Below are 62,956 nucleotides of genomic sequence, written 5' to 3' on the forward strand. Positions count from 1 at the left end.
TCAAGGATATGATACTGAAACTGCAACTGAAGGTAATATGAAATACATTAATATCACTTCTAGATTACATTATACATATATACATAAAATTGAATGCAATTTAGTAGTAAAAGAAGATCCCAAAATTGTGACTTTAAGGCATGGCCGTTTAGGTCATCTTGGTTCAACAATGATGCGTAAAATAGTTGAAAGTACAAATGGTCATCCATTGAAAAGTTTAAAATTTACACAAGAAGATAGATCATGTAAACTAATAACAAAGCATTCATCAGGCAAGATTCGAACAAAATCACCTGCATTTCTTGAAAGAATTCAAGGAGATATATGTGGACCTATCCATCCACCGTCAGGATCATTCAGGTATTTTATGGTATTGATTGATGCATCTAGTAGATGGTCATATGTATGCTTACTGTTAAGTCGTGATATGGCATTTGCAAAATTTCTTGTACAAATAATTAAACTTAGAGCTCAATTTCCTTATTAAAGTATAAAGAAAATTATATTTGACAATGCCGATGAATTTACATATGAATCATTTAATAATTATTGCATGTCAATTGGAATTATTATTGAACGTCCCGTTCCTAATGTACATACACAAAATGGTTTAGTTGAGTCATTAATCAAACGTCTTCAATATATTTCTAGACCATTAATAATGAGAACTAAACTACCAGTTATTGTTTGGGGTCATGCAATTTTACATGCTGCAGGACTCATCCGTCTAAGGCCAAATGTTGATCATAAACATACCCCTTATCAAGTTGTAATTGGAAAGGAACCAAATATTTCTCATTCAAAGATATTTGGTTGTGCAGTACATGTCTCAATATTACCACCACAAAGAACAAAGATGAGACCTCAAAGGAGGTTAGGCATATATGTGGGGTAGTATGAATCACATTTTATTATTAGATATCTTGAACCTTTAACAGGTGATATTTTTCAAAAATGACATAATATGGTATGTACCTCATTTATTACATTTTGACCCATATAATAGATTGTGGGAAGAAAATGTAAAGAAAATAGTCCACTTACAAGATTTAGAAAATCAATTGCCAAATTCATTTACTAATTTGAAAATAGTAACAAAGTCACATATACCAGCTATAAATGTTTCAGCTAGGATTAAGATTTCAAATCAAAATAATGTAGCAAGTACATCTACTGCACACTTGAAGCGTGGCCGACCTATGGGATCCTAAGACAAAAATCCCAGAAAAATAAAGGGAATAGAAAAGGTGAATTTGATTGAAAATAATCTTGAAAAGACACTAGATAATGAAAAATCCACGATTGAAAAGCGTGCTCTCGAAGAAGCTCAAGATGATGAAAATGAGATCATTGATAATGAAACTGAAAATAAGAATGATCTCGAGATTTTAATTAATTATACTGATACAGGAATTTTGTGGAACCGAAAGGGTGTGAATATAGATGAAATATTTCCATTCTCCATTACATGTGAAATTATTAATGAAAATGATGATCTAGAGCCAAAAACTATGAGTGAATGTCAAAATAGACATGACTGGAATAATTGAAAGGATGTAATAGATACTAAGTTAAATTCTCTTAAAAATTGAAAATTATTTGGCCCTATTTTGGCTAACCGAAAGATGTGAAACTGGTTGGGTATAAATGAGTTTTTGTAAGAAAAAGAAATGAGAAAAATGAGATTGTCAAATACAAAGTTCGTGTCTTTGCACAAGGTTTTTACTAAAGACCGGGAATTGAATATGAGGTAACATATTCTCCTGTTATGGATGCCATTACTTTTCGTTATTTAATTGTTTTATCAGTATTTAACAATCTTGTTATGTATCTTATGGATGTTGCTACTACTTATTTATATGAATTGCTTGGTACTAATATATACATGAAAATCCCAAAAGGATTTAAAATGCCTGAGACATCAAAACCTATAGAAATTAGGGGTGGCAAAACGGGCCGGGGCCCGCCGGGCCTCCCGCACACCCGCAAAAAATTGGCGGGTTGGATTGGGATTTTAGGTTCGCCGCCCCGCCAAAACCCGCCGCCCGCCATTCCCGCCCCGCCAAAGCCCGCCGCTCGCCAAAACCCGCTCCTCCTCCAAAACTCACTCTTTTTTTAGTTAATTCTAGTAATTGCAATTCTTGATGGTTTATTTTATACATTTATTTATAAATATATGTAATCTTTTTTAGAGTAAATTTGTTAAAAAATTACTTTTATAAAAAATTGTTTTAAAAAATAAGTGAAAAGTTTAATTAAAAGGTAAAAAAAGCATATTAATCTATTAAAAAAATATAAATAAAAATAGGCGGGTAAGCCCGCCGCCCGCCAATCCGCCATCTTGGCGGGGCGGACATGATTTTGATGCCCATTTTACTTGGCGGGCATGCCCGCCTCGCTCGTTTTTTGGCGGGCGGGGCGGGCGGGCGTGCGGGCGGCCCATTTTGCCACCCCTAATAGAAATGTATGCAATTAAGTTACAGAGATCATTGTATGGGTTAAAATAATTCGGGCGCATGTGGTACAATAGGCTAAGTGAATATTTACTTAAAGAAGGCTATGAGAATAATCCTATTTACTTTGTGTTTTAATAGGAAAAATAATATTCAGATTTGTAATAATTGTTGTTTATGTTGATGATTTAAATATCATTAGGACTAATAAAGAAATCAGAGAAGCGAGAAATTATTTAAAGAAATAATTTGAAATGAAAGATATGGGAAAAACCAGATTTTGCCTTGGTTTACAGATTGAATATACTAAAAATGGTATATTAGTACATCAATCAAATTATACATAAAGGGTATTGAAAAGGTTCAACATGGACAAGACAAACCTTTCGAGTAGTTCAATGATGGGCAAAACACTTAATATTGAAAAGGATCCTTTTAGGCCTAAGGAAAGTAATGAAGAGGATTTTGGCTCAGAACTCCCATACCTTGTGCCGTTGGGGCACTCATGTACCTTGCTAACTATACAAGACCCAATATAGCTTTTGCAGTGAACTTATTAGCAAGATTGAGTTCATGCCCTACAAAAAGACATTGAAAAGGAATAAATTAGATATTTCAATATCTTCGAGGTATATCAAATCTTGGTTTATTTTATTCTAACAATACAAAACCAGTTTTGCTTGGTTATGCATATGCATGATATTTGTCAGATCCACATAATGCTAAATCACAAACTGGATATATATTTACATATGGTAACACTGTAATATCATTGAGATTGCAAAAGCAAACACTTGTAGTAACCTCTTCAAATCATACGGAAGTAATTTCCCTTCATGAAGCAAACATAGAGTATAGATAGTTACAATCAGTAACTCGACATATCCAAGGAGAGCTTGTTTACCAATTGATAATAATCCAACAATTTTGTATGACGACAATGTTGCATGTGTTACCCAGATGAAAGAAGGTTGCGTAAAAAGTGACAAAACCAAGCATATCCCTCCAAAGTTGTTCTCATTCACACAAGAACTTGAAAGAAACAAAGAGGTTGATATTCAGTATATTCGTTCAAGCGATAATGTGGCGGATATCTTTACAGAGGCACTTCCTACATCAGTTTTCAGGAAGCATGTACAAAATATTGGAATGCATCACCTTCCTACATCAAATTGTCAAATTTAAAATAGTAATGGCAAATTATTTGTGACATATAATTTGTCCAAGATAGAATAGTAATACCAATTATTTAGTATAGTAATATTTCTACTAGTATAAATACCTCCTTTGGTTCATGCAAATACACACCATTTTTCACTTTGAAAGACATAAGTTATCATTCTACTTTCTTCTCCATTTTCTCTTAGTCTGATATTATAACTTGATTAGTAACTAATATCATCATATTAGTTCACAAATATTAATTAAGTTAGATTCAAATAAATGGTTTTTCTCAACAGTATCCTAGATATTTTAAAAATGTAGTTTTGATGAAGCGCAAGTCACATTTTTGCCATGATGAGGTGTGCACACGGATTTAATCAAATTTGCATCATTAATTATCCCTTAGCATCCAAATCACTTCTCTTATAAATAAGGACCTTCCCTCGTTCATTTTCGCAAGCTTCTGATAGCCAATTAAGCCCTGCTAAGATCTCATTTGAATTCTTAAGCTTGGATTCGTTTTTTCATTTCCACACCTTAATCACTCAAATTCTCCATTCACTAAGCTTCAACAATATTCGGTGAAGCTAATCAACTCAAGAGAAAGAAATTGTGCCATAGTTGAAGCTCACCAAGTCAGTTTTGAGAGATTTTTTAGCATACTTCATTGAGGTAGTTAAAGACGTCAAATCTCTCAACTCAAATTACTGCGATGTTCCTTGATGTGCACTAATGCTTACTGCATCATTGGTTTTCATCGTTTGATCCTTTATCCATGTCTTTTTTTGAATTTTGTGTTTGAAACTCTTTTTGTTATTTTTTAAATCGACTATGCTATAATTTGAATGAATATTTCATGAGGACAAGGTTTAGATCGTCTCTTTGAGATGCTTTAAATGATACCAGACCCATGAGCAACGACTTCCTTTTTTTTTGAAATACGAATTGCCCTAGATTTTGGGATTTTTAGATGGCTAGAGGTTGAAGATGATTACATGGACCATCTTAACCAATGAGAGTGAGACATTTGAAATGTTGTGATTGATTGGACCTTTTTTAATCCCATGCATGCATTTTGACCCGTTTCTACCAATGATCCGCGCTTCGTTGCCATTGTATATGCCAACGTGTTTAAATGAGAATGATCTGACGCCTCTTTTTTTTTTTTTTTGTTTTATTCTTTGTTTCACAAAATTAGTTTTAAATTCTTTTTAATCTTCAAAAAAATCATTTCTCTCTTATTCTTTATCCAAAAATTATGAAAAAGTACACAAAAATAGTTTGAATTATTTCTGACTTTATGGCTTTTTTCTAGATTTTTATTTTGATTTTTACTATTTTTAAAATTTTTCTTCATTTCTCTTGAGTTTTAAGTATTTTAAAACTGTTTTTCTTCATCTAATATTTTTTAAATAAATTATGGTATGATCAAATGATAGTCTCTAATCTATGGTGATCTTTGTTTAATTTTTGCTTAATGATTTGATATATTTTTGCCATTTCCCTTTTTTTTTCATTTAAAAATCATTAAAAATAGTTTTACTTGCTTATTTAATATTTGATGACTTTGTGATCCATTTTGGCGAAAGACTTCTTCCTTGATCTTATTTCTCCCTCTTTTTTTTTTCTTTTCTTGATCAATTGGATGATTGATGATTCATCTGGTTCAATTAGGTACTCCTTCTGTCCCAAAATATAAGAGAAAAAAAAAACACACTTATTAAGAAAAGTATAAACATGTTTATATTTTTCTTAGTAAATGTGTTTTTTAATTTATGGGTTTAATAAAATAAAGTGCTTAAAAAGAAGTAAAAACAACTCTGATTGGTTGTTGGTTATAAAAAAGATGAGAGAGAATATAAACCGAATGCAATTTGCATTTAATTTTATCTTGAAAATATGAAAGATAATTTTCTCTTATACTTTGGGACAAGAAAAATGCATTTTTTTTCTCTTATATTTGGGACGGAGGGAGTATGGACTAATACCTAATGAATTTTCACCAATTCAAATTTACTTTCAATTTGATCAAAGAATCGTATGAAATACTTTGTGTTGATGATAATTTTGTCTTAAGGTACTAAGAAGGACATGGATGATTTAATGATCTCATCTCCTTGACTTAGTTTTGATCACCTTGTTTTGACTTGTGCTATTTGTTTTAGGAGAATGATCTCTATCATTTCTCTAACAAATATGGTTCATACATTTTATTGGCCGACCTCATAGATGTTACTTTTGTATAAGTACATCTACGATTGCTAAACATAACACTAAATTTGTCCCAAATCAGAAGATTAACTTTAACACTAACAATTAACCATATTATTGTACTAACTTTTACTTTAATGCAATTTATTATTCCGCACTCTACTTTTTCGCTCTTTATTTTATGCCATTTATCATTCATAGCATTTTATCTTTGTGCCTTTTTTATTTTACTCACTTGAGCACTTGTTTTATTTTTGCTCACTTGAGCTTTTATTCTGTTCTTGTTTGTTAAAATACACTTAATAATGAGAAAACCCTAAAAGACTTAATTGTGGACTTTGAACTATGACTACTATCCTTTGCTCAAGGAGTTATACTTTTGGACTTAGGATTAGAACCCTGACCCGGAGCCTTTATCTGATACCCATGTATCTCTGAGATCTTGGAACTATTATTTGTTGGTTGTTTTGTCTGGTTCTCTTGTCTGTGTGCATGTGTTTTATTGATTTGAAACTTTGAAAGTTCATCTGATACAATTTTATCCGAGGCAAATTCAAGATTCATCTGACACGTGCTTAATTGGATTGTTATTTTAAACTTATGGTTATTTTGTTATTCATTTCCTCAAGTGTTTTTGTTCATCTGTTGTTATGCTTTGAGGTTAATCTAAAGGAAAATAATGCTTATGTTGACTTCATGTCAAGTATTGACTTCTTTTTTTATTAGATCTTTCTATTCCTTAGCTTTTACTTTGTGCTTTAGGATCGTCCCTTCATCTCTTGCCCATCTTCTTAAATTTCAAAATCTTCTCCCTGTTTTCAAAGCCTTCTTTGTTTTCAAACTTAAACTATTTTTCACAAAACTTTGACTTTGTCAAGTGATTGTTAAATATTTTCTTGAATAAATACTAAAACATGTTAAGCATATCAAAACTCTTTCAAAATCATAAAAAATACAAACCTCATTCAATTTTTTTGTCATTTGACTTTTCCTTTTAAAATCTTTTCTCAAAGATTAGACATGAGTAATCATCATAGTTGAGATGTAATCGTCCTATCTCCATGATATTGATTGATATGATGTTAATTATTTTCCACTTGAAGGAGCTAGTGGCATACTTATTAGTCTCTATCCAAGTTGGAGCCCGTCTTTCATTTGTGATGCAAAGATTCATCTATTCTCATGTTTTTGGTTGATAGTTGAGTTTTTTCATATGAGATGACAAAGTGTCTCTTCATTTAAAATCAATCAAAACAAACCATCGTGTTTTCTTTACGAGCAGAACTACAAATACTCTGACTTCTCCATTGCACATAGGACGTATGTGGGCACAAGATACATCGTCTTGCCGAGCATAAATAAAAACAAAACAAAAAATCTTTTCTCATCCCATCAATCTTTTGCACCCAACACTTTTGATTTTTTTACACAAATTTTCAAAAAGGTTCATGTGGAGTACCACAGATGTGAGGGGTGCTTATCCCCTAAGTTTCCTAATTGCATGATTTTGTCCTCTTAAATTTTAATTGCTTGATTTTGACCCCTCGAGTTTGTCCCCTGTTACATTTGATAGACATCCGTGATATGTAGACTAAACTTCGCTTACGTGACATTAAAAAAGTCAAACCACCGCTGATGTGGCATAAAAGGAAATAAAATAGCAGCCATGACATAAGTACATTGATCTTTATTTTCTTCTTTTTTGTTACTTATTTTTTCTTCTAATTTTTTATCTACAATTCGATTTTTCCAGTCTTTTTAATTAGTTGAGATTTAAATATAATATATTAGAAATCTTAAAGATTACATTCAACATATGCCTAATGGTAAATTATATTGACAACAAACAAGATAGACCACTAGCTAATAAAATAACAAACTCGTTGACCAAATTCCACGTATGCCAAAATCAAAAACATAAAAAGTCAGAAAGTCTAAGAATAAAGATATTGACTAACATTTGTTTATTGAAGTTTTAGTGTCCACTACATCTTTGTCTTTCTTCTTCCTTCCCATTTGTGTTGAACTAGCTCATGAATGCTTAAGAAATTTGTATGACTACATAAATAAACAAACAAACAAACAATTATCATAACGACAACTATAACAATTATCATAATATAACAACAACTATAAAAAGGATCATAATAAAATAGAACAAACAAGCAAAACAAATTAACAATCTTGTTTCCCCAATTTGGTATCATACTGTCAAATGTTGTCTTTCATATACAAGTTCTCTTATTGTGTCCAAAAACACCACAAGTCATACATGTTATTTTTGCTCCTATAGTTCTCTTCATTCTTTTAGTGTTTGGCTCATCATTGACATTTCTTCTTGATTTTTCGGTCTTCCGAGAGCTTTTATAATAAATGGAGGCTGAAATAGCAACTCTTCAGATCTTGACCATAACTTAGGTAAATTATTCAACATAATAATATTGTTATAATAGTTCACAAAGGTAGTTTTCCTACTAATTAAAACACACAATTAGCAACAATTCTACTATTTAAACACATTAAAGAACACAATTACAATTCATACATACAGTAGTGTAAGACAAAATCTTATAGGTTGATGTCATTAAACCACGTACAAGAAATAACATGTACATGTATCCAAGATAGTCCAAATAAGTCTCATCTCCTACACGTACATGTGTTGTCTTAGAATATATTATGGTCAAAACTTAACTAGTTAAAAATAAAAGAAAAATAGATTCGTAGAAGAGAAAATTAAAAAAATAAATAAATAAATACCAAAGTACTTTTGCTACATTAGCCACTTTACTTTTTTAATGCCACGTGAATTTCAATCTATATGTCAGTATAAAATATAATAAACTTCATGGAACAAAATTAAACAATTAAAAATTAATGATCAAAATAAAATAATTGAAAAATTTAAGAGGTCAGAAGTGCATTTAAACTATAATTTTATTTATAATTTCATTTAGCACATTGTTAAAATAATATAGTTTTAAATAAATTGAATATCACTTTAAACCACTTGTTAAAATACGTTTTTTAAATTAATAAATAAATAAAACACTTTTTTTTTTTGTTGAGATTAATAAATAAAACACTTATTAACCTTTTCTATTTTCTTATCCAAGAAAAAAAGAATTTATGTAAATCAATTCATGAGAGCGAGACACGACACGCATCATAATAACTCCTCTCGAGAATAACACAAGCATCGTTCACAAACAACCCGTTTCCATTCCCTCGGTTTTTCCGATTCTCAAACCCAGTACGGCCAAACTGTAGAAACAGTCATTAACTCCACCATAAACCGTTCTGATCTCGCCACGTCAACAAAAACTCACAACATTACACCGTGACACCATCACCACCGTCTAAAGTGCCAGTAATTAGTGAATTTGGAGGGAAAATAATTTCTACCACGGTATTTTTATTTTCCATGGAAGAAAGAAAAAAGAAACGTATAATTAAAGATATATAAAATAAATAAAAAGAAAAAAAAAACAAAGAGAAAGTGCACCATGTCCAATGTCCATGGTTTGGTAAATTGGCGTTTTATAAAGCGGCACTGCAAATTCTTAATTCCAATTTCTCATTTCTCTACCACTCGCGTTCTTCTCCGATCAGTTTCGCTTTCGCCGGCGATTCGAGTCACTGATCGGCGTTTCCGAGGGTTTTAATTGTGTTCAATTTTTCTGGTGTGGTAAGTTTCTCGATCGAAACGTTTTGTTAACTGATTTTTTTTTACCGTTTTTGTTGGCTTTCTTCCGGCGAGGAGAGGAGAAGAATTCTTGCGTTCCGGTTGGTTTTTGGTTCAGATCTGGGAGATTATGGTGGGAGATTCGTGTTGACTTTGATTTAGGGTTTGCTTTGTTGAATTAGGTTTGGGATTTCGCAGTTAATTACTGGTGATGTTTTTTTTGGGGAATTAGGTTTTTGTTGTTGTTTTTTTTGGTTGGATGGAACCGGGCACCACCAGAATAGCTAGCCCGTCTGGGGCTGTGGTTAAGAATAGAACCTCTTCGGGGTGTTTGATTGTTAGAAAGAAAGGAGATGGTTTGGGTGGTGGTTCTTCGGGTTCGCGGAAACAGTATGAATCGAAGAAAGTGAGGAAAAAGGTTAAGGCGGAATCAAGTGATTCAGAATCAAGTGAGGAGTTACTTATGCCGCCTGCCAGGAGGCCCGGTCCTGAGACAATCCGAGTATGTAATAGTTTGAGTGCTCTTGAGCGAGGTGGTAATGTTGTTAGCGGGGAACTTAATAGGAAGAGGGAGAGAATGGAGCAAATTAGGCGTAACGGTGATGATATGGTTGAGGGGAATGGGTTGGAGAGGAGGGACAAGAAAGTTAAGTTGGAAGTGTTTGATTTTGATGAATATGATGGAGTGGGTGCGGAAAGGATGAGAAGGAGGCAATTTGATGGTGACGGGGTTAGTTTAGGTGGAGGAAGGTTTATGGGAACAATGCAGTCTGGTAGAGGTAGCATTGATAGGGAATTTGAAAGTGGTTCAAACAGACGCATTGTGGATAAGAGAAAAAGTGCATATCATGACAGAGCAAGTGGCTCGTATCTTGGAGATAGTGTTGACCATAGTAGGATAAAGGTGAAAAGGGAAAGAACTCAGCATCCTCCGCCCTTGTTGAAGGAGAAGTTTAACTCTGATGAGTCCATTAGGGTTCAGGGGAAAAATGGTGTTTTGAAGGTGATGGTTAATAAGAAGAAGACGAGTGGGTCAGTAGAACGCTATGATCATCGGAAACCAGTAGAAAGCAGACATAGTGGAAGGGCTGAGGGCACTTCTAAGAGGAATGTTCCAGTACAACCTTCATCACGCTTAGAAACAAAATCTGCCGAAAAACAGGGCTTACTTGTTAAGCCGGAGAAGAAACAGATAAAAAAATCACTCTCAAGCAAGGAGGACAGTAAGGGCGACGAGCAGGATTCCGAAAACAATGACACATCAATGAATCTGGAAGTAAAAAATATTAAAGCTCACACATCTTCAAAAAAGATTACTTCTGAAAATGAACAGACTCCTGTACATGACAAGCTCCCAACAACAAAATCAAGTGAAGGGAAAATCAGGCGAGGTAGTGGCACAGAAAAGCAGAAACTAAGAGAACAAATACGGGAAATGCTTCTGAATAAAGGCTGGACCATAGACTATCGCCCACGAAGGAATAGAGACTATTTAGATGCAGTTTACATTAATCCCGGGGGAACAGCTTATTGGTCCATCATCAAGGCCTACGATGCACTTCAAAAGCAATTGATTGAGGATGACCAAGAGGCCAAGGCCAAAGGGGCGAGTTCTTCTTTTGCTCCTATCGCTGATGATGTGCTCAATCAATTGACAAGGAAAACTAGGAAGAAGATGGAGAAGGATTTAAAGATGAAGAAGAAGAAGCAAAGAGATGACGACAATGATAGTGGAAAAGAACGGCAGATTAAAAGAACTGCTGGGAAAAAGCATCATATGAATGACAATGATAGTGATAGCCATGAACAGAAGTTAAGCTCCTTTATCAAGCAAGGAGGTAAATCAGTGAAAACTAAATTGCCTGAAAATTCTGTTACGGGCGGTAGCTCTAAAAGCCAGAATGCTACAACTGATAAATCATTTTCTGAAAGTGATCCCAAGCTCCTACACGGAAGGAAAAGTAGAAAACATGGAAGGTGCACTCTATTAGTTCGTAGTTCTAACAAGGCATTGAATTCCGAATCTGATGACTTTGTTCCATATACGGGAAAGCGAACAGTGCTTTCCTGGTTAGTTGACTCGGGGGTAGTACAGGTAAGTCAAAAGGTTCAGTATCGCAGGAGGAAGCGAGTAATGCTGGAGGGATGGATCACAAGAGAAGGCATTCACTGTGGCTGCTGTAGTAAGATCCTCACGGTTTCAAAGTTCGAGCTTCATGCAGGAAGCAAATTGCCACAACCATATCAAAACATATATTTAGATTCTGGAGTTTCTCTTCTACAATGCCAGATAGATGCGTGGGAAAAACAAGAGAATTCTGGGAAAATCAGTTTCCATTCAGTAGATGTTGATGGTAATGATCCAAATGATGATACCTGTGGTATATGTGGAGATGGTGGGGATTTAATCTGTTGTGATGGTTGTCCATCAACATTTCATCAGAGTTGCTTGGATATACAGGTATGTATTCATTGTATTGTTCTTTTAGGCATACTACGGCTCTTCAAATTTTAATCTGTAAGTCATTGATCTCTGTAAGGTTTTGTGTTGTCTCCTATTTTAAAAAAAAAACACCCTTGGGGGTTGGGCTTTAATAGGACATTTCTTGTTAATAATGGTTTTGGTGGAAGAGTTGAGAGCTTTGTTTCTCAGGCAGCTGGAGGAGAGTGACAACCCGGCATTATTCTCTTATTATACTTTTGCCATACTTCTCAGTGGATATGTTGATAATTGGTATTCTGGGACACCTTTTGCATAATGATATTTTGGAATGGAATGTTCTTTGTCAAGAAAGTGTTGTAAATGAAAGAATTACGTCTTAAAATAGTTCTTATGCCTGGAATTGTATCTTGGTTGATAATAGGTGATGTATTGCTGTAAATAATTTAATTTTTTCCCTTTATTTACGGGGTGTTGAATAGGTCTTATTTATGATATAGGTAGCGTCCAATGTAATAGTTTATTTCTGACAATGCTGTTATTGATAACTTAGTTTGGCAACACAATTGGCAAGGATTATTTTCATTCTGAGGAACTCATTTGTTCTGTTGCAGATGCTTCCTCCTGGGGATTGGCATTGTCCAAATTGCACCTGTAAATTTTGTGGATTAGCCAGTGGAACTATTAACAAAGAAGATGATGCAACTGTATATGCCCTACACTCTTGTGATTTGTGCGAGAAAAAATGTATCTTACTTCTCCTTGTTTAGATTTAAAATTCTTGCAATATGCGTTCTGCCTCATCTCTTTCTTTTGTTATGGTTTGATTTTATCTAATACACAGCCTTCTGTTTTTATAGATCATGACTGCTGTACTAAGGATATGAGTGCCCTGCTTGCCAACTCCAATATGTCAGGGCATTCCTTTTGTGGAAAAAGTTGCAAAGAGGTACCCTTTGCATGTTCTTTTGCCCTGGTTTATAGAATTTATGTACTTTAGAGTTGCAGAGATCTTCTCTCTACAAATTATGTATTTAATATTTGGTTAACTGAGTTCACACAAGAAGCAGCAAAACAAAACCAAAGTGAACTCTTGTAGAACTGATGATTGAATTTTTTTCTTTATGCTTTTCAGCTTTTTGAGCACTTGAAGAAATACCTTGGTACCAAGCATGAACTTGATGCAGGCTTTACATGGTGTCTTGTTCGTAGAACAGACGATGATTCCGAGGCAGCTAGTAGGGGAGTCACCCAAAGGGTGGAGTGCAACTCCAAGCTGGCTGTTGCACTGACTGTTATGGACGAATGCTTTTTACCTGTTGTTGATAGGAGGAGTGGGATCAATTTAATCCATAATAGTTTATATAACAGCGGGTAAGAACCAGTAAGCACTTTATGGCTGAACCCTATATTGTTTGGTACATGACATGCCTTCTGTTTATAATTATGATAGCTGAATGCTTGTCTTATTTTGGTATGTTATATCCTTTAGCATGTATAAAACTGTAAATAGTTGGTTTCTCTCCTTTTTGTCGTTTTTCTTTCAAATATTTATGTGTGACACAGTTTTGCTAATTTAAGTAGGTTTAAAGCATGTATAAAACTGTAAATAGTTGGTTTCTCTCCTTTTTGTTGTTTTTCTTTCAAATATTTATGTGTGACACAGTTTTGCTAATTTAAGTAGGTTCAAAGGGAATTAAAAGTTTTGTAAAAATTATACTACCTAGTACAATGGTTGTTGCTAAAAAATTACAGCACTTACAGAATCATTTGCCATGAGCTTCAGCATGTTGATGTTCCATTTCCATCCATTTCAAAATAAAAATCATAAACTCTTGCTCTATGACAAATTGTACCTAGTTGCTTATTGCTTTATATTCTGTCTGCAATATAATGTTGCTTTTTGGTATGAGAAATATATACTTTTCAAGAAAAGGAGGAAAATCACAACTAGCATGAGTATAATGTACTGGCCATAACTGATAAATGAAAAAACCAAGTAATACAGAAAGTTTACAGCCATATTTAATAACCACTGGGAGGCTATAAACAAAATCGTATTCCAGATAAAATCTTGGGTGACTTATACTCTTCGGATGCAGGAAATGGATTGTAGTTTTGGCATAAAAACCGTGAGATTTTGAAAGGGTGTGTTGCACGTCTTGATAGCCACTTATTTATGTCTGAAACCTAAGTAGCGTATTACATACACTATGTTAAACATATGTTCAATCCATCTTCTAAACCAGAATCGATGGAGCAATTTCAAAGATATCACTGTCCTCTTCTCTACGTTTCCACTCCGGAACATCACATTTTCTGTTGTACTTATTCTTTGTACTTCAAGGATTCGCTCATCTCGCTTTTATATTATTTCAAATGACTACTATGTTTCCTTCTTTGTCTTATTCTATTAAATATGTTTCATGGTGTTGATTTCATGATTTTGACTGCATAATACATCCTTGATATTGTTTGCTGTAAGATGCATGCTTTTTGACCTTTACGGGTTTTCTGTTTTTATTTTTTATAGGTCAAATTTCAGTCGGTTGAATTACACTGGCTTTTATACTGCTATTTTGGAGCGGGGCGATGAAATAATATCTGCAGCATCTATCAGGTACTGTGTGTCGGCCGCTGTCGTTTTATTTTATCTTTCTGCAAAACTTTATGGAGATTAGGGAAAAAGTGTATGAGTTATTTGTGCTTCACTTATTACCAGGCAAAATGAGAGTAAACTTACTTCTAGGCTATTTTTTTTGTTTTGTCTTAGATTCCATGGGACTAAGTTAGCAGAAATGCCATTCATTGGAACTCGCCATATATATAGACATCAGGGAATGTGCCGCCGGCTTTTTTCTGCCATTGAACATGTAAACCTTCACTGCTTTCCTTTTCTGTCCTCTTTTATCTGATATCTTTATACAATTTTTCTAGGCACATGCCCTTTTGCGTACATTTTTATGAAACTGACATGCTCTTATCTCAATCTCTACTTCTGTATTGGAAGGCTCTTTGCTCTTTGAAGGTTGAGAAACTGGTCATTCCTGCAATTTCTGAACTTGTTCATACATGGACAACAGTGTTTGGCTTCACACATCTTGAAGAATCACTCAGGCAAGAAATGAGGTCATTGAATATGTTGGTGTTCCCTGGTATTGATATGTTACAGAAGGTTCTAGTGGAGCAAGGAAAACTTGATGGTAATACAATTGATGAAGGTGTTGATTATTTACGTACTTATTTATCAGATTTCAGCATATTAGTTTTTAATTTTATGTTTCACTTTTCTGTTCCATCAGATGCCGAGCAATTTGAGAATGGTGGCGTGGTTTCTGTTAATCCCACTGTGGTCAATAGGTTAGATACGGATTCTTTGGCTTTGCAAGATCCCCATGAAAGTGAGGATGCTAGCTCCAATCCTGCCAATAAGATTAACACTGAATGCAGTGATGCTTCCCAAGATATAAGCAGTCAAGGTTTGACCGGCAGGACTGTATGCTCCAAATCTCATTCTGAAGAAAGATTATCTGATTCTGTTTCAGAAAATTGTGCTTCTCCTTCTAATTCTAGTCACGGCGTACTCGAAAAGAAAAATAAAATATCGACATCTTTCATCGGATCTACAAATGGCAAGTCTACAAATGGTCTTCCATCGGATCACTCTGATTGTCATGAACTTCCAGCTTTGAGTCAAGCAACTGCATGTTCTGACCTAGGTACTGTAAAAAATCTGGTTGAACCTGTTTCTGACGGGAAACCCCATGCTTTAATCGATATGAATTGTGGTTTGCCGGGGCTTGCCCGAAATCCTGTGTTGGATTCTCAAGTGGTGGATAATGCTTTGTCTTTTAAAGAGTTTGATATGAATGCTGCCCAAGTTGAGGTTCTTGAAGCTGGTCTTTTAGTCAATCCATCTCAAGGGAACAATATCAAAGAGAAAAATGAAAATGTAGATTACTCTGGTTCTGTTCTTAATCATGCTTCCACTGATATGGATAGTGATTCACCAGAACTTGATCAAAATTCTGTGTTGGATTCTCGAGTGGCGGAAAATGCTTTGTCTATTAAAGAGTTTGATATGAATGATGCCCCTGTGGAGGTTCTTGAAGCTGGTTCTTTAGTGAATTCATCTGAAGGGAACAATACCAAAGGGAATAATGAAAATGTTGATGACTCTGGTTCTGTTCTTAATCATACTTTCACTGATATGAAAAGTGGTTCACCAGAACTTGACCGAAATCCCGTGTTGGATTCTCGAGTGGCGGACAATTCTATGTCTTTTAAAGAGGTTGATATGAATGATGCCCTTGTTGAGGTTCTTGAAGCTGGTTCGTTAGTGAATTCATCTCAGGGGAACAATACCAAAGAGAATAATACAAGTGTAGATGTCTCTGATTCTGTTCTTAATCACACTTTCACTGATATGAATAGTGATTCTCCGGGGCTTGACGAAAATCTCATGTTGGATTCTCGAGCGGCAGACAATTCTCTGTCTTTTAAAGAGGTTGATGTGAATGATGCCCATGTCGGGGTTCTGGAAGCTGGTTCTTTAGTGAATTCATCTCAAGGGAACAATACCAACGAGGATAATAAAAATGTAGATGTCTTTGATTCTGCTCTTAATCACGCTTTCACTGATATGAATAGTGATTCTCCAGGGCTTGACCAAAATCCTGTATTGGATTCTCAAGTGGTGGATAATTCTTTGTCTGTTAAAGAGATTGATATGAATGATGCCCGTGTCGAGGTTCCTGAAGCTGGTCCTTTAGTGAATTCAACTCAGGGGAACAATACCGAAGAGAATAATGAAAATGTAGATGTCTCTGGCGCTGTTCTTAATCATGCCGGTGAGAGTTCCTTGCAGGTAAGATCTGATTTGATTAGTGAAATTGCATACGAGGGCGAAAAGAAATCACATTTAGACACAGAAGTTGCTTCAAATGAAATGCACTTTGATGAAACTGGCCTAAATGCTTCTGGTGGTAGTACTGAGACGGATCGAGCATTGATGAATGGTTGAGTCTAACACTGCCGATGTCTTCCGTTCTACAGCTCATGCAACTCTTACACAATTTTTCATTCAAAGATTCAAATGCCTTATATGCAATCATTTTTCAAGGCTTTGGAACTTTTATGTCATGCAATCTGGAGAGTCTGAAAAGGTTACATAGATATTTCAAGGGAAATAGTAGTGGGTCCCTTGCGTTGTTGTTTAAGTATGAACTTCTTAAGGTTCTAGTTGACTTCATTCCATGTGAATGTTTCTTCTGCCCAAATGCGTCAAGGTTGCTTGTGGTTCAAGTTCTGTGTCCATATGGGTCGATAGGGTGAAGATGCTTTCCTGTAATGTGCACCCACCCATCTTTCATAGGTTCATACCCAGGCAGATCTTTAAGTGTATTATATATATGATATGATATATGGTTCTTGTTGTTTGTATCTGAAAAAAAAATCGGGTGCCGTCGATTTGACTTCCGTTTCAAGCCTTGTGTGCCATTGACAATTTTTTCCATAGTAACTCATTACATGGCATCAGAAGTCACATATACCTAGAACAATTTTTGTGTTTTATATGATATTGTTTTTGTTTACTTGTCTACTATATTTATTTTTGACGAGCCATAGATGATACCAAGAAACTATGTTTTTCCAAACCTCGACATTGTGATCCCAGACTGCCCAACCTCTTCTCAATTGGCCCTGATGTTCCTTTCTCAAGGGACTCAAATGCATCCACCGAAACTCAAAGGTTTGTCCTGTTAAAGTTGAAGGTGTTTGCATAGGATTTTCGTGTATATCAGAAACCTAATTTGTGGGTGCACATAGTATATAATGACCGTGCTTGTAGGATGTAGAAAAAGACCTATCTTTGTGAAGGGTTTATTGGGGTTGATGAGAATTTTCTTTTGTTTACTTTATTTGATACGATATAAAAGATATGTATCAAAATTTAAAGTTAACTATTAACTTTAAAATGAACAAAGTAATTATTGTTTAAAATAATATGTACTCTGTTGATAGTGTTTCGTAAAATAAAAAATTTATTTGATACAATATAAAATCTATTTATATATAGATGTAAATTTAAAATTAGTTATTAAATTATGAAATAAAAAATAATTATTAAGCAAAAAGAGCCTAACACCCTCCCTATTATAAAAAATAATAATAATAATAATAATAATAATAATAATAATAATAATAATAATACAAAAAATAACTTAGGAGATGAAGAAATAAAAAAATAAAAAAAGGAGATATTTTGATATTTTGAAATAAGGATTTTGTCTTTCAAATCAAAGTAAATTATTGATTAAAATAAAATAGAAATAATGATTTGTGAGATAAAAAAATTATTCTATACTATATAAAACGTATTTATAACAAATGTAAAATTTGAATTGATTTACTTAATTGTAAAACGAACAATAATCATATACATTTAATTGTATTAAATAATTATTAAAAAAAGAAATTGTAAGATGGAAAAAATTATTATTTAAAAATAAGAATTTTGTCTCTCAAACTAAAACAATAGTTGATTAAAATAAAATAGATATTGGATTGATAGTGACCCGTGAGATAAATAAATTTTTAATTTTATTAAAATTAAAAAATTGATAGTTAGTGTTTTAGTGATAATAAATAAATAGAGAAAAAAATTAAAATGAAAATGAGAAAGTGTGGGAAAAAGAAATGTGTGAGAGAAAGAGATATTTGAAATTTTAATGAAGAGATAGAATGAGTGTATGTAGTATTTAATTGTGATTTAATTGAGAAAGTTTGAAAAGTGATGTCACATGTCATGTTATAATAAGATATGACAATGATAAAAAGTAAACGTTACTTAATTACTTAAATGCCTTTTTTTAGTGGAAATAATTTGTTGTGAAATGACAATTTAGAAAGTTCATGCAATTGAATTGTTATAAATAGATATTGTTATAGATAGATACTCCTTCCGTTACTTTTTAAGTGTTATTTTAGTAGATTTTTTTTATGTTCTCATTTAAATATCGTTTTTATAGTTTAATATTATAATTTGTCAATTATATCATTACTTTATCAATAACTCCACTTCACAATTTCAATAAAATTTATTATTTTTTCAATTAATTATTAGAAAAAGAGAGAGAGAGTATGATTGAATTTAATTAGAAAGAAAAAATAAATGTGAATATAATAGAAAAATAACTCTAACCATTTATTATCTTAATTGAAGAATTTTATACTAAAATAACATTTAAAAAGAAACTGAGAGAGTAGTAGATTAGTTTTTTTTTTTGTAACGAAGGTAATAGTTTGATATCAAAACAGGAATTCACTACAATATTGTACTATCGTCATCATGGTAATGATAGCAATAGGTGTTTTTTATTTTTGCAGTTTTTGGGTATCATTCGACTCACGGGTCAGACTGAGTCCTATAGACAGAAATGGCAAGATGAATGCAAGATATTTATTTTCTACCAATATGATTGCTAGAATCAGTTAAATTTCCATTTTAAGTAATTTATAATTATTCATACCCATCCTGGAAGTTTCTTGTCTAGCATAGTGTTTTCTCTTTGTTCATCGTGATTAAAGCCTAATCTTTTTCAAAAGAATATAATTTAATAACAACATGAGAATATTATTGCAATCCCCAATGCAGAGTACATTATTGAAGAACAAGAACATATTGAAAGTCTGATTACTTTCCTTCAATAGACATTCATAGTTATTGGGCCCAATGGGTTCCACTTTGTATCTAAGCCCAATTGAATATTTTATATTGCTGAGACCCATCTCTCATTTATATAAGAGGGCACTTCTTCTCTTTTTGTAAGCAAGTTGAATGCATAATGAAATGCAGAATGTATCTTTTCTTACACATGATATTCTACGATCTGTAATATGGTATCAAGAGTCCTAAACCCTAATTTTTTGAAACCTTCTTCCCGCCCATCATCTTCTTCCCGCCCATCATCTTCTTCCCTACATCTCCACATACTCTTTTCTGCACACGCATAAACAAACTCTCTGTGTTACATTCACGGAGTTTGACAATTCTAACACTGATGAATCCATCAAACAAGATCCACTCAAAGCACCAATTGCTAACAACGACCCCACTCTAAATCCAAGAAACCCTTACTACGTCCATCCCGACGACAATCCCGGCGCCATTCTCGTCGCACCACCGTTAGACGACAATAACTATCATAACTAGAGCAAGGCAATGCGTCGAGCCCTCACATCCAAAAACAAGGTAGCTTTCATCAATGGTTCCCTTCCGAAACCACCATATACATACCCCAATTACGACGTCTGGGAAAGAGCCAACAGCATGGTGATTTCTTGGATCAATTGAACATTATCGCCACACATCGCACAAAGCACCATATGCTTCGACTCTGCATTCGAACTCTGGACAGACCTTCAAGAGAGATTCACCAAAGGAAATCACTTTCGATTCTCCAATCTCCTTCGCGATCTCCACTCCATCAAAAAAGGTGAAAGATCCTTATCTCAATACTTTACGGACATCAAGATTCTATGGGATGAGCTTGAGGATCTTCTCCCCACACCTACCTGCATATGCAACATTCCCTGTACCTGCAATCTATCCAAAGCGGTACGCCAGTACAAACACCTTGAATACGTTGCTTGTTTCCTCAAAGGTTTGAACGAAAACTATCATAACATTCGCATACAAATTCTACTTCTTGATCCTATGCCCAGCATTAGCCGTGTTTACTCTCTAATTGCCCAACAAGAAGCTACATCTACCACACCCACCATATTATACACCAACAATAACTCAACTGTCGGTTGTGGCAAAGGCCGTGGAAACCCTAAGAATTCAATGGTTTGCACCAACTGCCACAAGACGAATCATACAGTGGAAACCTACTATTTTAAGCACGGTTTTCCACCGGGTTATCGCAACAAAAATCCTAAGAAAGATAGCTCAGAATCAAAGGTTCCACAACAATCCGAGAAAGAAAGCATTCTCTCCAAAGAGGACTACCAACACCTTCTTCAACTTCTGCAGCAATCCAGAAAAGGCAAGTGTACCGATAAGCCTGAGCAACCCACATCCAAGGACAATCACATAATCTCAGGTATGATCAAAACAGGTAGTACTCTACACTCCTCTGATATGCGGATACTTGATTCAGGAGCTTCTGATCATGTTTGTCCACACATTCAATGCTTTGACACAATTTATGTTATTAAACCTATCAACATATCTCTTCCTAATGGAAATTGCATCACAGCCAAATTTTCTGGCTCTATCACCCTTGGCAACCTCATTAAGTTGCATAATGTCTTTTTCATTTTTGAATTTGCCTTCAGTCTGATCTCTATTTCTAAGTTGTGCAACAACTCTCCTTTTAGCATCTCCTTCTCACACAACTCCAGCTCTATACAGGATGTGTCTACCAAGAGGAGGATTGGACATGTGATTCTTCATAAAAGCCTCTACATCCTTCAACAAGAGGCTACACATAATCACAATTGTATTTCCACTCATAATACTTTCTCTGCTGTTGTTAATTCCAACAATACATGTACACATATCCCTTTAAATTTAGGGCACCATAGATTGGGCCATCCTTCTAATGATGTATTACAACACATGTCTAAACAATTTTCTATCATCAAATTCAATACAAACTCTATCTGTCATACATGTCATTTAGCTAAATAATGTAGATTACCATTTCCCACTAGTCATTCTAATACTTCTCAATGCTTTGATCTTGTGCATATGGACATATGGGGCCCTATTTCTATATCTTCTTTAGATGGATTTCGTTATTTTCTCACCATTGTAGATGATTATAGTCGCTATACTTGGACGTTTTTAATGCATACTAAAGCTGAAACACGAACACACATCCACAATTTTATCACTTACTGCAAAACTCAATTTTCTTGTAGCATTAAAACAATTAGAAGTGACAATGGTGTCGAATTTATCATGCCTGAATTTTATGCATCTCTAGGCATTATTCATCAAAGAACCTGCATTGAAACACCACATCAAAATTCTACTGTTGAACGAAAACATAGGCATCTCTTAAATATCACTCGATCTTTAATGTTTCAAGCTAATTTACCTAAATGTTTTTGGTCTTTTTCTCCATGCCATGCTACATATCTAATTAACCGATTATGTAGCCCCACCCTCCAAAACCAAACACCCTTTTTTAGACTTTTCAATGAACACCCCACTTTCACAAACCTTAAAACTTTTGGATGTTTGACCTATGCTTCTACCATCACTAGGCATAGAGACAAATTGGATCCCCGAGCCACCAAATGTCTCTTCCTAGGCTTTCCCACAGGTACAAAGGGTTATCTTTTATTTGACCAGCATGCTAGACAACTTATAATTTCCAGAAACTGTCATTTCTATGAGACTGTCTTCCCATACCCTGATCACATATACAAACCAAAATCAGATGAATTTACTTCTGACACTGACCAAACCCCCTTCCTTTTTGACTCTATTACTGAGCAACCTACTAATACAAATCCCCAGCCTACCCAGCATTGTCACCCCACTGCTGATTTTGCTACATCCTTAGAAAGCACAGCACCAGCCCACCATATCACTCTTAGTCCTGATAATTCTCCTACAAGTAATAATGATATCAGCAGTGACAACATCCATGACCATACCATAAGTGATACCAGTTCCCATGACAGTTCCCATAACAACAACGGTCCCTCTACTGCTAACAATAATACAGCTCAACCCAACACTAGAAAATCCAATAGGAACAAGTCTGCTCCTGCATATCTCAAAGACTTTGTATGTAACACTATGCATAAATCTAATCTTTATGACATTTCGAAATATAATACATATGATAGAATATCTCCTGCTTTCTTTACTTTTGTCTCTGCCATCACTACTACCAAGGATCCTGTTAGTTACAAAACTACTAGTCTCCATCCTCATTGGATCAAAGCAATGAATGATGAACTACTAGCTCTCACAAACAACAACACTTGGACCTTCACTACTCTCCCAACAAGTAAGAAACCCATAGGTTGTAAATGGGTTTACAAGACCAAATACAATTCTAATGGCACAATTGAACGACACAAGGCCAGGTTGGTTGCTAAAGGTTTTACACAAGTCGAAGGTATTGATTTCTTTGACACTTTTTCCCCGGTCGCCAAGTTAACCACTGTAAGACTATTACTAGATTTAGCCTCTTCCTTAAACTTATATCTATTTAAACTGGATGTACATAACGCCTTCCTTCACGGAGACTTGGATGAAGAAGTATATATGTCCCTACCTAAAGGCATAAATCCTTCTTATCTAAATCAAGTATGCAAATTATCCAAGTCGATTTATGGATTAAAATAATCCAGCAGACAATGGTTTGAAAAACTTTCTAAAGTTCTTTTATCAAACGAATTTCACCAATGTGCTGCTGATCATTCCCTCTTCATCCATAAATCTACAAAGTTTTTCACAGCCTTATTGATATACGTTGATGATCTTATTATTGTAGGTAACAACATGGAGATTATCAACACAACTAAATCCACTCTGCAACATCACTTCCACATCAAGGATTTAGGCACATTAAAATATTTCCTCGAACTGGAAATTGCTCGCAGCTCATCAGGAATCAACATTTGCCAACGCAAATACACGCTTGATCTGCTGTCAACCACATGTCTGCTAGCATGCAAACCTGTTTCAACACCTATGACCAGAGACATCAAATTAAAAGCAAATGAAGGGATCCCTCTTCAGAACCCCACTGCATACCGAAGACTTATAGGCCAGTTGATATACCTTCTCAACACTCGCCCCGATATCTCTTACTCTGTTCAACAACTCAGTCAGCATATGAGTCATCCCACAGACATACATTACAACGCAGCTATCCGTGTTCTTCGCTACCTCAAAAACAATCCTGCTCAAGGCCTCTTTTACCCCAACAATTCACCAATACAGCTCAAAGCTTTTTCAGATTCCGACTGGGCAACCTGTCCAGATACCCGCAAATCTATCACAGGATATGGTGTCTATCTTGGTTAATCTCTCATCTCTTGGAAATCCAAGAAGCAACCAACCGTCTCACGTAGCTCCACCGAAGCAGGATATCGTGCCATGGCCTCCAGCGTGTGCGAAATCCAATGGCTAACCAACATACTCAATCAATTACCTATCACCTTCACCAAACCAGCCATGTTATACTGCGACAATGCCTTTGCCCGTCACATAGGGGTGGGAATAGGCTGGGCCGAGCTTGGCTTTGCCAAGCCTGAGCCTGGCCTGCTATAATATTCAAAGCCTAAGCCTGGCCTGTAGCCTATCATAGGCTTATTTTTTTGGCCTGGGCCCGGCTTTTTGAAGGCCTGATTGGCCTATTAGCCTACTTAAAAGCCTATTTCATTTGAACATTTGTAAATAAGTCATTCAACTCGTCTTTATATAGACTAACAAATTAAAAGATCAGTGAGATTAAATGTTTGTTTGCATTAGCTTATTTAAGTTTACCTAGTAGCATAAATTTTGTGATATTATTTGTTTGAGAGAACTTATCGAAACAACTACGCCTTGGCCCGTTTCACCTTCTTCCCGTTTCCTCATCGCAACAGTTAGCAGATATATTCACAAAACCGTTAGACCTCCAGTCGTTTCTGACAAACCTCTCTAAGCTTGGAGTCAACTCAATCTACCTTCCAGCTTATCGGGGGGTATTGAAAGCCTGATTACTTTCCTTCAATAGACATTCATAGTTATTGGGCCCAATGGGTTCCACTTTGTATCTAAGCCCAATTGACTATTTTATATTTCTGAGACCCATCTCTCATTTATATAAGAGGGTACTTCTTCTCTTTTTGTAAGCAAGTTGAATGCATAATGAAATGCAGAATGTATCTTTTCTTACACATGATATTCTACGATCTGTAATAGAACAAAATGTGTCTTGTTATTAATACACATGTTAAATATGTTTTTGGTCCCCATAAATATCTCAACTTTCATTTTAATTTATACAAAAAATTTTGGCCCCTAATAATATTTTAGTTCTTTCCATTTTCTAAAATTTTGAAATATATATATATATATATATATACATATATATATATATATATATATATATATATATATATATATATATATATATATATATTAGTCAGACATCAACTTTCATTTTATATATATATATATATATATATATATATATATATATATATATATATATATATATATATATATATATATATATATATATATATATATATATATATATATATTAGTCAGACATACCTTAAAACCTATGACAACACTTAATCACTAAGGGTTGTCATGTATTGTAATTTTAAGCAAGTACAACTGGCGCCTACTGTAGAGTTCAGTAAAAGTGCCATAGGCCACACTCATTGTTACTCGCCATAACTTTCACAATCTTCCCAAGAAGATGCTTAAGCATCGCTCAAATATCACCGTCAACACTATCCTCGAAGGTTTTACCAGTGGTGGAGAATCTAGTTTCTCACATAGAAAATATGGCCATCAAGGTTTCACATAAAACATTATACCTTGCCTCCTGAATCCCGAGGAAGGAACGAGAATCCAAAATCACCTTCTCAAATGAATACAATTTGGGGGTTATTCCTCATAATATTGACCCCAAGGTCGTTACCGTATTGTACGATAATTGGGATGTGAACCAAGTATTAATTAACCATGGTAGCTCAATTGATGTCTTGTTTTAGAACGTTTTCCAAAGGTTTCAACTCGACCTCAACAACATCATAACATCCTAACGTTATTTGGTTGCCCTTTCTAGCGAATAGGTACATGTGAAAGTCCACATAACGCTTGAAATGACGTTCGACTCATATGCGAGCGCCGGAACAATTAACGTAAAGTATCTCATGGAAGATGCCTTGTCCCCTTACAATGTAATAATGGGAAGACTCACCCTTAACTCATTAGGGGTGGTTCTGTCCACTCTCCATCTAAGCCTCAAATACCAATTATTTGATGGGCGTGTCAGTGTAGTCAGGAGAGACTAGAAGATTGCCTAAGAATGCTATCAGAACTACCTAGAAACAAGAAGGGAGGCATTCGCCTGACGCTGCCCCTCATCCAGGCGCATGTGACGCTGATTTAGCAAGATGACGGGATCTAATGTTACGCCAATAGAAGAATTGAAAGAGGTCCATATTGACACCTAGAATCACCAAGTCACCAAGTTAGACACCTCTTTGTCTGAATTCTAAGAAGAAGAGTTGGTCGTCATGCTTAGGAAGAACATTGACTTGTTCAGTTGGGCACCTTTATATATGTCAGAAATATATACCAGAGTGGTATGACATTGTCTCGCCATTGACCCACTATCAAAATAGTATCTCAAAGGAAACGTAAGGTTGGTGAGGAAAAAAGGGAAACCATTGGCGAGGAAGTACAAAAGTTGACAAGCATCGACTTTATAACACAGACAAAATACCCATCATGGCTAGCTAACACGGTCATGGTAAAAAACATCAAATAAATGACGCATGTGCGTCAATTTCACTGACTTTAACGATACATTCCCAAAGGATTTGTACCCTCAACCTAACATAGATAGTTTGATCGACGGGTCATTAGGCTACAAAACGCTTAGTTTCATGAATGCCTACTGCTAGTTAGAACCCTCTTTATGGGACCTTATAAATCCTCAATTAACCAATTTAGTTTAATATCATCTTTCAGACCCAATGCTTAATCAAATGAAAGCAAATAGCCAAGTTTTAGTAGTTGTCATTAATATTTGTGAGAACTCGGGAGAGTCCAACAAGGAGGATGAAAGCCCTGGTACTTCAACTGATGATACAGAAGACAAAAATCAAATGGTGTTTTGGTTTACTTTAACAAAACATTTTATTCTGATGTGAATTTGGCAATGGTACGTTCTTTTTTTTTTTGTTATTATTTGTTGTGAATTTTTCCAAGTATTGTTTAATTGGTTTTGAAATTTCGTTGTTATAGGGATAGGTTATTCATGGGGAAACTGCAATCAGAGCTACTGCAGCAGGTGTAGTTTCTTTTTTGTTAAATAAGAAATTGAAGTCTCAAAGCACAACTAATGATGATGGTGAAGATAGTGGTAATGATGCTCTGAAGATGATGATGATAATTGAAGCCACTGCTACATGGTTGGAAACAGTTTCAACATTGTTTGAAAATATAGGATTAATATATGTGAAACTAAATTTATAAGTAGGATATTTAATTAAACAGTTCATGTATTTCAAATAGAGTTATATTATAGTTTCAACCTGCACATTGTAAGACTCACATAATTGTTTTAAAAATTGATCAAGAGTTAAATTGTTACAATTATGACACCTTCAAAATTTTAAAACACTATGTTAAAAATATTATTAAACGTGTATATACAGACTTTAATAATCACTCCTACTAATATATATTTTTATTATTAGTAATTCTCATTAGAGAATACTTATAAATTTCATAACGAGTTAATATAATAATATGAAAGAAAGATAAGTTAGTGAAAAATGTTATAAAACTTTACAAATAATTTGTAACATGTTAGACAAAATTAAATTAGGTTGTAAAAAAATCATTTAAATTGAATAATTTAATTATAATGATTTAGTTAAAAATAATAGTACATTTTAAATTTTTTAAACATATTATTATTAAAAAATCAATAATACATTTTTAGAAAGATAATATATATTTTTATAAAAAAATATAATAAATGAGTTAATTTTAAGATAGATCTTTTAATATTTAAAGATAATTCAAAAAATATTATTTACAATTTAAAAAAAAAAGAAAAAATAACTCCCAAAGATGCAGAATGATAGATAGTCAGAAATTTCTTCTCATAATTATGAGAGAAATTGAATTAATCAAATTTATTGAAAGAAAATATATAAAATACATGGAAAACTGTTTTCATTACCTAATAATATATATATATATATATATATATATATATATATATATATATATATATATATATATATATATATATATATATATATATATATAAAGATTTAGTAAAAAAAATGTAAAGCGAACAAAATAAGAAAATAAAAGCTTATTTAAGGGGTAGAATCCACTACCCCTTTTCATAAAACTCCTCCTCCACCGCTCCGCTAAATACATATGGATAATTATCATTACTTAGAACTAAAATAACATATAGAAATATATCGTTTATTTTATATTAAAAAAAATTGAGGCCCATAAGTTTTTTAGGCCCGTGCTGTAGTATTGTTTGTACTGGGGATTTGTTTTTTTGACATAAAATAAATGATATTCATTCATTTAAATCGATAGAGTACATTGTTGCAATACAAATTCAAAATCGCCAAAAACAAAAAGGGTGAATCTGCGAACAAATCCACAACATCCATGTTAATAGCATAAAACGGCAAATTGCATATGCCTACAAATATTAATGTATTAACTGTATTGAGATGTCCGAAATATTCATGCTTCCGGATCTGTAGCGTTGACGGCACCTAAGTCATTGATTGAATCTGCACTAGATCGAAACTAATCTTTCAACCTGAAACAAATGAACACCGCACAAAAACGGAAAAACAAAAATACCCGCACAAAGACGAGAAATCAAAATACACCACAGAAATATGGGAAATCAAAACAAACGATGACCCACGAAATCACAAAATAAACAAAAAGAAAATGTGTGAAAATCACTTATTTAAGTAATAGATAAACAAAAACGATTTGGAGGGGTGATTTTGGATCAAAATTGATCCTAAATCACCCCTCTTTGAGAGAGAGGAAGGAAAAAGAAGAAAAGTGACGGCTAGAAAATGGAGGTTTTGTAACGTGATCTTTTGTACTGGGGATTTGTTGACACTGCATTAGTTGGTAAATGACATTTCCTTTTTCTTTTATGCTATAATTTTAATTTTAATTTTTTAAATATTTTTTTTATTATAATTTAAATTAGAGAATCGATTGTATGATTGATTTTAAATTTATAACTATGTAAATATTAATCAACTAAAATATAAATTCAAACTTGACAAATGAGAGTGGATGACAAGTAATGTAAATCCATACCGCATGGATTTTTTACTAATATTTTATAATATTTTTAAACATATGTTTGGAAACACATAGTGCCTAAAAACTCAAAGTGTGTAATAAGAGTATTAAGGCTATGTTTGGATATCACAAAATGAACGGAGCGGAATGGAGCAAAGAGGAGTGGGATGGAGCGGAATGGAACGGAGCGGGACGAATGTACCATTCCATTGTTTGGAAATTTTAGGACGGAATAAGACAAATTGTTCATTCCGCCCAAATCGGAAGGGAAGGAATATGGTGGTAAGTGATGGAATGGAATGGAATCCATACCACTCCTTTCCGCTCCGCTCCATCCGTTTTTAAATTATCCAAACAACGGAATATCATTTTATTTCATTCCATTCCGCTCCACTCCATCCAATTCCATCAATCCAAACAAAGCCTAAATATCTCATACATGTAATTTTTAAAAAAAAAAAAAAAATAGACTCAAAATCTACCATAATTTGCACCTGTTCCTTAGAATTTACTCTCATTTGCTTGTGGTTTGATTTCACATTCACAATCTGAATGGAGCTCACTCTACCTCAACCTCAATCTCAATTGCACCCTAAATGCCTTCCATTTCCCTCTCTCAAATCTAGGGTTTCCGTTTTTCAGACAACCTCGTGCTCACCTTTCCAAGCTTCAATCTTTTCACTCAATCAACGCAATCTCACGCCATTGAATACTTCCAGAAACATCTCCGCCTCTGCTTTGCTCGGCGGCAACAACACTTCAACTTCCCCAATTGACCCAGGTCTTTCTCTTTTATCAAACTTTATGCGTTTTTTGAAATTTTGGATTTTTCAATAAAATTTTAATGCTTTCTTGATCATTTTCAGGTGCTAGAATTGGAGAGGTGAAAAGGGTCACCAAGGAAACCAATGTGTCAGTCAAAATCAACTTGGATGGATCTGGTATTGCTGATAGTAGTTCTGGAATTCCCTTCCTTGACCATATGCTTGATGTTAGTCTTTTCAACTCAATCTCTATTATACTTCTGTTACTTTTTATCTATCAATCGGAAAATCGGAATAGTTAGAATCAGATCGAAATGATAATGAGGGTTTTCATTTTATTTTTGGCTCCTTTTATAGTTAAAAGTTAAAATTGTTGAACTGATAGACCATTTATGAGAACAAACTTGGTTGTGATTTTTCAGCAACTTGCATCACATGGACTGTTCGACGTACATGTAAAGGCTACAGGTGACATACATATTGATGACCATCATACAAATGAAGATGTCGCTCTTGCTATTGGAACGGTACTGCCAACAGCTATGTGAGCTGTTTATTTCTATTTTTTTTGGCTCTACTTATTATAAGTCATTCTGGAATTTCGAACATGCTTCAGTATCTTAGGTTAAGGATATTACTTTAAGATTGGTGTTCAAGTTATATCCTTGTATTTGACTTTATCCTTTCTATGCAAAATGCAATCCAACTAGTTGGCGACAACTCTAACAAATGTAACAGTGGTTATAATCTTATCTTATGACAGCGGGAATTTTCAGTTAACGTAGAGCTTTGTTTTATTGTATGTTTGCATCTATCTATCATCGAATCAAAACTTAGATTTCTGCTGCTTCATATCCAGGCTTTGCTGCAGGCTCTTGGTGATAGGAAGGGTATTAACCGGTTTGGTAACTTCTCGGCTCCACTCGACGAAGCATTAGTTCACGTTTCTTTGGTAATTAGTGTGTACTGTTTGCAGCTTTTGTAATCATTAACTTCTGTTATAGATTTAAGTTAATGTGTGCTGGGGAATATGAATATTTTGTCCTTGCCTAGAAATACAGTAAATGGATGAAGAAACTTTGAAACAATGTAATGGCTTTTGCATGTGCGACTTAACAAACTTACATTATCATGTTGACTATCCACATCAATACTTTTGTGACTCAAAAAGTTCAGCTATCAATGGGGCACCAGGGAGCTTGTGGCCTTGTGTCAATGCTTTTTCATTTACTCTAGCAGTACTTGTACACAAGGTTTCTGAATTGAAAATTTGGAATTTTTAACTAAAGCTTTCCTCCCTTACCCTGTCCAGGATTTGTCTGGTCGACCACATCTAGGTTATGATTTAGACTTACCTTCTCAGAGGGTTGGGACATACGACACTCAGGTAGTACATGTCTTTTTAATTACTTAATGCCTCAGTTTCACATTTTGTTTCTATAGCTTTTAACTATTGAGCTTCAAATTTTGTTATGTAACCGTGTTACTCGATCCTTTCACCTCTCCCCTTCATTCTTTTCACTTACTGACGAGTCTTTTGAATATTCGTGTTTGTAGTTGGTGGAGCATTTTTTCCAGTCATTAGTGAACACATCTGGTATGACCCTTCACATTCGACAGGTACTAATACATAGAATATTGGTCAAAGTCTGTCATAGTCATTGCTGTTGTAAGTATATCTATGCATTTCATCATGAAGGAAACATACTGAATCTTGTAGATCTTTTATTAGGGATAGATGTTCTTGCTACTTTCTTTACGAATTGATTATATATTCCAGCCTCATTTTTTGGGGTCTATGCTTTCTTTTAAATATATATTTTATTCAAATTTTGAATTCATCTGTTTGCAGTTTGCCGGAGCAAATTCCCATCATATTATTGAGGCAACCTTCAAAGCATTTGCCAGGGCTCTTCGACAAGCGACAGAGTATGATACACGTCGCCGTGGAACAATACCAAGGTCTAGTATCTCTCGAACTTTTTTATTTTATTTTATACAAAGATGATTATAATTAGATTACATGCCTGTTGGAATTTCCGCCTTAATTGAGGTCCACCCCTAGTCGCCTTAATTGCGGCATTTGGCTTGCCTTAATTGCAGCCTCCAACACCTTCATTGTGTTGGGTTTGAAGGGGTGGATTTAGTCCCACATTGCTTAGAGATATGGCATGCGTTGTGTTTATAAGTGGGGGCAATCATCACCTTACAAGTCGGTTTTGTGGGGATGAGTTAGGCTCAACCCAAATTCTGAGAATGCCTACTTTGCTACTAGAGTTTCATTAGCATTATTTACATTTTTCTTCTTGTCACTTGCTTACAACAAGATAATCACTCAGCACCTGGATTGAATGTTCAATTCCTTGTTTTTACTAAGGATAGAATAATCAATTTTACTTGTTAAAACAAGAAAAAAGACTCTCATGTTTAAATAAAATTCTCTGTGGGGATTGTTATGTTCAACTTGATGTTGTCAATTGTAGATTGCAGAAAATAGCAATTTGTTCCAATTGTACTATGCAATAGTGTTATAGCATTGTTATAGGATTATGCGTTAATTGACTATAATTTGTACTAATAAATAACATATCTTAGACAAAAATGATTTGTTCAAATTTTGCCGGACTCTAAGGCTATAGCAGAGCAGCTATTTGACAATTCTGGTTCAACTGTAGAATTTTTTATAACAATATAAATTAAGCAATATCAATCATCATATTAACTACTATAACACTAGCTGATAATTTTTTAAGTTAGAAAAATCATGATTTTGTTTGTGTAAATGCATTTGCAATCACATTTATATTGTCTATTAAAACTGTAAATTTCCTGGAATATGCAGTTCAAAAGGAGTTCTCTCGCGCAGTTAATATCTTCAGCTGCTATCCATAATTGGATCAAGCTACTTATGCAAGGGGACCTCTGCAGTTCATCAAGCATATCCATCCAAATGATCCTTTATGTATTCATAGCCTCTGTAAACAACATTGTTGCACTCATTTATTTTAGAAGTTTAAGTTACTTTTCTCGTCACTTTTTTCTTTGTACATAAGGATTTGAATATGATATGAGAGTCAGCTTCAATAAAAATATTTTGAAAAATAGATTGATTTTAATTTTCAAAAAAGAAATGTATGAGTTATTATTATTTTTTTCATCTTGTAGAGCATATTATGCGGTTGTGTTAATTTAAAATCATCTAATTTAATTTTTATAATTTATGTAACATTATAATATTAGAAATGTAACATTATAATATTAGAAATATACTTGGTTATCATTAGAAAACTCGGTAATTTGCAAGCACGCATATGCTGCTCTTCTCTCCACCATCTTTGTTCAGTTCAGGATCTTTAGGCTTCTTTGTTATGTTAAAACACCAACACATTTGTATGCTTCACGATAGATGTTGTTGACTTGAATAAGTAGAGGTTGAAGACAGAAAATATAAGTAAATCAATTCTCAATCATATTAACAACTTGTAAGTAATTATTCAATGTCATACAAAGTAAAATTGAATAATGTATTTGTTCATCCAAGTTCTTTGTTTGGGGCAATGCTAACATGAGAACTTGTATAATTTGTAGAATGAATTTGTAGAAAAGGTATGGCGACATATGAGGTATACATCAAGCTGTTCAAAAAATCCAAGAACTGATCCGAACCGCCGAACTGAACCGAACTGAAGTTAAAATAACCGAACCGTTATGTATGGTTAGTGAACCAAACTGTTATGCACAAACAGTTCTAGAACCAAACTGTAACTGAAACCGAACTGAAACTGAACCCGAACCGAATTTTGAAACAGTATACCAAACCAATAATTTTGGTTCAGTTTGTTCTTAGTAAATTAAAACGGTTCGGTTCAGTTCGAGTGAATTTTTATCATGGTTCAGTTTGGTTCGGTTCAGTTTTTCGTCCGAACCGTACTATGAAAACCCCCCACAAAGCACATTAATCATAAACAAAAACTTGGTAAATATATTTCATATGATAAAAGAATAGAAAAAAAAAAAAAAAACAAGTTTGATTAGTTTCTATAATACATTTTGTAGGATTTTCTACAATGAATCTTCAGCAGTATTCAGATAATCTAATATTTCAGACTTTACTTCTTCCGGCAATGCAGCTGATGGTCCTGACCTTGAGTAAAAGTTTGCCAAAGATCTTACAGCTTTTACCAAAGCAACATATGATTCCTGCAAAGAATCAATCCAAAGCATGAGTATGTGTTTACAAAATATAGAAATCTACAACGAATCCAAAGCATGAGTATCTTTACAAAATAGAAAAATCTGGTTTACAACGAAATGCTAACATAAATGCTAGTCAAAACATTGAATTTTCATTGCTTAAGTTCAGACAGAAGTACATACTTCTTGAGCAACAGTCTGGTTTCCACTCCAACTACCAAGATACTCCCGAATCGACTCCTTTGCCGCATCTGCAGTCCTTCTAAACTTGGCATTATCGTCAAGGACTTCATTTAATGACTCACGCAGTGTTTTCACCAATTCTTTTGCTGACTTTATGTAAGCTTTTGGCAAAACCTTTCCCGACTTTGTCTTCTCATTGGGATCAAATAACGATTTGACGGCCCCAATAACACCATTATCATTCTCCTCTTTCTGATCTGACTTCTCTTCAGCCCATACCAATAACGGTGATAAACCGTAACAACATGTTATCGCAACCAATGAAGTGCCAATACTAATTGTAAGGTGCCTGCGGTTCAAAGCTTCGAGAGGAAGCAGTGCAATATTAGACCTGGATTGCAGTTTATCTGTTGAATTGCAGAAACACTGTCAATGCTGTTACTTTATCATGTTAAGAGTTATATGTGACACTAAGGCACAAATTTAGGGTGCGTTTGATTTGTTAAAAAACGAGTTACAGGACAAGACAACTTTTTTGTACTCTGTTTGATGCAGAAACTAATTATGGTACTGGACAAAAAATATGGCAAGGTACTGGACAAAATCATAATTTCTTGTCCCCCACTAAACCATGGGACAACTTTTTGTCCCAAGCACTAATTATCAACAAAATATCAAAAAAATTAATTTTTACTCTCTTTCTTATTATTTAATGTTTTAATTCATAAATATAATATTAATATGTTATATATCAAAAAAATGTTATAATAAAAATTATACTATTTTTATTTGGTTCATTGACATATCAAATAAATTAGAGAAAAAAAAATCTCAATTTATTATTTTTCTTCTCTTCTCATTATTTAATATTTTGATTCAAAAATATTAATAAAAAAATATTATATTAGAAATTATATTATTTTGTCTGCTGCATAAACATATTAAACAAAATAGAGTAAAAAAATTATTTCTTCATCTTTTTTCCTCCTTATTATTTAATATTTTGATTCATAAATATTGTATTTTATATATCAATAAATAATATTATATTAAAAATTGTATTATTTTGTCTGGTGCATGGACATATCAAGCAAAATCCAGAAAATAGTTGTCCAGTCCAGTAACCATCAAACACAGTACAATACAAAAAGTTATCTTGTACTGTTCTGTACTGTCTAGTACTGTTCTGTCCAGTACTTCGTAATTTACAAATCAAACGCACCCTTATAGAATAAGCATTTATAAAAAAACAGCAAAGTTGCAAAATAATCTCTTAAAAGTAAAATAAAAGTTTCAAATATTTAAGACATACCTTCAATGTCAAATCTTTTGATCTCTTGAGGCGTTTTAGAACTTGTGATGGAACACATACTTGCTGCAAAGGTAACTGCCATTCTCCTCTATTACACTCACTGCATACATTAAGCAGTCATAAATAATCTCTTTCAAACTTGCGTGCTTCATTAACATAACACCCCGACCGTAATAATTTGAAAAATGAATAAATTAAAGGTAATCACAAGTGTCGGAGTAGGTGTTTGTGTTCAATATGAAGAGAAACCCAGCATTTTTCAGAGGTGTCAATGCTTCATATCTTGCAAGTAAAGAATTTCAACTGTTATGAGTCATACAATTATCATTCCTAATTTTTCAGTCATTTACTAAGCATATAACTGTATGAAAAGGAACACATTTATTGATACATAGTTAAATCAATATGAAAAGGGGGAAATTTTCAAAATTTGAAGAATTTATCAGTTTTGTAAAGTTTGAAAGTTTGAACTATTTCTATGTGAAATGCGTTGAAGCAACTAATGAAAGGTCGAAACTTTTCAACAATACCCTTTCCTCTCCTGTCAGGGTCTATCTTCTTATTCTTCCTCCTCGAAGAATAGGTTGAAACTTGAGTAGATTTTGAGCGGATCGGAAGCAAAAGGTTGCACTTTTTCGTTGAGGCAAAGGCCGCACTAAACGATGAGCTTTCACGGAGAAGCGGTGCTCTAAAAAGAACGGGGACGAGTAATGCACGGGCAGTTGGAGGTCGGAAAATGGAGTTTGGGTGGCTGTGCGTGGCGGTCTTCCCCTGTGTCACGGATAACGAGTATGCGAAGAAGAAGAATATGTGGTGTACTCTGAAGAATAGATAATAAAAATATTTAAAAGATAAATGTAGATAATTTAAAAAATGAGTTAGAATAAATTTACTCATCTCATTCACATCATAATTTAGTTCTAATCATATAAATTTAAGATGTGAAGAAATTGTCTTCTTTTGTTTTCCTTAAAAGTGTCAAATGGACATGTCCGTCCCGTTTAGGTTCGTTCTGCAAAAATTCACAAAAAAATAGAGTGGGACGGGACGGACATAGTTAAGAATGCGGGTCTAAAACTTTAACACGCTCCACAAAAAAGTGAGGGCGGAGTGGGAAATGTTTATGGACTTTGCACTTTGTAGGCCTAAAAATATAAAATTTTATGTAAATGTCTGTGTCCGCAAGAGCCAGCAGAAAAAAGGGCGGGAGGGAAATGCCATTGAGCTTTCCACCTTCTAGCCATATAAAAAAGTAAAATTTTATGTAAATGCTCGTGCTCGAAAAAAATGCGGCATAAATGAACATGTCCAATAGATCGGACCCGTTTTACCATCCCTAGTCTCCATGGAAATTTAGATAATTCAAATATTGGTCTTTGGGATAGTTTGCAAAATCTACTTGCAAATGCTGAGCATATTGACGAATATATTAAATTGAAAAGGATAAACATAAGAATTTAATCAATTTTTTATCTATGATCTACAAGAGATTTACTCACTCAAATAAAGTGATAAAGCACTACTCAATTTTTCACCACCCTCGAGAGGGTGTGGTAAGACTTTGACAATTTTTGCCCCATGTCTACATGCAATTGCAATATCAAATGTGTTTGCCATATATTACCTACAATCAAAAGTTATTGTAAACACAACTATGTTATTCACTTCCTCAAAGGTTCAAACGAGCGGTATGCTTTCGTCCATTTTTAGATAATGATCACGAACCCACTTCCACACACAAACAAGGTTTTCTCTATGATCATTCGACAAGAAAGACATCACATTCCTCCTCTTAGAGAAGACAAACTCATTGCACACTTAGCAAAACCATTTGACATAAGTCGTCCAATAGATTATGAATCATGGTATTTTTCCACTAATTGTGGCAGAGGCATCCAAATATGCAGCTATTACAACAAATCAGGTCACAACATCAAGTTTTCCTTCAAAACGCATAAACTCCCTTCAGATCTCAAAATGATGAATTTAGCACAGGAATATGCAGCTGAAGACATTCATGAAAAACAAATTGAAGACACAACTAATAAAGATATTAACATTGAATTCACTAAAGATCAACAAAAGAATTTACTGGCACTCATTCAACAGACAACAACTCAGCAGACGTATAACGTCAACACAACATACATTTTTCCCTCAAGTAACCCTAAATCGAATTACTTCTTAAATAATTACAATAATGATAGTTGTATTTTAGATATAGGGGTCATAAACCATAAGTGTCACTACGGGCATCTTTTTACACACATAGTTGAAATCTTACCTATTCAAATTAGGCTTCCTAGTGGAACATCTATTAGCACTATTTTATGGAATCATAACATTCACATGTGATTTTTATTTGAATAATATCATTTAAATTCATGATTCCTACATTAACCTCATTTATATACCCATATTTACCTACTCCCTTGACTAGAATATTTCATTTAACTCCATTAATTGTATGATACATGAGAACCATACCTTGAAGAAGATTGTTGAAACCAAGCTACGTGATAGCTTATACCTGTTCACATTTCTTGTGACTCTAAATACTAATGTTATTAATCTTAGCTCTAATTCTAGCAACTATGACACTAGAAACTATAACTTGTGGCACAATCATTTTGGTCACCCATCATATGATAAATTTTCCTTTATACTATAATTCAAATTAATAACGCAATGATGCATAACTTAATGCAATGACAATAAAGCAAACATAATGATAGTTAAAGTAATGGAAAGGTAACGTAATGGAACGACAATGAATTGCAAGATATTACGCGTATGTATAAGAAACCAACAAGTTGATAACGACAAAAGTCGTTCATCACAACCGAATCAAAATATATGCAACATGTAACACATATATGTCAAGTTAACATACAAAATGACATCATGTGCGAATTGTTGCGTAAGGACGCATTATGTGACACTAATGACTAAACTACCTACAACGCGAATACAAATTAAACAACAATTAAATAGCCCACATATGTACGAATATGTTATGCACGTATGCAAAGTATTGAACAAATCGACGCCAAACATACATAACACATTCAGATTCAGTTTCAACACAAAATAACGTAACTAAAGAACACACACATTTACAATGCTACATCACTATAAAGATCGAACATACACCACACATATGTGATTACAACAACATTACAAAATAAAAAACAAGAAAAATGCAGCAACAACACAACAAAATTTAACAAGCGCAACCGACATCTTGATAAAAAACTCAAAATATAAAATACATAACCAACGAAATAAAACCAAATCCAAATCATTGTCAAAGTGTGAATACCGATTTATCGTTGAATGCGAAAATGATGGTTAAGCCCTTTGTTGCTCAGCATCAGAGTTAACGAATGTCGTTGTTGTCGTTTTCGTGTACAAATTCGAAGGAGATGGCCACAAGTTGTTGAAACAATGGTGCAGTGTTCTTGTCACGATTTTGTTGGGGTGGTTGGCCGGAGTGAACTCGTTTGCATGGTGGAGGTGTTTCCCGACGTATTATAGTGAAAACGGCATAAATTAGAGCAAAAAATGGTGGTTGCTGTTTGAAGTCAGAAGTAGTTGGTTTGGTGTATGCTGGTGGCTGGATGGAGGTATGTATCACTGGAAAAGAGTAGTAGAAGGTGGTTTAAGGGTAACTCAAAGGTTAGTGTTGGTACCAGTTATGAAAATTGTTGTGTTATATGATGAGATAATGATAGGGAGTAACGAAAATAAGTGTTATAGAGGTGGTATGGATCAGATTAGATATGGTTTATTCATGGTGTGGCTTCAATTTTCATGGTGGTGGTGATGGTTTTAGAAGAGATAATAGTCGTGGGATGGTTGTTTTGTTACATGGATGGTGATTATCAAATCAGTTTATGGATTTAGGAGGGTAACTGTAACACTCGAGGTTGAAGAAGGCGAGAGGTGGTTGCACCACATGTAATACCTGAAGCCGAAGTGGGCAAGAGTGGTCGCCACATCGGAATGAGAGGATCCCGAGGCAGTGTAGGTATGGTGGGACTGCATGGTTGAAGGAAAAGCTTATAATGATTGATGAGTACTATCAATACCAATAAGATGCATCTTCTTTTCGGTAGCCCATTCCATAAGAACTCCATAGTCCAGCGTGTTTGACTTGGAGCAATCTTAGGATGGGTGACCTTCTGGGAAGTTTCTCGGAAAGCGTGTGAGTGAGGTCAAAGCATGCTGAAAAGACCTGTGTTGGTTTGTGGGGTCAGTCGATCATCCCGAATGCAGTTGGAGGGGTTATGGTGGGCATGTAACACCCGAAGTCGAAGAAGGCGAGGGTGGTTGCACCGCATGTAACACCTGAGGCCGAGAGGACAAGGATGGTTGCCACATCGGAATGAGAGGGATCTTGAGGCCGTGCAGGTATGAGACTGCATGGTTGAAGGAAAGCTTATAAGGATTGATGGGTACTACCTATACTAGCAAGATGCATCTTCTCTTCAGTAGCCCGTTCCATAAGAGCTCCATAGTTAATCGTGCTTGACTTGGAGCAATTATGGGATGGGTGACCTTCTGGGAAGTTTCTCGGAAAGTGTGCGACAAATGATAGGGTCAGTCGATCATCCCGAAAGTAGGATGAGGTGTTACAAAATGGTATCAGAGCCAGACCTCTCCCAATATGATGTGGTTCGAGGACGAACCATGCGGAAGGAGGTCGTGCAGGTATGGTGGGACTGCATGGTTGAAAGAAAAACTTATAAGGATTGATGAGTACTATCTATACAAACATGATGCATCTTCTTTTGGTAGCCCATTCCATAATAACTCCACAATTAAGCGTGCTTGACTTGGAGCAATCGTAGGATGGGTTACCTTCTGAGAAGTTTCCCAGAAAGCGTGTGAGTGTGGTCAAAGCATGCTGAAAAGACCCGTGTTGGTTTGTGGGGTCAGTCGATCATCCCGAATGGAGTCTGAGGCGTTACAGTAACATATTGAATGGTATTATCTATACAACCAAGATGCATCTTCTTTTTGGTAGCTCATTCCATAAGAACTTCACAGTTAAGCGTGCTTGACTTGGAGCAATCGTAGGATGAGTTACCTTCTAAGAAGTTTCCCGAAAAGCGTGTGAGTGAGGTCAAAGCATGCTGAAAAGACCCATGTTGGTTTGTGGGGTCACTCGATCATCCCAAATGCAGTTTGAGGCGTTACATTAAAAGAGGGTGGCTCATGGCGGAGGAATGGATGGGGTAGGCTGGAAGGTGAAAGTGACAAAGGGAGATTGTGGGAGCGTGAGTGAACAGAGGTGGGACGTTCGAAAATGGTTTATGGAAAACGAAGAATATGATACTGTTTATTAGCTTTTTCTTCTTATTTGAAATTTTTTTTCTCATATTTTTGTGATTGAAAGATTTAAGAGTGAAAACATATGTCATTGGTCATGAAAAGTGAGTGAGAGGAATCGGAAATGGGATGGAGAAGGCCTTCATATTGGTTCCTGTCACTCTCATAGTTAATGCATTCTATTTATATCCTAATGCTAGGTTTTCTCATGAAAAGAAAATGCCTATTGTCCCTTTATCAATTTGTTTTAATTAAAATAAAAGCCTACTATAATACAGTGAACTCACTTTTATATCGAAATGTCGCGGTAAGCAAGAGTCGCCACCGACTTTTATTTTATCCAAATATCGGAAAGGCTAAAAGAACAGGAAAAACCTTTTAAATAAAAACAGGGTTTGGGGGGGTAATTATGCAAAGGGAAGGTGTAAGGCACCCTTTGCATCCATGGTTTTCCATGGGCTCTTAATTGCTTTGCTCTTTGTTTTCAGAAATGTAGAAGAAAAAGAATATGGACTTTAGCTCGTAAATGAGCGTAGCCATTTTGAAGAGATATGAGAAAGAATATGAAAAAAAAATTTTAGAGCAAGGCAAAGCAATTAGGGGCAATTACTTTATAGTCTGAAAAAGAAGTTCTTTTAGCCTTTTAGGGTGAAAGGGTCTATCCTTGCCATAAGAGGGCAGGAAGCCTTTCATTTGGAGGTTGAAGGGTCGTCGTAATGTCGTTCGCCATAAGACTGTCCCATGCCATAGAGAGGCAGGTAGTCTAAGGGAAGGACCAGAATAGCTTTTTCGTAGGCAGCCAGAGGATACCTCAGCCTTTTCGTAGGCAACTTTCGAGGGTCGAGGTCATATTGGTGTATCGAAGGCAGCATCATTTAGGGACTTATGACCTTTATATGTATCGAGGCAGCATGGCTGAGGTATCCTCGTAATCGAGGGACATGGCTATTCTGCAAAAACACAAGGCAACAGGCAACAAAGAGGTTACCCCAAAAGTGTGCGTGGGTGCATCAATCACGTGATTATATTCAGAAAATTATCTTATAATTAGTTATTCTAAATTGATTACAGGCTTGCACTCCCTAAAATTACTAACCACAGCAATTAATATTGATAATCAAAGCAATAAAGGGAAAGGGGAAAATGAAACCAGAGGGGGGAAAGGGGAATTGAAACCAGCGGGATAAACAGATTAATAAGTATGAGACAAGTAATAATTAAGATTTGAGTTTAGGGTTACCAATTATTCGAAGCTTTGGCAATTGACAAACCCTGAAAGGTGGGAAGAATAGAAAGCAAAATGGGGTGAGTGCATTATTAGTTCGGAGGCACACATTGCTAACCCTAAAAATAAAAGATAAAAAAATTTAAAATAAATAGATAAATAAATAGGTACTTAGCTTCGAATTTGATCTGATATGGTTGGCAGTCGGAGGAAACCTCGGGGTTAACCCTGAAAATATATGGCAAAAGCAAAGGCAGAAGAAGGTGTGAGTGTATGCATAGTTCAAAAAAAAAAAAGGTTTAAAGGGTAAACCCTAAAATAAAAGGAAACAAAATAGACTTTGAAATTTAATTGAATACTTAGCTTCGGATCTTGATCAGGTGCGTAGTCGGAAGACATCTGAAAAGTCAACCCTGAAAAGGCACAGAAAAGAAATATTCTCAGTGTAGGGTTAATTCTCGTAAACCCTGATTAGGGTACGAATTGAATAAAAACGTAAACGATTTAATTAATTATTGGTCTCGCGACCTAATTAATTAAATCGAGAAGAGAAAATAAAATCAGACACATAGATATTTTTTATGAAATTTTTTTAGAGTCAAGATAAAATATACATGAACTTTTGAATAAATATACAATAATAAATATAATTAAAATAAATAAATATGATATTTAGAAAATAATATAATGTAAATAAAATAAATTATATATATATTATAAATAAATAAATAAGTAAGAAAAAAAAAGATAATAGATAAATATCATATTTAAAAGGTTTTTAGAAAATAAGTTTTATATTAAAAAAAACAAACAAGTGTATATATATTAAAATAAAAAGAAATATAAGTTATGTAATTAAAAATAAAAAAATTTGGAAAAACTTAGCTGGGATCGTGTGCAGCACTCGCGTGAGGTACATGGTGCACTCGCATGGCCTGCATCATTGGATGGATCTGGGGATGGAACGGATGGCAGAGATGGCGAAGGTGTATACTAACGCGTGTTTCTTAACGCATAGGATCTGCCAGGATTTGAAATCTGACGCGCGCGCCTTTGAACCAATCAGAGGGTGACACCTCTTCATCTTCAACCTCTCGCCAGGACTTTTAAGAGCGCTTTTTGTCTGGAAGCGCTGTAATATGTCTTCTTCCTCCCTGAAAAATAGCGAATAGGGGCAAACAAGAATAAAAAATTTTCGCACCAGGTCCATTAAACTCGTATGGACCTTGCGAATTCAACCATGGTATCAATTTGTTCTAATTTCAACTGTAGAGAAAAGCCCTAATCTAAACTGAAAACCCCTAACAATGGAACCTTGCTCAACCGCGCCCAGAAATCCAATTAAAACTCCAGAAACATTAAGAGCAATATGACAAACATGAATACACGTTTAAATTCAATCAGGGATGCATGAATGAATGGAATCGAATAAGAATTTAAATCGACAAAAAAAGACTTACAGTGCCCTGTTCTTGATGTTTAAAGGCTCGATGATGATTGAGAAAGCTCCAGAGATGTCTTGGGAACGTGTTTGAATCGAAAGAAACTCTTGAATTGACCTTAAACTCAGAATTGGACCTTGAATTTTTGGTTAATTTTGAACTCGGATTTAAAGTTTCTTGGAGCCGAAATTTGTAACCCTTGTGCTATGGACATGTTGTGCTCTTATAGGGGAAGCTTTAGGGTTGATAAAATTGAAGAGAATCCCTTTGAATCTTGAGATTGAATGTTGGAAAATTTGATTGGAAAAAGTTTCTAATTATGGCCAATATTGATTCAATCTTCTCCCAATCTCTTATGCACGAAATTATATTGGATATGGGGTATAATTGGAGATTGGATTTGATCCTTTTGAGCTCTTGAATCAAATATTTGATTTTATCTTAATTTATTTGATTTTAATCCTTTTTTAATTGAATAAAAAATCATAATAAATTAAATAAATCACATAAATTCGCGGGAATTGATTCTTGGGCTTTAGATGACTTGTGGATCAAGACTGAATCAAAAGATCTTGGGCTCATTTGCAAAAAATCCAAATTCTTTCACATTTTCCCTCCAAAATATTTCAACTTTAACAAGATCTATATCCCTCAATTTTTGAGGTATGTAGGAGTTCTAGGACTTTTTAGAAACCTTAGAGAGTCCTCTAACTAGTGTTTTTGGTCCCATGTCAAAATGATTTTCCATGCTCCTTGTGTGTCCTTTTGAAAAAAGTGACTTTTTGTTGATTTTTGAAAAGGACCAATAATGTTTTGGTCCATATCTCCCAAATGAAGCATATTTGGACTTGGCATGTGAGAGACAAATTTGTAGAGGATTCAATTTCCTTCAAAATGAGCTTTGGATGGAAAATTTCTAATGTTCCATGTGAGAGTTATGGCTGGTCAAAGTTCAGTTGACTTTTTCCTATATAAACCCTAATTTAGAAACTTTTTGAACTGTTGATATTTTATCTTTCCTTGATGAACCATGATCAACACTTGATCAAATGGTGAATGGTACCTCAATATTGGGATCTTGACAAAAAATCAGGAGTTTTGACTTTACTTTTACCACAGTTGACTTTTAGGTCAGCCCAGTCGATTGTTGACTTTCTGAACAGTTGAGTGATCAATCCTTTGAGTTGAGACCTAAAACTTGTCATGGAGGTAGTGTGGGGTATCATAGACCATGTGGGATACCTTGGGGCCTTTGGTTCAGTGATTTTCTTTCGGAACAACAAACCCTAGTTCTCTGAGCCTTGTTTAGGAGAGTGTGTCTTGGAGCTTTGTGCCTTGATTTGAGTTTGTTAGGAGGAATAAGATGGACAAATTTTGGGGTATGACACCTACCATTAAAATTAAACTAAGTAAATAATATTTTGAATTCTAATTAATTTAAATAAATAAATAAATGAACTGAATCGGATAAAAAGCGAGTGTGCGGAGTGGCGAAAAAATAAAACAAACGTGGGCTAAACTACACGTAGTAAAGCTCTATAAAATTGTCCAGTTTTAATCTAAATTGTAATAAAAAATACCCGAATAAAAAAGCTTAATGGATCAAAAGGTGATTGCGCGCAAGATCATAAAATATAAATGAACACACCAAAATGACCTATGCGCACCGTAGTTCCATAAAATAGTTCAGTAAAGTTTAAAACTTGAAAAATTTGTCCGCAACTTTTACACTTGATCAAAAATTATTTAACCGATCTGTTTGTAAAACTGAAATTTTATTTTAAGCTCAACAGAATTAATTGCCTTCAATTTTAAAAAAGTCGAGACAAAGTAGGGGTACGACACAAAGATAACCCAATATCAAAGTGTGGCGAGATGTATACAAACTTCAAGTAGGATAGATGATTAAGTAATTATTTTCGGGGAGTGAACCCCTTATATATGGAGTGTGAGGATTAATACTCACTCCATCTCCATGCAATTGCTATTTTCACTAAGGTGATATATAAGATAATCAGTGAACAAACATGATTTTGTTACTGTAACTAACCCATAGATAAGCGGTGATACATATTTTATTTAAATATGTTTCACATAACGCAGAATAGTGTGAACATGTTAATGCTTGTAGAAACTTGACTATTAGAAGCATTGTTTTCAAACATGACCTCAAGTAAGTTATTACAATGTATTTCCCTATTAAACCAAAATGAATTTTTAGGGTGTGTTTGGCTTGAAAGAGAAGTTGTGAAGAGATAAATAGATAAAAGAGAGTGTAAGATGAGAGAAAAAGATGAGAAATAAAGTAAATTTGAGTTATTGTTTGGTTTAAGAGAAAGAGAGAAGAAATAGAGAAGAGAAAGTGTTTCATAATTTTAAAAGTACTATAATACTCTTATGATAAATAACATTTTAAAAAATATATATTTATAATTTAATGGGCAAAATAGCCACTTCCTTCTATTAAGAGAGAAGAAATAGAGAAGAGATAAGTGTTTCATAATTTTAAAAGTACTACAATGCTCTTATGATAAATAACATTTTAAAAAATATAGGAAAAATATCTTTTTTGGTCCGTATGTTAACCTTGGGGTTCATTATGATCTCTTAACTTCAAAAAGTTCCATATTGGTCCCTTAACTCTTTAAAAGGTATCATTTTAGTCCGTTTTGCCATATTAGCAAGCGATTTTTGAGTTTTTCCGTCGCTAAAATGACAAAAAGGATTAAAATGACACCTTTTCAAGAGTCAAGGGACTAATATAAAACATAAAACTATTTGAAATGACACATTTTCAAGAGTTAGGCCATCACGAGGAGCATTCATATTAGGTCAAGAGCAACACACAAGTGAAATAGACACCACATATTCACCTAAAATCTTAAGGTGATAGGTGTATAGGTCATCTCACTTATAAAATGCTCAACCTCCAATCACTTATAAAATGCTCAACCTCCACTTTTCTAATCAATGTGAGACTTCTTCCTCACAATTATTTCTCAACAGGTTCTTCAAGTATGTCGGTTTTATTTGCACCCTTTAATCTGTCAGATCTATTTTTTGTAGGCTTTTGCTTGACGGACATTGACATGAATTTTTGCATTTTTAATCTTAAAAGGTGTTGTGTCTGTGGACTCTTTCAGCTCCACCCTAATTATTTTTATAAGACACACTAAATTTTTAGGTTCGCATCCTGAACTATATTCGTCCCCTTTTATTACATATTTTTGCAGGACAAATTTAAATGGAGCGAAACCAGTTGCCATTGCTACATTAAATACCTTGTAAAATAGACAAATACTATTACTATTACCGTACACAAGTTAACCATAATTCTTACCTCCTCTATCTTATAAAAAAATATTTAAATTGAACTTTTATTTTCTTTTATTTTTATAATTATATCTTTACAATATTAATATAGAGAAAATATATTGATAATGTAAAGTAATTTTATAATGTGAATCTATTTTATCAAATTAAATTAATTTTTTTAAATAAACTATATGATACAGCTGAATATTATATTTCTATTGAGTAATAGTGTAAATACCATGTAAGTCCATTAATGAGAAAAGGAGTGATGCACTGACAGTGTAAAATATTTTTACACTGTCAACCAATCACCACCATCACCATGTATCCAATTAAATCACTCTTTTATTTAAAAAATAATTTAATGACATGGCTAATTGATAGCTTTCTATTAGATGACAGTGTAAAACTATTTTACACTGTCAGTGCACTACCTTTTAACTCATCTTTTAATATAGTAATATATATTTTTTAATTTTATTACATTCCATTAACTACAATTATTTAATTAAATTAAATTTAATCACTTCGTTTAGAACGTCCTACAATCCAAAATATATTCTTGCGTGATTGATAGGGAAACAATAAAAAAACCACCCAAAAACCTTTATCCTAACCCACTCGTGCCAGAAGAAACAAAACTATCTAGTGAAGTTGAGGAAGAGAAAAAGAAACGTTACTATTAAGAGCATCCACATCCATACCACCCAATTTGGTGGTATAAATGGACCCCACTTAATATAATATATTATTTCACACTTCTCAATTATTTAAACCACTAATTAAAATTTGTAAATATCCATACTACCCATCTAAAAACTTAAAATGGGTCCCACTAATCACACAATATACACTAAAAAATTGAAAAGCACCGTAGCATTATTTGGATATGGTGGTTATGTAATACTACACCATTTGCATTCAATTATCCATACTATTATGACACAAGTGGTACATGTGGCAAATACCACCCCCTATATTTATGCTCTAAAGGGAAGAAAGAATAACAACAAAGAGCACAATCATGCTAATTCCCGAGTGAGTTTAAGCGTCCTTGTTACCCGGAGACCAATTCAGGATGGCCGGCGGCAACAATCCCAAGCCTTCCTCATCCTCCCACCGCAAAACCCGCTGGGAATCCAACTCCTCCGCCGCCCCCACCGCCACTACCACCATCACCACCAACACCAAATCTCCTTCCGATCCCAAACTCAAACCCAACACCAATAATCCAAACCCTAACAATAACCCTAAACCTAACCCTAATCCCAGCCCCAAACTTCCAAACAATCACCCTGCCCTAATCCCCTTCCAATTTCCTGAACCCGGTCCACCTCCTCCTCCGGCCTATGGTTTCCACATGCTCGAACGGCGAACGATCATCCTCGCCGACGGCAGTGTCAGATCCTACTTCGCTCTCCCCCCTGATTACCAGGATTTCGCACCCCCACTCCCACCTCGACCTTTAGACCGCTTTGATATGCGATTCCCTCCCCGTCCTGATTATCAGAATCCCTTGGAAGCCTCCTTGGCGAAGAGGAAGTATGGCGAGGATGGTAGGGATGAATTCGCCAGACAAAGGGAACAGCTTTTGCGGAATGCCAATGGGTTTGCTAATAGGGTTCCTGGTGGTGAGTTTCCTGCTGGTCCCAGTGGTCCTCTTAAGCGAGATATGATGGACCCTGTTGATCTGAGACCTTCTAAGCAGTTGAGGGTTGATGGGGTTGGTGGTGCTAATAATGCTAGGCACCCGCAGGTTGATCAGGAGGCTTTGAAGAAAACCTTTCTTCACTTTGTTAGGTTAATCAATGATAATCCGTCTCTTAAGAAGAGTTTTTCGGTGGATGGAAAGCAAGGGCGGGTTCAGTGTGTTGCTTGTGGCAGTGGCACTAACAGGTTTGGTAGATTATATTTCAGCTGATTATCATTGTTTCTTCTTTGTTTGTCTGTTTTGAGTTTACTCATATGATATTATAGGTAAGAAGGTTGTAGACACTTTACGGGACTATGCAATGAGCCAATAGGCACCAAAAAAATAAGAGAAAACTGTTTAGTATAGTTATTTCGTGTTAATATAGATTAACCATTCAACGATGCATAAGATTCTTGTTAAAAATAAAAATGATTAATTTGCGTATGTATGCAATGCAACCCTAACTAACCTGTTGGTTATGGGGGAAGGAGGGAGGACTAATAAATAGAGAACCTTCGTTTGGTTCAGATGTTCAAAAGGGACGGGAGGGAAAAATGTGGGGTGAAAATCCCTGCCCTCCATTTTTAGGGATTTGATGGGAGGAAAAATAGCTTTAAGTTTATAAACTGTACTGCCTATGGTCTTATAGCTATCTTCTTTTGATTCATCTAAACTCTGTCCTTGCTCGTAGTTGTATTACTCTTAGCAACTCACCGACACCTGTGATGCTTTTGGTTTTTCCATGTTGTGCAAACCACAGTCTGGAACATGTTAACATTGGTTGGAGTCTTACCTTATGCTTCTTTCTTCTCCCCCACCTTCCTGTAAGGCTACATTGGTAAACACCTGTCTGTTTTCCTTTTCTTCCACTCCCCCTCAACCAAAACGAACAATGGAATTTTACTTTCCTACTCCTTCCGTCTCTCCCCTCTCTTCCTCTCTATTAAAATTCATCTGCCCCCTCTGATCCATTGAACCTATCAGAATGGAGGCTTCTTGCTGCGAAAATCCCCTCAACCAAAACGAACAATGGACCCCAAAACGAACAATGGAATTTTACTTTCCTACTCCTTCCGTCTCTCCCCTCTCTTCCTCTCTATTAAAATTCATCTGCTCCCTCTGATCCATTGAACCTATCAGAATGTAGGCTTCTTGCTGCGAAAATCCTAATGTCCTATAGCTAGTTATTTTAAACATTTAAACAACTAGAAAGTGAGATGGCTGAGCTCTTGGTTTTCTTTTTTCTTTTAAAGTTTTCATCGAGGGTCTAAAGGTATGCAAATAGAAAGGCATGTGTCGCAGCCAGCAAGAGGTGCTAAGTGCTGACTCTTTGTGCCTTACATTACATCTGCTCCTTCTTGGGCATACCTTTGACCACCTCTCTGGCTCTGGCATACAAGGAGACACAGGAAGTATTATCTTTGTGATCTTAATTCTTAAGCAATGAAGCATATTTAGGGTTAGATGATGGATCTTTGTCTGTCATGTAAGCTTGTGCAGCTCAGTTGTATAGTGGATGTTGATTGCTTTATTTTTTATTTGAAAATATTACATAGCTTTATGAACACATTTGGGCCTGAGTCCAATTTTTCTTTTAACCCCTATTGGACAGTATCATTTCCGTTTTGTTAACTGAAGTTACCCTCTAAAACTGAAATTAACAGCATGAATAGCTTAGCAAACTTGGTCCTTGAGACAAGCTATCAAATTTGGTTCTTTGTGTATATTTAACTGCATTGGATTTAGCTGGCACTTGACAAACTTCATATGCTATATTTGTGGGTATTTAGAGTTATTACTCTAAAAATCACAATTGACTTGGTCAGCTTTGAATTTTTCACTTACTGGAATCTAGTTTTCTTTATGTGCACATGATGTCGTCTACGCTGACCAGTAAATTGTGAAGGATATTAAATGCTGTGATATACAATTGGGTAATAGTGAGTTAGCAAGCCCTTTAAGTTTATCTTCTTGTATTTTACATTGTTGATTTCTGTTGCTTATATCGAGTTGTTTACAACTTTCCTTAAGTAAACATTCTTATTGAATTTGCATTTATGCAGCTTATATATTTCTGGTGTTGATATGCTTGTTCCATTATAAATTGTGGGAAGCGGTATTTGTAGACTACTTGTAGTTCAGATCATGTTAGTTAGTTGGTAGTTTGAAGAATCTGGTGTATTTGGAACCTTAGTTTTTAATCTGATACACTTACGATCTCATGGTTGCCTGTGTCAGTTTGTGTAACTTCTGTGGTTGATAACTAATGTCTGTTTTGGAGTCCGGCAAGTGGCAAGGTTTCTATGATCGATAACTTATTAAAGTGTTTTTGACACACTTTTGCTTTGTTTTTGAATGTTTGAAGTTATTGTGCTACATTGTAGCCCCCCTTCTGGCTATTAACAGTTTGTAGCTATTTATGGCTTGCAATATGTCAATGCTTATGTGTCATTTTATTTTTTAATTCTAATGTTGATTTATGAAATGACCGTTGCTGCCATAATTTTCCAACTTACTAATTCTTGTCTATGAAAGCTGTGTAAGCTTCCTGGTCCAAATTATGGTTTCTTCAGCCTTTGTATAGGTTGGTCATGAGATGGAGTGATAATTTGAATATTTTTATTGTTGGTTATTACTTATTACGATGGAAACTGATTTGTTATCTGTAGCAAAATATATTTAATATTGAAACATTTTGTATGAGGGTAATAGAGCTTATTTTGATAAAGTGAGTGTCTGTCTATTATTTAAATAGATAAGGAAGGAAACTGCACTCTATCTCTGACACTTCAATCAGAACTTTAGATCCAGGTTTACTTTAATAAGTTTTCTCTTGCTCCTTTGTACTTCCTTTTTTTGTCTAACTTGTAGAGTTTAGCTGTCCCTTCTCTATTGGAACTTAGCTATACAAGTTCCGTGTTATAACCCTGTTGCTGCCCACATTGCTTCTTAAGTTGAGTTTTGCTATCATGTGTGACCTGTACTATTATTTGTCTTTGCATATATTTGAATCCTTCTTGATAGCAGAAAGCAGTTGCGGAATATTTTGTGCTGGCTAGAGTTATCCTTGTGTATCTCTTTAGAGAAAGGTTTATTTGTTATATTGGAATTAGTATATCTATTTAGTTGTTTGGTGTAATGCTTAGTTTCTCTGTGTATGAAGATATATACTATTATGCGTATGCAAATTGTGACTTTGGACTGACAATATATGTGGAAAATGAGTCTACTTGTCATGCACTTTAAAGGTGTGTATGAAACTTTGGTAATTGTTATGTCTTAAAAATTTAGACATCCAATGCATTTTATTACCGAACCTCGTAATGATGCTGATTTGCGATTTGGTAGGGGTTCCCCTCTTTTTCTTGAGTAATACCTTGATGCTTTTTCATGTAACTTCGGTTTTATGTTTTTTTTTGTACCCACGATACGGTGCACCTAAAATATATTCATCAATGAACTTCATATTCCAAATTTCAGGGCTGCTAAAGAATTTTCAGATATACATGCTCTCATTATGCATACTTACAACTCAGATAATGCTGATTTACGTGCTGATCATTTGGGATTACACAAAGCTCTGTGTGTCTTAATGGGTTGGAATCATTCAACGCCTCCTGATAACTCAAAGGCATATCAGTATCTATCTGCTGATGAAGCAGAAGCAAATCGGGATGATCTGATCATGTGGCCACCTTTGGTGATCATCCACAACACAAACACAGAAAAAAGTAGAGATGGTCGTATGGAGGGTTTGGGAAACAAATGGATGGATAATAAAATTAGAGGTATAATCTGCCTCTCCATTCTTTATTATTTTCCGTTATGATGTCTCTATCTTTAAGATCTGAATAACGAGGTTAATATCTTACTTGCATGCTGATAGAAACTGATACCAAACAATTTTAATAGTATTTATAATGAGTTTCCAAGAAATTCGAGAGTCTTGGTTCTCTCCCTTCCAAGAATTCGAGAGCTTGGTCTCTCCCTCCCAAATATAACCTCTTTCTAATTTTCAGCCCCCCTGAACATGGTTCTGTTTCCCTTTTTATTCTACCTGAGTTTTGTAACTGCTCGTAATAATAATAATTGTTACTCTAGTTATACTAATGACTACTCTAATTATACTAATGACTGCTCTTAGGCTCTCTAACTGCTACAAATAACATTGAATGAGGCTGCTCATGCCTCATATGCCTGTAACGGATACTTGACAGAATAGAACAGCCACATTCTATTTTGATTTCTAATAATTCTTAAGGTCTAACACATGCCTGCTGATCCTTTTATAGTAGTTTGATAGAAACCAACTGATATTTCTGAAACACTTAGTTGCCTTTCCTAATATTTCTATGTTAGTCAACCTATGCGTTAGGCTACATTTTATTGGAATACTCTTATGTCATTATCTCTTCGAAGATAATGTGATGACAAGTTCAATTATATAGGATTTGTCATGAACATAAATCAGGAACTGAAATATTATGTTTACTTTTTGCTTGACTATTGACTAACATATTTATTCTTATCTGCTTTTTTAGTCATGGGTAAACCTTTGTGATTATTTATGAGGAATTATTGACAGTAACAGCTCTTGTTTCCTTGAAAGTTTTTGTAGTTAATCCTTTTGGCTTACTTTTATACATAAAGTCACATATATAGATAAAGATATGCCCACACAATGTGCAGGCATATATATGTAGACAGAGACACACACATAGATCAGTAGATTGATACAAACAAATGTGTATTATATGTCAGTCCCCTCTTATATATTTTCACAGTAGGTTCTTGCTCTGGCTTGGCTTGGCTATTGTATTGCGAAATTTATTTTCATCAAAAGCTAGGTCATAACTCATTTGTGTGACCTTTCATTACTCCCCTTTTATATCTTCTTTTAGCCCATGAAGCCCGGATACTCCAAAATTGGAGACGTCCGTATCGGATACGGATACTTCCCTTTTACTTTTTCCCCTAAAAATCAATCGGATATATATCAGATACTTCAAGGATACTTGTGGATACATAACTAAAATACGTGTGAGAAATTAGTGGGGATGTACACGGATGGTGAAAAGACTGAATCAGTTAGCATTAGATAATATTTGTTGAGTTCTTTTAAATTTTAATGATGTTTGTGTCGATATACCAACATAGAGATTAAAATATATTATAAATTTAGCAAAAATTCTATAATGTGTTTTTTTTATCGATAGTATTATTTTTGCAATTGTGATCATTGTGATTTTATATATTAATGAAGAATGATCAACGAATCTTCTTTACAAGTACCTTCCATATGTATCATTTTTATTATAAATTTTTGTTAACATTTTTTGGCCTTAACTTATTCTGAATTGCAAAAACTTCATGCATCCACGTATGAGTTAGCGCAGGATTCGGCTGCTAGCACTAACTCTTTGGCCTATCTTTGGGTTTTAGGAATTTCTTTGAAGTTTTTCTTTCTGTTGTAGGTTTGTTAATCTAGGATTGAGTTGGATATGATTTTTACAGAAGCCAGGCTTGTTGACTTTCTCTAAACATGTCCATTGTGTTTAATATGATTCAGACCATATTTGCGATCTGATTTGAATCACGTGTTACAATTTTTATTTTGTAATTTAACAACTAAATTCTTTCATATTATTTTTAGTTTCCCTTGATGTGCTTCAATGTTGTTTGCTTGGTCTACAGAGATGTTTTGCATAGATCTTTCCACTCAGATTGTATAATTTCTGGAGGGTGCTGACTCTTCTGCATTTATACATGTACACTGATGTTTGTTAAGAAGTGTTAATGACACAATGACATAATGGAAATCTAACAGAACACCATCGAGAAGTTGTGTCGTTGCATATTTTACATTGAATCTTACTTTGCAACCAACATACTTGTGTCTTTCTACTTCCAGATTTTGTTGTTTCTGTTTTTTGTTCTGTCTTGAATTTGATTGTGCTTTCTGTTCTATGTCCTTTGAGAATTCTTGTGCTAGTTCTCTATCTCCTACAGACGACGACTTTAATATCTTTATTTCGTTTCAAGTCCTTCCCTCTTCTCTCTCATCTCAGACTCAAGACTTTAATATCTTCATTTTATTTCAAATCAATCCCTCTTCTTTCTCATCTCAGTCTCTTATCTTGTTGTCTCACTTCTACTTTCACTTGCTACCTCTCATGACCCCCCTTAGTGGAGTTTGGCTTTGCTTCATTTATATGCCATCCATTTAGTGGATGATCCTACACACTAGCTCTAACTACCTGTAACTAGCTTTACCAAATTAGTTACATGGTTGTGCTATGCTGTGTGTGATCAACCTTAAGTATGGTTGTACTATAACTTGGTCAGTTAGTTATATAGGGTTAGGCTACTAAGTGTAGTCCATTATACTTATAACTCTAGTATCTCTAACATCATTTCATGATGTTGTTAACATCATTTCATGATGTTGTTCTAGCTGTTTCTTAACTATGTCCTATGAATTGAGTGTGAAATGTGAACAGACATACTTGTTCATTCATTTAGATACACAACTACAATCACATGTAGCTGTGCATTTATAAACATACCTGTGTTGATATTTTAATGACAATAGATTGGACGGCCTGAACTGCCTAATATTATGAAACACTTCATCAATATATTTATATTGTTTATGAAATCATTTTAGTTGATGCAAAATTATTTTGCATCGGGCACTCGGTTATTCATTGAGATTGAAAATGTTTTAATTGTGCATGTGCACATTTGTTATTGCCTATTCATTTATGCATGGAAGACGTGGTTGTACCTTTATGCACTTGCATCTGTTGTTCTTTTATTGGCATCCGATCTTATAATCCAGAGAGTAGGTGTGCATTATTTTGCATTGGTTATTCATTGAGAGTGAAAATATTGAATTGCATGTGCAGACTTGTTATTACCTAGTCATTTATGCACGGAAGATGTGGTAGTACCTTTATGCACATGCATCTGTTGTTCTTTTATTGACATCTGATGTTACAATCAAGAGAGTAGGTGTGCATTATTGTGGGTTAGTTCTTCATTTAGTGTAGATCAAATCTCTACGTTAACCTGGTTGATGCTTACAATGTTCTTATTTGCATGTAACATTAATGATGATATTGAGGTCAAATATTTCAATAGACTTAGAGTTTGTTTGCATTTTCTATCTAGATAATTTACTATCATTGCCTTGTGCTTCAACAGGGAAAAGGGGTTGGTTTATTCTATGTGCTTTCTGGCCAACTTTCTGTTTTTGTTTATATGAATTATGTTGCGTTTGTTGTGTGTTTTGTTACCTGAGTTCATGAATTATACTCCCTCCGTCTCATAATAAATGTCCTATTTGAGCAATGCGCGGTTTTTAAGAAAATGATTGGATGTGTTGGTTTTAGTAAAAAAGTTAATGTCATTTACTAGAATACCCCTATTAATAGTAGTTGAATAACGTGAAAGTTAATAAATAGGGGTATAATAGTGGAAAAATAATATTGATTGATGCATTGGAATTATAAATGGACAATTAATTTGAGACAAGGAAAAAGTACAAATAAGACACTTATTATGAGACGGAGGGAGTATATAGATTGTCTTCCCATTTTATTGCATCCTCTCAAGTCCTCCTCTTATTTATTACTTATTAGCTTGGTAGTTCTGCTTATTATTGTGGCTGTAGTTTTACTGCAAGGAGCTGATTATTTAATTTGATTACAAGTACTCTGTTAGCCGATTTTATTTAAATCTACATTTGAGTTAAGCAATATTAGGTAAGGCATTGATCTGTTTTGTCCCAAAGGGATAAATTGTCTATACTGGTGGGATGCAGATTTAGATTACCTAAAGTAATGTTTTTTTAAGCGGCTTCCTTATATTCTCATGATATAAATGGTTTGTCTTAAGTCCTTTCTCTTCTTTTTACTCCCAGTAGTTTCACTGTTATGATTTTCCTTGACAAACATAGCATTGTGTTGGGCTCAGAATCTCCTCTGAGATGTTAATTAATTGGCTTGTGTGTCTTGAACGAAAGCATTTATGGCCAATGCTGTTCAATTTTGAACTAAAATGTCATTGTAAATTATTTATATTGGCTGAGGGATTTAGTAGTAAAAGTAGAATAAGAGAGAACTCTGATTGCTCAAGGAAACTTGTTATTGCTTGACGTCTATTCACTTCGATGAGCCCTATTTATACTCTTGTAGGGCTTTACAAAATGGAAAAATATAGAACCCTTTAAAGCAAGTAACTGATTACAAGAAAAGTTTGAGATATTAAGGTTACTCTAGTTTATATAGCTAGAAAAATCTAAAGAATTAAGTTGCTTTAGTATTAATGTTTCTCTAGTTCCTATGTCTTCATTTATTTGTGTTTCATATTATTCTCCATCATTCTCCATCTCAAGTATATTTTGTAAGCACTTAACAAAATCTTTGGTCTTTTGAATTTTGTACTCAAATGTCTAATAATAATAAACTTTTGGCAAGTATTTTTTCGATCTGATTTTCATACGTTTTCCAGAGCTTGGATTTGTTGGTGGCAAATCAAAGGCATTATATGGAAAAGAAGGTCATTTGGGCATAACACTGGTTAAATATGCTGATGACAAATCAGGCTTGGAGCAAGCCATGCGGCTTGCTGAACACTTTAAGAAGGAAAATCATGGACGTAAGGATTGGGCTCGTGTGCATACCCAGTCATTAGGAAAGGATGATGAAAACAATCCAAACCTTGTGCAGGTTGATGAGAAAAAAGGAGAGAAAAGGAAAGTCTTGTATGGCTATCTAGGAACCGCTTTTGATATTGACAAACTTGATTTTGATACAAGGAAGAAGGTAGTTATAAAAAGCCGGAGAGAATACAAACCCTCCATGTAGTTTCTGGACTATACATTCATGGAATTATTTATGGATTGTTCTGGGATGAAGTCTTTTCCTGTTGGCATTATTAGCCTCAATTTCTGAAGATGATGAAGCTTATGTATTATGTTGTACCGATCGTTTCAATGTATAATAGGAGGCTTGTTCAAAAAAATAATGTACACTAGGAGGCAACATTGCCAATAATATTTATTCTAATTTTCCTTATTCATCTTGATTTTTCCTGCTGTAGTTAACAGTAGAAATTAGGAAGATTTGTTTTCTTTAAAGGCATCTGACAACCTGGAACGCATTAATTTTATTTTTTACTGAATTGAAAGTCTTGGTGATGTCTTTACTTTTCCCCTTGTTCGGTGGGGACTGTATGTGTACAATTGAACTTTATTTTCCTTTTGTGTTGAAGTGGCAGGGAATGGAAATTCTTACAAACAGTTTCCTGTAAAACCGTATCAATCAATCTTTAGGGCGTTATGAGTTTGTTCTTTATTGATTGTTTGTGGTTAGTTTAATTTAATTGATTGATGAAACCCTCTTCTTATTAATGATTCCTAGTTTGTTAGTCATTTACTTCTATTTTTTTTGCTTTTTATTTTTTTTGGACAGGTCATCTAGTATAGGATTTGGTAATATTTGTTATGAAAAGGCAAAATATATTTATGTAGTCTCATCTATCAAAAGGATACATAAATTAGGGCTTGGTGATAAATCAATATTCATGCTTGTAGATTGTAATGCAGTATTTTATTCTCTGCTTGCCAAATATTGTAACTGAGTTTAACTAGAAATAGTTATAGTTATGGTGGCATTAGTTATCCTTGTTTTGGACAGATGCGCCCTTACAATAGTCACTGTTCAACTATGGTGTTGTAGCTCACAAAGTTGTGCGGAAGCAATTGTAGTTATCAAAACATTTTGATAATTGAATCATTTCATTATATATGCAAAGTTGGTACATTTCAGTTGCAGTTTTTAAAATTTGTACGAGTTGAATTTATCGAATAAGCACATTATACTTATATCTCCTTTAAATTCCAAGAGATTAGAGCTTTTGCCGACAACCTTGAGTTTGTCCTTTAGATTTGGCATGCCTTTAGCTTCATTCATGTTGGCTCTGATGTACTTTGTTTGCGAGATAAGCAAGTTTTCACTGTAGAGGTGACTGAGTTGAGTAAATATGAACTAGTCTATCTAATTTCCTTAAGTGTTTTAGAGAAAAGTGGGCATTTAGTTTTTAGATGAGTTCGTTGAATGTGAAGTCGAGAACTGTCGGTGACTATGATATCATCCACGTGTGACTAGCATAAAAATGCAGTAGGTTAGAGTGGCTAGATTAAACTAGGATCAACCACACCTATTAGAGATAAAGCCAAAATCATACAGAATGAGTGGAATGCACAAAACCAAGTGGTTGTTGCATGTATATCTTCTCTAACTGTATGGTGTGTGGTGAATGAGGAGTTATGAAACACATGTGAGGAAATATTGGAAGAGTTAATGCATTAGATTAAGATATGCAGGTGAGGATATAGCTGGTGTTAGACTAGTTCACTCAATTTAAAACGGTTCTATCTCAATTTAATACGGTTCATTCAAATTATAGTACAGATAAGGTCGAACTAGTTGATTTTGATTCATACATTTGAATTAGTCGGTTTTGTCCAATTGTAAAACATAAAAAAACAAATCCTTCTTTCATCCACAATGATATTATTTATGTGAGTTTTTAATTTGAAAGAGTGAATATGACGTTTTTTTAAAATAATTAAAACCACTAGTATTTAGGTTTTATTTAAAGAAAAAAAACATATAGATCCAAGTGGAAGAAAGCCAAGAGTGCCTTATCCTAATAGTGCATTTGTAGGCGTGCTTGTGTCTTTCTGCAGTGGCAGGTACCCTCCACCCAAACCAAACACATTATGTTTCTGTGCAGTTTTTTGTTTTTAATCCTTTAGTATTTTACTACTATTTCGTTCTTTTCCGGCTGTTTCCCTTTTACTTGCTTTATCTGACTCTTCCCATGTGATGCTCACCACTCTTGTCATTTGACCCACCACTCTGTCTAGACTCGATCTACCTTCGATTTCTGGGAAAGTTCCATCCTTGTGCATCACTACTCCGACTAACAATTATTCTACCCCTCATCTTATAAAACAATTACTAGAATGTTTTAGTTAGTATCACATTTTTAATAAGACACAGATACTAGTAACATTCTTGCATACATGATGCTTGCCCGTTTCATTAGTCCACCTTGAAGCATCAGTCTATTGAGTAGATATATGAATGAATATGTCCGATCTTACATAAAAACAACACCTCTCTAGGCAACATATAACACTCTAATTTAGTGTATGCATAATGAGATAATCATGGTTTCTCAATGAGCATATAAATGGTTTCCGGTCCTTTTAGGATTCGACTAAGATAGAACAATTTTTTTTTGGTTCTATCATCGGCATCTTCAGCTAACAGGAAGTCGATTGATTTGTCTTTAACTGCAATGCACTAAAGGAAAACCTCAATAAAAGCAGCAAATAAAATTACAAAATTTTCCGACCATAATTATAGTATCGGTTGATTGCCTCTTATAATGCAAAACATTTTATTGTTAAAACAAGCGCAACACAAATAACAATGTCTCTACTCGATTCACATTAACATAATCTGCAACAATGCCTCCTTCGGTCTTTGGTTACAAGTGATTCTCATTATTCTAGTTCAAGGTCACTTTGATCACTGTGGAACATGGAATCTAATGACATAAATTTAACTCATGTCTCTACTCGATTCAATAGACTACTTAGTTCTGGATGTGAACTAATGATTGAGAAACTCATTAGAAAGTTATATATCATTATAGGCTTTCAATTGTGATTCTTCCAACATTTCCGATGCTTATTCTCCAAGTTCTTGTTATCAGTATCGTCTTATTGAACCAAATGTATAATATGGATCATTTCTCATCTCCAACATAATCACCCCATTTAATACTATATGATCTTGCGAAGATAGAAGTTGCTCATGTGGATGAGAAATGAGTCAGATCTAGGGGTAAATATTAGAAATTTGCTGGTATCTTCAGTTTTAGTCTGTCGTTGGAGGTGGGGGTGGTATATACAAATAATTTGACGCTCAAGCCAGTAAACGTTGATAATGAGAGGTCATTTTAGGGTAAAAATGTGTGTACCTTGATTTGAAGTCTCTCTTTTTTATTTATTTTTTATAATAAGGTTCTAAGTTTTTAAGAAACTAGAACCTTTAGTGTAGAACAAATGTAGCATGATCCGACGTGTCTGAATATTATTCCTTTTGTGATTTGGAAGTTTCGCTGCAATCATATGCCCTGATCAGTTGTTCTTCTAGGGAAGGCCCATGCTTGTTTCAAGATATTAGAATCTTCCTCGAGATCATAGATGGAAAGATGACACCTTTGGTCAAAAGTCACTAGTCTGATGTCACATCAATCAATGTTAGAATTCTCTATCTTTGACGGGAAGGTTCATATAAATTCTTAAGAAATTTTGTATTTGGGTTGGACTCTGGACTTTGTTGTCCCAACTTAAATAGAAAACCACAACTCCGACGCGATGAGACTGCGCTGAAGTCAGCCTTAGTATCTTATTTACGAATTACCTGTGGATGTGTGTGCAATTATCCCTGAGCTATACAAATTTGACTTCGTCAAGTATTTATATTTCTTGTGAGTTACCGTCTTTAGCACTAGTGGATTGTATAATTTTAACTTTGTAGGTCCATGTTAATTTGTCATGTGGAAATTTCCACGCTGGTCACAATTAATTTCGTTTATATTGTTCTTAATTCTTGGCATATTCTTTTATTATGACGTGTCTTTATAGGCTTATTGTAACACCCGATATTTAATTAATTATTTAATTAAATATTTTTAAATTATTTCAAATTTAATTTTTGAATTTGTGGAGTGCTGAAAATTGTTGACATGAGTTGTTATGATTAATTAGTAGATTAATTAATTGATTAAGTTGTAGTAATAGTATTGAAGAAATACTAGATTTATTATACAGACTTAATTAAGTGATGGTGGTAGTAAAAGGTGGGGTGAGAATGTTAGGCCCGATAGGTTTAATGAAATTAGGTTAAGATAAGGATTAAGTTAATTAGATGGGAAAAAGTCTTGGGGAATTGGTCATGGGAAGTTGCAGAGAAGAGAGAAAATAGGAGAGAAACTCATTCCCATTTTTCTTGCAGCAGTCTCACTAAATCGAAGATCCCCGATTCGTTAACCGTTGGATCGTGGCCAAATTTTGAGGATAGGTTCGCAACACCTATATCTAACTTTTGATCGTTGGGATCTTCAAAATAAGGTCTGAGTTGTGAGATATCTAACTTTTTCAGCTTTTGATTCTGATTAAAAGAGGCAAGGGTTGGAAGCTAAGGCTAGAAGGCTTCGATCGGTAGAATTATAAAGCAATATCCAATCCAAGGTAAGGGTGGGGTTCTTGCTCTATAACCGGGTATATGATGGATAATATGTGAGATTCGAATTGTTAAAATTGTTGATGTCTATGTGTGTTGAATTGTTGTTGTTCATATGATTTGGTTCTGTTATTGCTGTTCCGAAATAATTATTATGTTTGGTGAATCAATTAAAATTGTGGAATTAAATAAGTATGAGAGATTTCTGAGATTTTAATGATGAATAAAAGTTGTTGGAAAAGTTTGAATCGGACGCACGAAGGTTACAGGTGAAGAAAAATAAGAAAAAGACGAAGAAGAAGAATACACAGAGTGAAGGAGCCATGCCGACCGACATGGTGTACGAGACGAACGACAAGGGATGGTTTGGGAGAAGTGCCGAACGGCACAAGGCAAGATGAAGCATGCCGAGCGGCATGCATGGAAGGTGCCGAGGGGCACACTTCCTCCCGCTGTTTCGTTTTGTCTGTTTGTTTGTTTTGTCTCTTGTGCTTCCAATTTTATATGTATTGCTTAGTTCCAAGAGGCATGAATAATATTAGTGAAGGAAAATAATTACGTATCAGTAACAGTAGCAGTAATAGGAATTAATATATTTAATTGGAACAATAAAATAGCAGTGATTTATATGTTTGACACTTGAAGAGAAATAATTTAGTAGCAGAAATTGAGTGAATTAAGAGGGAGTTAAATTAGTAGTAGTTTGGTCCATTAATTAGTAGCAATATGTAATGGAGTAAAATAGTAAATTGTAGCGGTGTATTATTTTAGTAGAAGTTAATAGTAATTTATAATAATTAAATTAGTAGTATAATTGGGTAATAGTTTTAGGAATATATGACAGATACTTATAGTAGTATACTTTATGGATTAGGTGAGTAATAGTCTATGAAATTAGCAGTTTAATTAAGTTGATGAATATTAGTAGTTTAACAGGAGAATTTAATTAGCCGAGTCTAGTTGATTTTGTCTGGATAATTAAGTAGACCTTAAATATATTTCGGTGAATTATTTATGTTGTTTGTTGTTGATTAAAGTTGTTGTTGAATTAAGTTGCTGTTGACATGTTGATATAAAGTTGTAGGTCTATGGCCAAAATTGAAATGTAATGAGTGCCTTTATTTATTGGTACAATG

General features: G+C 34.4%; 4 protein-coding genes across 4 annotated transcripts; 3 read left to right on the forward strand and 1 right to left on the reverse strand.

The window, feature by feature from the left end:
• Positions 1-9,293: 9,293 nt before the first annotated feature.
• LOC131643471 (uncharacterized) lies at positions 9,294-17,547 on the forward strand. The gene is made up of 8 exons (XM_058913693.1): positions 9,294-11,974; positions 12,568-12,700; positions 12,814-12,902; positions 13,089-13,327; positions 14,487-14,573; positions 14,727-14,826; positions 14,964-15,156; positions 15,256-17,547. Exons 1-8 carry the CDS (start codon positions 9,773-9,775, stop codon positions 16,974-16,976), a joined length of 4,764 nt encoding a protein of 1,587 aa, XP_058769676.1. The 5' UTR covers positions 9,294-9,772; the 3' UTR covers positions 16,977-17,547.
• Positions 17,548-29,494: 11,947 nt separating this feature from the next.
• On the forward strand, positions 29,495-32,827 carry LOC131643472 (imidazoleglycerol-phosphate dehydratase, chloroplastic-like). The gene is made up of 8 exons (XM_058913694.1): positions 29,495-29,811; positions 29,897-30,021; positions 30,217-30,321; positions 30,654-30,746; positions 31,107-31,181; positions 31,352-31,414; positions 31,647-31,756; positions 32,637-32,827. Exons 1-8 carry the CDS (start codon positions 29,583-29,585, stop codon positions 32,662-32,664), a joined length of 828 nt encoding a protein of 275 aa, XP_058769677.1. The 5' UTR covers positions 29,495-29,582; the 3' UTR covers positions 32,665-32,827.
• A 439-nt stretch (positions 32,828-33,266) lies between these two features.
• On the reverse strand, positions 33,267-36,314 carry LOC131643473 (photosystem II D1 precursor processing protein PSB27-H2, chloroplastic-like). Its single transcript, XM_058913695.1, has 4 exons — positions 36,014-36,314; positions 35,484-35,583; positions 34,172-34,578; positions 33,267-33,994 (listed from the first exon to the last, which is right to left on the reverse strand). The coding sequence occupies exons 2-4, from the start codon at positions 35,563-35,565 to the stop codon at positions 33,857-33,859; spliced, it is 627 nt and encodes a 208-aa protein (XP_058769678.1). The 5' UTR covers positions 35,566-35,583; positions 36,014-36,314; the 3' UTR covers positions 33,267-33,856.
• An 11,458-nt stretch (positions 36,315-47,772) lies between these two features.
• LOC131643474 (uncharacterized) lies at positions 47,773-57,576 on the forward strand. The gene is made up of 3 exons (XM_058913696.1): positions 47,773-48,695; positions 51,973-52,280; positions 57,007-57,576. The coding sequence occupies exons 1-3, from the start codon at positions 47,878-47,880 to the stop codon at positions 57,360-57,362; spliced, it is 1,482 nt and encodes a 493-aa protein (XP_058769679.1). The 5' UTR covers positions 47,773-47,877; the 3' UTR covers positions 57,363-57,576.
• The last annotated feature ends 5,380 nt before the right edge of the window (positions 57,577-62,956 follow it).

This window comes from Vicia villosa, linkage group LG1 (genome assembly GCF_029867415.1).
Source record: "Vicia villosa cultivar HV-30 ecotype Madison, WI linkage group LG1, Vvil1.0, whole genome shotgun sequence".
In the NCBI taxonomy this organism is placed as follows: domain Eukaryota; kingdom Viridiplantae; phylum Streptophyta; class Magnoliopsida; order Fabales; family Fabaceae; genus Vicia; species Vicia villosa.

What these genes read in the sequence shown, in the direction of transcription:
- LOC131643471 (XM_058913693.1), top strand. Translation starts at nt 9,773, where the DNA reads ATGGAACCGGGCACCACCAGAATAGCTAGCCCGTCTGGGGCTGTGGTT. An exon ending in AGAGTTGCTTGGATATACAG is followed by an intron (nt 11,975 to 12,567) that starts GTATGTATTCAT and finishes GTTCTGTTGCAG; the next exon opens with ATGCTTCCTCCTGGGGATTG. An exon ending in GTGGAAAAAGTTGCAAAGAG is followed by an intron (nt 12,903 to 13,088) that starts GTACCCTTTGCA and finishes TATGCTTTTCAG; the next exon opens with CTTTTTGAGCACTTGAAGAA.
- LOC131643472 (XM_058913694.1), top strand. Translation starts at nt 29,583, where the DNA reads ATGGAGCTCACTCTACCTCAACCTCAATCTCAATTGCACCCTAAATGC. An exon ending in TTGGGACATACGACACTCAG is followed by an intron (nt 31,182 to 31,351) that starts GTAGTACATGTC and finishes TCGTGTTTGTAG; the next exon opens with TTGGTGGAGCATTTTTTCCA. An exon ending in CGCCGTGGAACAATACCAAG is followed by an intron (nt 31,757 to 32,636) that starts GTCTAGTATCTC and finishes TGGAATATGCAG; the next exon opens with TTCAAAAGGAGTTCTCTCGC.
- LOC131643473 (XM_058913695.1), bottom strand. Translation starts at nt 35,565, where the DNA reads ATGGCAGTTACCTTTGCAGCAAGTATGTGTTCCATCACAAGTTCTAAA. An exon ending in CAAAAGATTTGACATTGAAG is followed by an intron (nt 34,579 to 35,483) that starts GTATGTCTTAAA and finishes GCAATTCAACAG; the next exon opens with ATAAACTGCAATCCAGGTCT. An exon ending in ACCAGACTGTTGCTCAAGAA is followed by an intron (nt 33,995 to 34,171) that starts GTATGTACTTCT and finishes GATTCTTTGCAG; the next exon opens with GAATCATATGTTGCTTTGGT.
- LOC131643474 (XM_058913696.1), top strand. Translation starts at nt 47,878, where the DNA reads ATGGCCGGCGGCAACAATCCCAAGCCTTCCTCATCCTCCCACCGCAAA. An exon ending in TGTGGCAGTGGCACTAACAG is followed by an intron (nt 48,696 to 51,972) that starts GTTTGGTAGATT and finishes TCCAAATTTCAG; the next exon opens with GGCTGCTAAAGAATTTTCAG. An exon ending in GATGGATAATAAAATTAGAG is followed by an intron (nt 52,281 to 57,006) that starts GTATAATCTGCC and finishes TACGTTTTCCAG; the next exon opens with AGCTTGGATTTGTTGGTGGC.